Source organism: Panthera pardus, unplaced genomic scaffold (assembly GCF_024362965.1).
Source record: "Panthera pardus isolate Hobbes unplaced genomic scaffold, ASM2436296v1 HiC_scaffold_10, whole genome shotgun sequence".
NCBI classification, from domain to species: Eukaryota; Metazoa; Chordata; class Mammalia; order Carnivora; family Felidae; genus Panthera; species Panthera pardus.
In genome coordinates, this window is record NW_026526655.1 from 18843239 (window position 1) to 18913777 (window position 70539).

The following is a 70539-nucleotide window of genomic DNA, read 5'->3' on the forward strand; positions in this document are numbered from 1 at the left end:
CCGATCTGTTCTCTGTATCTATGAATTTGGTTCTGGTTTGTTTTAGGTTCCACATACAAAAGAGGTTATATGGTATTTGTTTTTTCTCTGTCTGACTTATGTCACGTATCACAGTGCCCGCAGAGTCCATCCATATTGTTGTAAATGGCAAGAATTCATTTTTCAAAGACCGAATAATATTCCATTTACGTAAATACCACATTTCTTTATCTGTTTATCCATCGACAGACACTTAAGTTGTTTCCACATCTTGGCCATTGTGAGTAATGTTGCATTGAACATGGGGATACATCTATCTTTTTTGCATGTTTTTGTTTTCTTCAGATAAATATCGAGAAGTGTGATTGCTGGATCATAGGGTAATTCCATTAAAACATTTTTTTTAATGTCTTATTGTTTATTTTTGAGAAAGAGAGACAGGGAGTGAGTGGGGGAGGGGCAGAGAGAGAGACACACACAGAATACAAAGCATAGAGCCTGATGCCGGGCTTGAACCCATGAACCATGAGATCATAACCAGAGCCGAAGTCAGATGCTTGACCGACTGAGCCACCCAGGCGGCCTGGGTAATTTCACTTTTGACTCCATAGTGTTGTCCATAGTGACAGCACCAATTTACATTCCCACCAACAGTGCACAAAGGTTCTTTTTCTCCACAACCTCACCAACACCTGTTATTTCTTGTGTTTTTGAGGATAGCTATTCTAACAGGTGTGAGGTGATCTCTCAATGTGGTTTCGATTTGCATTTCTCTGATGATTAGTGATATTGAGCATCTTTTCATGTTGGGCATCTGTATATCTTCTTTGGAAAAATGTCCATTCAGATCTCCCGCCCACTTTTAAAAATTTGATTGTATTTTTGCTATTGAGTTGCGTGAATTCTTTATATATTTTAGACATCAGCACCTTATTGGATATATAGTTTGCAAATATTTTCTCCCATTTGTTAGGTTGCCTTTTATTTCGTTGATGGTTTCCTTTGCTGCACAGAAGAGTTTGAATTTACTTTAGTCCCACTTACTTATTTTTGCTTTTGCTTTTGATGTCAGGATAAAAAAATCACCAATGAAAATGAAGTGGTATATATATACAATGGAGTATTACTTGACAATCAAAAAGAATGCAATCTTGCCATTTGCGACGATGTGGATGGAACTGGAGGGTATTATGCTAAGTGAAGTAAGTCAGAGAAAGACAGATATCATATGTTTTCACTCATCTGTGGAACTCGAGAAACTTAACAGATGACCACAGGGGAAGGGAAGGAAAAATAAGATACAAACAGAAAGGGAGGAAAACCATAAGAGACTCTTAAATACAGAGAACAAGCTGAGGATTGATGGGGTGGGGAGTTAGAGGGTGGGTTAAATGGGTGATAGGCATTGAGGAGGGCACTTTTTGGGATGAGCACTGGGTGTTGTAAGTAAGTGATGAATCACGGGAATCTACTCCTGAAGCCAAGACTATACTCTATGTTAGCTAACTTGACAGTAAAAAAAAAAAAAAAAAAAAAATCATCACCAAGACCCATGTCAAAGAGCTTACCACCTGTTTTCTCCTAGGATCTTTATGATTTCAGGTCTAACATTCAAATCTGTAATCCACTTTAATTTCTATGTATGGTGTGAAACAGGGGTCCATTTTCATTCTTTTGCATGTGGCTCTCCACTTTTCCCTACACCGTTTGTTGTTGAAGACACTGTTCTTTCTCCATTGTACATTCTTGGCCCCTTTTTTGTAAATGTGTTGACCCTATATATGTGAGTTTATTTCTGGGCTTTCTGGTTTGTTCCATAGATATACATGTCTGTTTTTATACCAATACCAAACTGATTTAGTTACTGTAGTTTTGTAATATTGTTTGGAATCAGGTAGTGTGTTGCCTCCAGCTTTACTTCTCAATTGCTTTGGCTGTTTAGGATCTTTTGTGATTTCATACAAAATTTAAGGTTATTTGTTCTATTTCTGTAAGAAAGGCCATTAGGGTTTTGGTAGAGATTTCATTGAATCTGTAGACTGTTTTTAAGTGGTATAGACAGTTTAGCAATATTGATTCTCCCAATCCATGGATATGGATATCTTTCTACTTATATATGTCTTCAATTTCTTTCATTAGTATCATTAGTTTTCAGTATACAGGTCCTTCACCTTCTTGGTTTAAATTTATTTCTAAGTATTTTATTCTTTTGTATGCAATTGTAAATGAGATTGTTTTCTTAATCTCTCTTTCTGATAGCTTATTATTAGTGTATAGAAATACAACAGATTTTTGTGTATTGATTCGGTATACTGCAATGTTACTGAATCCATTTATTAGTTCTAATGGTTTTTTGATGATGTCTTTAGGGTCTTCTCTATATAGTATCATGTCATCTGCAAATAGTGACAGTTATACTTCTTCCTTTCCAGTTTGGAAGCCTTTTATTTCTTCTTCTTGTCAAATTGCTCTGGCAAGACTTCCAATACTATGTTGAGTAAAGCAAGTGAGAGAGGCATCCTTGTCTTGTTCCTGACCTTTGAAGAAAAGGGTTTTTTTTTAGCTTTTCACTACTGAGTATGTTTGTTGTGGACTTGTCACATATGGCCTCTATTATGTTAATGTATGCTCTCTCCATACCAGCTTTGTTGAGAATTTTTATCATAAATGGATGTTGAATTTTGTCAAGTGGTTTTTCTGCATCTACTAAAATGATCATGCGATTTCTATCCTTCATTTTGTTAATGTGATTTATATCATTGCCTGATTTGTGGATGTTGAACCATCCTTGCATCCTTGGGATAAATTCCACTTGATCATGATGTGTGATCCATTTAATGTATTATTTTTGGATGATCACTTTTGTTGTTTCATGTAATCCTACTATTGCTTCTTTGTGCAGAATCAAGCACATAAATGTATAGTCTAATCCCTCTTTCATATACAAAAGGTAGTACATATTATTATGTACATGATTGCATCTTGCTTTTTCCATTTAGCAATGTGTCCCGGATATCTTTCTATTACTAAAATATGTTTCCCATCTTTCTCCTTCCCCCTTTTCTGCAAAAATACCCTGCAAAATACTTTTGCAGAGTATTTAGTGCTATATATTCCCCTTTCAGCCCTGCTTTAGTCATTACAGGGATGTGGAAATCAAGCCTCAAAGAAAGCAAGTGATTTGCTGATAGTCACACGGCTAGTGTGGTAACATTTCTTGGCTGGGCAGAGCAGGAGCTCTGTTGAGACCCAGACTCTTCTCAAAGGTTCTCTGTGGCCTCTAGGTAAACCAGGGCATTTTAGGAAAGATACCCACTCAAGTGTGCATACTACTCAGGGGCTATGTAGGAGAGAACTTGAACCTGGCTTATTATTGTTATTTAAACATGTACAGTTGTTGGACTGGGATTTTATGAAGAACATAACACTGAGGGAGGAAACGAAAGAGAGAATGAGATCATTAATAGGTCCCCAAGATAAATTACTGTGTGAAAGAAATCTGGGAGAGGGCAGTAGGGTCAAGATGTTGGAGGATGCTGTGAATCCAGGCGGGAAGTGAGGCTACACATGACCATCATCCATATCCCCCTCCACACTCTGAGATTCTGAAAATGGGGAAGCTGTGGTGCAAGGGAATGAAGGGTATTACTTGAGGCCAGCAGCTTGGGTTTTGAAATAGCTAATCTGAAGAAGTAGATGGAAAGTTTCTGTGGCCAAAGAGAGGGACAGAAGCCACAGAGGTCTGTGGTCAGAGGAATAAGGAAATGGCACAGGCAGTGGTGTGGACAGTAGGGTGGCCTCAGTCAACAAAGAGAAGGATGGCAAGAGCAGAGGGCAGCATAGCAGTGAGACTGCAGCCCAGCATAACGGATCTCACAATGTGCAGAACGTGTTCAACCTCCTAGAAGGAATTGGTAAGGAAGAGGGTTAGTCCCAGGGAAAAAGAGCAGAGATTTTTTTTTTTTTTTTTTTTTTTTTTTTTTTTTTTTTTTTTTTTTTGCTAATCAAAAGGGAATCACTTTGAGCTGCAGAACTTTGGCACATTAGCTGCAAACGTGACACCTTTATTATGGATCAGCAGCCGGGATATAAATATACACAGCTCTCCTTGGTTTATTTTTGTCACGATTTCAATTTAAACCAGCCTCACAACCTGCATAGCAGACATTATTATCCTCATTTAATACATGAGGGCACCAGAGTCAGAGTTTTCCAAGCTCACACAACCAGAAGTGGTCACTTCATCCCCCTACCCATCTTCTTTTACATCTAGGTGCACATTACTGATGTGATGGAGAGGTCTGCACGTCTCCCAGAGATCCTGGATTTGCCACTGGATACATAACTAGATGAAGTGTAGGTGGTACTATTTCAGAAGGGCACGAGTGCATGTCATTTAGACACAGGGATGTCTGAAGTGGTCTGTAACGTGGCATGAAGTATGTATATGCTTATTGGGCAGCTTCAGGGGAAGACTGTGGTTCTGGTGGTTCTGTAATAGCCATTCTATTCCTCCTTGTTTGGGCTAGCCATGCAACTGGGAGAATTGACTTCAGTTGAGGATGACCCCTGATTAATCTCAGTCAAATCTATTCTCTCAATGATGGAGACTGGTTCTGGAATGCGCACATGGCTCAGCTTGGGCTAATGAGAAACAAACAGGGGCACCTGGGTGGGTCCGTTGGTTAAGCGTCCTATTCTTGATTTCAGCTCAGGTCATGATCTCACAGTTTGTGAGTTCGAGCCCCACAGGGGGTTCTGTGCTGACAGAGCAGAGCCTGCTTGGGATACTCTGTCTCCCCCTCTCTCTCTGCCCCCCAACTCTCTCTCAAAGATAAATATATAAATAAACATTTAAAAAAAGAAACAAGTTTTCCAAGGGCTTTTGGAAGATGTTTCCATCTCTTAGAAGAAAGGACAGGAAAAAATGAAAAATGTTGTCTTTTCTTCTGGATGTTGTCGGCCATGGATAAGGGACCCAGAATTGCTTCCACTCCCTTGGTACCTGCAGCTGGCACCAGAGGAAGGGAGAGGTAAGAGAATCAAAAGAAAAATATTTCAGAGCCATTGGATTAAATCAACCAGAATCAATCAACTTGTTAAGTGAATCAATAAGTCTCCATCTTGTTTAAACCAACTTGAATTGAGTTTTCTATTACTTGTGTCTGAAGCCATCCCGACTGATACAGCTTACCCTCTGAGACATTTAATCTCAATTCAGTCTCCTCAGCTCCCCTGGGGTTATGTCTAAATTCCCATGCACTTCTGTAAAGGCTGAGCTTTGGGGAGTGAGAATAGGTACTTGGTCCCCAGACATCATCTTTCCACCCAGCATCCACTGAGGCACCCATCAAAGCCATCTGGTCCTTAGTTGGCGGGGTGTACAGGTCACTGTTGTGCTGTCCCTCATTCCCAACAGCAATCTCTCTCTCTCTCTCCCTCCCTCTCTCTCTCTCTCTCTCTCTCAACTTCTGTCCCACTCTTGGGCACACAATAAACATTCTTGCTGTGTGGATACTATGCTGGGTCATAGGAAATGTTATATAATTTTCAAAAGCTTGGTCCCCTCCTGCATTGCTCTTGGGTGCTAGGATCATTTTGCCGCCCCTTTACTGTGCTGGGTCTGGGGGAGCACTGTAAGGTCCTGTGTCCCCACATACACCATGTATCCCTTTCTACTCTGGATTCTGTCAGGAGGCACAGACCACATCTGCTCTCAGATCCCAAAAAACCAAATGGGGGTGAGGGTATAGAGGGCAGAGCTCTCCTTCCTTAAGAGCCCACCTCTGCTCACCCTTGTTTCCCATAAGATTCTTGTCTTCCTGCCAAATCAAGACATCTCTGTCTCCTCTTGGGGCCAGGAAAGTCTCACTCTTATTTATATTTATTCTCCTAAATGTTTTGTGCTTTCTGTTTGTCCTGCCTGTTCTGTTGTTTCTTTTCTCTCTCTCTCTCTCTCTCTCTCTCCCAATCTTTCAGTTTCTTCTTCTTTTACTTATTAATCCTATTTGTATTCTTTTTCTAGACATTAAAACATTCATGATTAATATATCAAAATCGAAAGCTAATCAAAACCCAAAACATTTCCTCTTCCCAGATAATACAAGGATTTTCAAATGCTTCAGGTACTCCATTTTTCACCACTTTTAATTCTAACCCCACAGGACATTATAATCCTTATCCCTCTCTCTCTCTTCTTTTTTTGCAGTTATGATTAATTTACATTTATCTACATTTTTACCACTTTCCTTAATGTTTATACCTTCTGAAGTCTCAGATCTACTCTGTAGGATCATTTTCTTTCTGACGCATGTTCCCTAAAAATTTCCTTTACTGAGGTGATGAGCCCCCTGTTTTTGTCCGTCATACAAGACATTTTTCATTTTCTTTGTAAATTTTCTTTTTGTGTAACATTGTAAGTTGGAAGTTTCTTTCAGCACACTGAAGATATTCTACCGTCCTCTGGGTTTCCACTTTCTATTGAGAAGTTAGGTATTAGACTGTTATTTCTTTGAAAGTATATTTGTGGGAATGCAAGCTGGTGCAGCCACTCTGGAAAACACTAGGGAGGTTCCTCAAAAAACTAAAAATAGGACTACCCTACGACCCAGCAATTGCACTACTAGGCATTTATCCAAGGGATACAGGTGTGCTGTTTCGAAGGGACACATGCACCCCCACGTTTATAGCAGCAGTATCGACAATAGCCAAAGTATGGCAAGAGCCCAAATGTCCATCAATGGATGAATGGATAAAGAAGATGTGGTATAGGGGCGCCTGGGTGGCGCAGTCGGTTAAGCGTCCGACTTCAGCCAGGTCACGATCTCGCGGTCCGTGAGTTCGAGCCCCGCGTCAGGCTCTGGGCTGATGGCTCGGAGCCTGGAGTCTGTTTCTGATTCTGTGTCTCCCTCTCTCTCTGCCCCTCCCCCGTTCATGCTCTGTCTCTCTCTGTCCCAAAAATAAATAAAAAACGTTGAAAAAAAAAATTTAAAAAAGAAGATGTGGTATATATATATACAATGGAATATTACTCAGCAATCAAAAAGAATGAAATCTTGCCATTTGTAACTACGTGGGTGGAACTGGAGGGTATTATGCTAAGTGAAATTAGTCAGAGAAAGACAAATATCATATGACTTCACTCATATGAGGACGTTAAGAGACAAAACAGATGAACATAGGGAAGGGAAACAAAAATAATATAAAAACAGGGAGGGGGACAAAACATAAGAGACTCTTAAATATGGAGAACAGACAGGATTACTGGAGGGGTTGTGGGAGGGGAATGGGCTAAATGGATAAGGGGCACTAAGGAATCTACTGCTGAAATCATTGTTGCACTATATGCTAACTAATTTGGATGTAAATTTTTAAAAAATAAAAAATAAAACAAGTTAAAAAAAAAAAGAAAGTATATTTGACCCTTGAACAACATAGGCTTGAACTGTGTGGGTTTGATTATTTGTGAATTTTTTTCAATAGATATATTGGAAAATTTTTTGGAGATTTATGCAATTTGAAAAAACTCACAAACCACATAGCATAGAAATATTGAAAAAATTAAGAAAATTTGGGTATTATTGTAAGGATACAGTATATATTAAGGGGCGCCCAGGTGGCTCAGTCAGTTGAGCATCCAACTTCAGCTCAGGTCATGATCTCACAGTTCATGAGTTCAAGCCCGGCGTCAGGCTCTGCACTGACAAGTCAGAGCCTGGAGCCTGCTTTGGATTCTGTGTCTCCCTCTCTCTCTGCCCCTTCTTCTCTCACACTCTGTCTCTCTCAAAAATAAATAAACATTTTAAAAAACTATATAATAAAAATAACATACAAAATATGTGTTAATTGACTGTTTGTGTTATTGGTAAGGCTTCCAGTCAACAGGAGGGTATTAGTAAACTTTTGGAGCAGTCAAAAGTTACACTCGGATTTTCAACTGCACAGGAAGTCAAAGCCCCTCGCCCCATGTGTTCAAGGCTCAATTGTAATCTTTTTTTTTTTTTTCTTTTTGCCTTTGGTTTTCTGCGATTTTCACTATGATGTTTCTATGTGTGAGTTTCTTTCATGTATCCTCCTGGGGATGCATAGGCTTCTTGAATCTTTGGATTGTTATTATGTATCGGTTCCAGAACACATCAAGCAATCTCTTCAAATAGCACTTGTACCCCATTCTCTCTCCACTCTCCTTCTGAGACTCCATTTAAATGTGCTTTTCTGCTTTAACCTCTATGTTTCTTACTCTCTTTCATATGCATTTTAGTTTTTTTTACTTTCTGTATTATTATACTCTAGGCAACGTCTTTTGATCTTACATTCAGTTTTCTCTTCAGCTGCACTTAATCTGTTGTTAAGTTCATTTATTTTTTACTTTCACTTAGCTCTTTTTCATTTCCAGAAGTTCTGTTTGCTTTTTCAAAAAGTCTGGGAGCACCTGGCTGGCTCAGCTGATAGAGTGTGCGACTTTTGATCTCAGGGTTGTGAGTTCGAGCCCCATGTTGGGTGCAGAGATTACTTAAAAATCAAATCTTAAAAAAAATGAGGGGTGCCTGGGTGGCTCAGTGGGTTGGGTGCCTGGCTCTTGATTTCAGCTCAGGTCATAATCTCACAGTTCGTGAGTTTGAGCCCCACATGGGGCTCTGTGCTGATGATGTTGAGCCTACTTGGGATTCTCTCTCTCCTTCTCTCTCTGACCCTCCCTCCCTCTCTCTCTCTCAAAATAAATAAGCATTTTTTGAATGAAAAAAAAAACACAAAAACAAAAAGAATCCATTATGCAGTTTTTCTTAGTTTCCTATTTGCTCCGTACTTTTTCAAACTGTCTCGTATTTCATTAAACGTAATAAGCGTGTTGTCAAAATATGATGTGTCTGATAATTCCAGTTTCTGAAATTTTTATGGGTTTATTCCTGCTCTGTCTTTTCTGCTGGCTCTTACTCACAATTCTTACGGTATCTCATTATTTTCAACTATGTGCTGGATATTGTTGGAATAATTTGTTGCTTTGAAGAAGCTTTGTCCAGAGGGCATTTGTGTTTGCTTCCTCCAGGCAACTGGAGTCATGACTGATTTAGTACCACCTTAAACCAAGTTCAAGGTTTGACACTCTCTGAACCACTCAGATGAGGAAACCCTTGTCTGTATATTTCTGTAAGAGCTAGTTTGCTTCTGGATTACACTTACTCTGAGGGTGTGGTCCTTTGAGATCCCAGTTTTTTTATAGATCCCAATTTTTCATACTCCCAGCTTGTGTGCGTCCTGGGCCCCCATTACATGGATGGCTCTTGCTAGAATCGTCAGATGCCCTAGAGCAGAGCCACGTCTCTTTTCACTAACTCTGTTGTGTGCTCATTTTCCTTTCAGTTGAGTCTAGGAAGTTCTTTTCTATCTTGTCTTTTCAGGGCTTTTAGGAAGATGCCCTTTATATTTTATCCAGCAATTTTAGTTGCTTTTAGTGGGATATGTTTTCTGAATAAGTTAGCCTGCCAAAATTCCCAAATCTTTTGTTTAAGCCAACGGTATTCCCTTTCCTCCCAGAAGACTTCACTTTTGAAACTTAAAAGCCAGAGGATGCTTTTCTTTGCACTGTATCATTTATTCCCTGAAGCAATAAATAAGGAAACTCCGTGTTTGAGGGAGAAAAGGGCTACAAAGTAGAAGAAAGTACCCCTCGACTGGGCTACTATTTCAACATATTGTTCTGCCACATATGTAAACTGCTTAGCCTGGTGTCAAACACATAGGGCTCAGTAAATAGTTGCTGTTATCATTATTATTTCTGTATCCAAACTCACCTTCTTTAGGAAACCTTCTTTCACTAATCATTAACCTGTCCCATTCCAATTCTTCCTTTACTGTATTTTCTCCAAGTACCTTTTTACCCTATTGATTTGCTCTAATAGCTTTTTCAAATGCGCAGTTTTTCTTGGGAAAGTTCAGTGACTGAAGATCATCCCCAGAAGCCTTTGAAAGTATAGAGATATTGTTTCTTTGTTAACTCTTGTATCAGAAATCTTTCAGCTACAGGTAACAGAAGGCTCAATTTAAACTGCCTTAAAAAAAAAGATTCTACTGGTTAACGTAACTGAAAAACCCAGTGGTAGGTCTTCAGGTATAGCTTGATCCAGGGGTTCAGTAATTATCGGGAGGACTTGGTCTTTCTCATCATGTCACGGTTCTTTCGCCCTTCATTTTCCCTTCATTCTCAGGCAGTTATAGTCTGCGTGGTAGCAAAATCTTCACATTCACATCCTCACAGCTCCAAATCCAGTGGGAAAGTGCTCCTATTCACTCTAACAAAAGTCCCAAGATTCACCCGTATCGGAACTAGTTCGGTCAACACTTCTTTCGCTATGGCTAGGGGAATGTGATGTGCTGATTGGCCAAGTTTGAATCAGAGGTATACCTCCTGGAGCTCACAGTTAAGCCCCTCTGCAAACCATGTGTTTTGAGATCGGAGAAATTGTGGTTCCCTGAAGGAGAACTTGGGGGGTTGCCAAAAGAGGGGTAAGTGGATACTGAGTGGACAAAAGCACCATCTGTCCACTTCAGTCTCCAACAGCTCACAGAAAAAAAGCTCAGCAATGAGGCCTTTGAGGCAGAATAAAGTGCATTAACTAGGTGCTGGTTCTCACTAGGTCTCTGGAACATTGACATAGATTTCAGCCACATACAGATAGGACGAGAGCCGGAACACTTGGATGACGGACATGAAGGGGGCTCTCACAGCCTCCCAACCACTCTGGCACAGCGGACCCCATTTGTAATTCATCAGGCTACTCCCCTTGGCCTCCTCAAGCTGTTTTTCTCCCTCTGATATAAAAATAACGCTTAAACAGGATCCCGACCCCATGTCCCAGGCAAATCAGCTATCCAGATATGGCAGCCAAATTCACCCTAGGGTCAGGGTGCAAGTCCTTATTACACCCAGTTTTGAGAGCGAACCAAGAAATAGGGTTTCAAGAAATATGATACCATGACCAGAGACTAAAAGCAAACATCCAAGGAGTATTTATTTCCCAGCCAAAGCCAGTATCTTCTGCTGATTCGTCCTGCCGATAATGTGTAGGGCTCGCCTGGCCACAGGAGCAGGTGTGGGAGCTCTGAGAGGCAAAGGGCAGGGGCAGGGCAAGGCAGGGCAGGGAGTTCTTTTTTTTTTTCCAACTGGAAGATCGCTACGGTTGTAGTGTTGAGCAGTGCTGGGTCTGCCCCAGCTGAAGCCCTCCTCCTTGATCAAGCCATCCTTGATGACACCATCCCATGGTGATGGTCAGAGCGCTCTGTGCCTGCCTTCAGAGCCTTGTAGCTGAAGGTCTAGGGGGACGGAAAGCAGGTGGCGAGGCAATAATTATAGTAACTACTTACTGAGCATCTATTACATGACAGGCCTGTGCTTTATTTACAGTAAGCTTGGTGCTTAAGAGTGTGGGTCCAGAGCCCAGAAACGCTGGTTTTGACTTTGACTCTCAGCTCCATCTCACCTGCTTTGAGGTTTCAGTCAAGTTAACCTCCTTATGTCTCAATTCTCCCCATCTGTAAATGTTTTTGTAAAAACTTTCTTTCTTTTAGTGTTTATTTATTTTTGAGAGAGAGAGACAGAGACAGAGCATGAGCAGGGGAGGAAGAGAGAGAGAGAGAGAGGGAGACAGAGGATCTGAAGCGGGCTCCGTGCCGACAGCAGAGAGCCTGACACAGGAGCTCGAACCCACGAACCATGAGATCACGACCTGAGCCAAATTTGGATGCTGAACCGGCTGAGCCACCCAGGAGCCCCTCTCATCTGTAGAATTTTAATAAGTAGTATATAACAACATTCATAGATATTAAATATTTACCACTTAAGTAAAAATACATAATAATATTTACCACACAGGGTTGCGAGCGATTACAAGAGATACTGCGCCTAACGTGGTTTGCTGCGTAATTGTGAAGGATCATTATTTATATTGGAATTTCTAACCCTACCCTGATCCTGCAGTGTAATGCATTAGTTAGGGAGAGGCTTGGTTGCTCTCCCTAGCTAAGAGAGCAAAGGTTTGACATGTCAGTGGTTTAAGCAAGACGGAAGTTAATTTCTCTTTATAACATAACAGTCCAGAAGAAGGTCGCACGGGAATGGGAGAGGTTCTACCATTTCCAACCTGCATCTTCCACCATGGGGTTCAAATCGCTGCTCCAGCTCTGACTTTCTTATCAGAATTCCAGTCAATAGGAAGGAGAAAATCTGCCCCTTCCTTCTAAGGTCATTCTGAAAGTTTGCATACAATGCTGATGCTCAGATCCCATAGCCAAGCTTTGTAACGTGGCCATACTATCTGCAAAGGAAGCTGGGAAATATAACGTTACACTTAGCTAAAATTGTGGGGATCACTCATAGAGGAAAAAGAAGGAGAGAATAGATATTGCTCTGCCAGAGCCCACCATCTGGCCACCCTGAGCAGAGAACACATTCAGCAGCCTTCAAAGGGAGGCATCCGGGCACCACACCAGCTCTGAAAAATGAGGCGTGGATGGGATCCCATGGTCCCGTGACTTGTAAACTAAAAGGCAAGTAATCTGCTCCTCCCACTCCCCACAGACAACAGCGGAGGAGGAACAGGATAAACCCAATTAAAACATCCCCTCAGAACAGGAGTCCCCGGATCTTATCAATTACCAAATCTAGTTGGGCTGGAATTGCAAAGCGGCTCCCCCACAGAGGAGTAAGTTCTTGGGCAATGCAACTGGCTGCCACTCGTTCTGCTCTCTGAGAAGACCTCCCCTTTCTCTTGTCCTGTGTGGCCTCCGGTGTTGCATCCTGGGAAGTTCTCCCTTACACAGTACCCTCCATGGCTGCACTGGAAAACATGTCTCTGCAGACCTTACAGCTTCCACAGACCTCTTCCTGCTAGCGCAGGTCTGAGGGGGGCTGGGGGTCACCGGAGGGGGGTCAAACCAGCTTTTGGTGACCAGGCTTATCGTTTCTCGGCCAATGCAACACCCTCGAAATCTTAAAAGCCTTCTGACTGGTTCCATATTTGAGTAACCACAGCCAATGCTCTCATAGAGACACAATTCCTGTGGTATACTTTCTATTCTCTCTCAAACTGCTGGTGGCTATCTTGAGGTCATCTGAAAAAAAGATGTCTGGCTGTAAAGAGGGCCTCCCTTGTTCTGCCTACGAGGCCAGCTCCCCCTGTTTGCTGAACAGAGTGCTCGAGAGAGGTTTGGAACTCCCAGCACAACCTTTGTTAAGTCTGCCTCCTCCCAACCACCTCTTACAACCAGCCTGAGCTCATCCCTCTTGTAGGTCTTCGCTGACAACAGCCAACAACAGCCAATACTCACCAGCAGTCTGTTTCCATCCAGTTTCTGTGACTTATAGGCTCTGTTAGCACGTGATTGACCTTCCAAAGCATTATAGATGACTGCCACACCACAGGGTTTGCTGTCACATAACAATGGTCACCACCTTACCGGCAAACAATACTTTTCTTTGCTATCTGCTCCCCAGTCTTGAAACCAACGCCACTCGTTTTGGACTGTTAGAGCAGTGCCACCTACAGACGCCAAATTCTGCATTCCTTAGGATGTCTGTTTGGTTGCTTTACCAAAGACACGATTTAAGAATGACTTAAATAGGAAAATTTATTTCTCTCTCATATCATAGTCTGTAAGATGGTCTACAGCTGGTAGGGTGACTTTGAAACCCTTAACAAGCATCTTCCATTTTGGGTGCAAGATAGCTGCTCTAGCTCCTGCCATCTCAGGAGCATTCCAGCCAGCAGAAGGGGAAAAGGAAAAGGAGAACCCACCCCTCTTTTGTTGAAGGCCTGACCTGGAAGTTGCCCACATCCCCTCCGCTCACATCCCTTTGGTCAAATTTAGTCACAAGGCCTTATTTGGCTTCGATTAGAAGATTGGGAATCTGAGTATTTATTATATGCAGCCGCTTCAGCTGAAATTCAAGTGATTCTACTACTAAAATAAGAAGAGAAAAATAGATATTGGGAGGCGACTGGCAGTTTGCCCCAGAATGTTTTCATCCTTATTTTACATCGGTAGAAATCAGCCTTGGAGAAAACAAGCAGTGCTTTTTAAGGTCATGTGGCAAACTAACAGCAGAGTGTGAATTTTAATCAGGTCCATCTGACCATAAAACATGCCTTCCATGACACACAGCCAACATATTTTGGTCATCAAAGTGCCCACTGTTTACTTGGAGATAAAGGATATTCACACGTGAATAGTTAGGTAAATGTCCGCTCTGTGCACACTGAGATATGCACACAGATCCTGAGCTATAAGGACACCAGTGCAAGGGACAATGATGCCATCAGGGAAGACTTTTCTTTTTTTAACCATTTTTAAGCTTATTTATTTATTTTGAGGCGGGGGCAGAAAAGGGGAGGGGAGAGGGAGAATCCCAAGTAGGCTCCTCACTGTCAGCGGGGAGCCTTATGCAGAGCTTGAACTAACAAACCATGAGATCATGACCTGAGCAGAAATCAAGAGTCAGATACTTAACCAACCGAGCCCCTCAGACCCCCCAGGGAAGACTTTCTTGAAGAAGAGGCCCTCCTACTGGCCCTGTAGGTGGAACAGGCCTGAGGTAGAGGGGAGAATGGAGTATGGCAGGAGAAGGCAATGGTGCGAGCTGCACCTGTTCTGTATCTGGCCTGCTTGTGAAGGTGGCCCAGAGCTTAAGGGTGGGGGAGGTAGACACATCACATATCTCCAAAGATGGTCCACTTGACCTTTCCACCAGGTGAAGTGTCCCACTAGCTGTACCTTAGACGTTCCATCAGCTGGGACAAGACAAGAACATCCCACTGAAGAAGAGCTGTGCTCACCCCTGGTACTACGCAAGACACATGGAAAGGCAGAGTCTCTTCCCCGATCTGTTCTCTTCCACCCTCCCTGTAGGCAGTGCAGGGGCTTTGAGGGGTGATGAGAAATGTGTTCAATACATTCAGCAAAAAATCCAGTAACCCATTACTGAGTGTCCACTCCAGGGCCAGAGACTGGGATGGAAGAGGCTGGAAGGAGGGGCAGAGAGAGGGGAGCTAGAGCAGCTGGGTCAGCATTCCCGATTTGGACACTGACTCAGGCCCCAGGAATGCCAAGGAAGGGGGGTGGGCAGCCACCAGAGCCGGGCTGGGATCCTGTTGGCACCGGGAGATGTAGGGACAGCGGGCACAGAGGGATGTTGGGACGGGGGCTCCCACACACTGGGACCCACCTCCAAACCACTGGTAGAAACAGAGGTCTCTCACTCTGGGCCCTCCAGCCCACCGCACACCTTCACGGTGATTCTAGCTCCCCACCTGCCCCGCCCATCCCACTCCAGCTCCCCCAGCAGAGAGAGGGACAGGCTCCTGGGATTCAGATGAGGACGTTTGGGCATACAATGCCCGCTCTCCTGCGACCGCCCACAAACCCCTTGTCCCCAGCCTCCCTGCTGGCTCCAACTTGCCCTTTCTAACTTCAGCACCTCCCACGACTGAAGTGTGTACAAGGAAGACAGTCAAGCTCTACCTGCGTCCATTTTCCCTCCTTTGGCGCCTGACAACGATGAGAAGGAACCCAGGACTCTGAGAGCCCACTTCCTCCCACCTGGCGCCCCCGCAGCGCTCCAAGCCACCTCCCTCCATCGCAAAGTCCTTCGAGCTTGTCCTTGGAGACCCAGGAGGGAGCCCGGGCCCAGGCCTCCAGATTCCAGGTGAGCCCCTTCCCTCCCCACCCTGCCCCAGGCGGCTGGGCGAGAGCAGCTGAGCCCGAGGAGCCCTCCCTCCCGCTGCCTGACACCCAGAGAGAAACCGATCCGGGGAGGGCAGGGCGCCAGGGGCCGGGCCCAGAATAGTGCTGCCCAGCCTGTGTTGCGCACTTGCTCTGGGTTGGTCCGGGGTTGGCCGCATGGAGCACGCACTGAGCCGGGTACAGGGGTCCCGGGGGACGGGAGCTGGGGCAGCCGAGGCCAGGGGATTGCGAGCACACTACACCCTGTGAACGAGTGTGAATGAGTGTGTGTGCGTGTGCGCATGAGCCTGTGGGTGCCTGTGAACTCGTGTGCGCGCGCGCGTGTGTGTTCTTTGTGTCAGCGACGTATGTGGTGCCCTGCATGTCTGGGAATGGTTGGATGTGTTTTTCCGAGTGTGTCTAAGTGTTGGTGTATGGGTGTGTTTGCGGGGGTGCACCTGTGCGTGCATGCGTGTGCGTGCTTGCACGCGCACACGTGGTGGGAAAGGAAGCTACCCGTGGGTTCGGGGATGCAGGGCGTTTCTCCACCCCTTCAGACATTCTTCTCCTCACAGAACCCATCCTGGAGCAGCCTTGGGGGACCTGAGCGTCAAGGTAGGCGGGGCTGCCTTCTCAAGGGCGTAGCCTCTCTTCCTACTTCGTTTGTCTCCCACCTCTCTGGGCCCCCAGTCTCCACTCTGCTAGCCTGGCTTTTCTGTCTCTCCTTTTTCCTTCTTTGTTCCTCTGTTTCTTTTTTCCCTCATCCCCTCTTTCCTCTTTCAGAGGAAGTAGGGGGAATCTAGAGTCGGAAGACTCCGAACCTAGTTCTGTTAGCACTTAGGAAATAGCTGTGTGAATTGTGGTGAATTGCCCCACCTCTCTGATCTCAGGTCCCGCTTTAGTAAAATAAGGATGATGATAACATCTCCCTTATAAGATTGCTATGAGGTTTGAGTGAGAAATATATTGGAGGAGAACCCTTGGGAAGCTTGCAAATGTGAAATATTATTATTAATAACATTTTAATTGATTTTGTTGTGTTACTCCCCATTAACCAAACAGGCCCCATTCCCCCTTCCAGAGATGAGCTGTCTAGAACAAGGAGAGAACACTTCATGGCCATCGCCGGCCATGACCACAGGCTCAGAAAGAAGCCATGAGAAACAGGGGGCCAAGGCCTCGAGGTGGACAAGGCAGGAGGCTGTGGCGGAAGGGGAGCTGCCGGGTCTGGGGGAAGGTGAGGCCAAGGCCAGTTCTGGGGAGATGGGAGCGGGGGCAGTGGGACATCCCGGAGCCTGGGGCTGGGGCTCTGCTCTGGATCCTTCCAGAGCACAGAGTTGGCCCCACCCTCACCTTGTAGTCTGTCTCTCCACATGGGAAAAGTCACCTGCACAGCAGAGCCAGGGGCCTGACGCGGCCAACTCAGGACAGAGCCACTGTCTTGTGTGACTCTGAGACTCAGCTTTCTCACCTGCAAAATGGGGCGACAGCACCCAGGCTTCCCAAGGCTGCTGTGAGGATGAACAGAGCCAGCGGATGAGAAAGGTCTCTAGAAGACAGACTTACTGTCCTCTCCCCACCAACAGATCCCCAGGCCAAGCCACCTGCTGAGTACGCCAGGCTGGAGGCCACGTTCCCCAAGGCCACACACTTGTCCCAGGCTGCTCCTTTGGCCAAAGTGGGCGCCCCACCAACAGAGTGGGACATCTTCCCCCCTAACCACGAAGCCTCGGCCGCTGGCTCCAGCACAGACGAGCTGGAGCTGGACATAGGGTTCCCAGCCACAGCATCGTGGGGGTATGAGCTCGGCCTGGTGGAAGAGAGGCCTGCCCTGTGCCCATCCCCACGGGCCCTGTTACCCAGGCTGGGCTGGGACGACGAACTGCAGAAGCCAGGGGCCCTGGTTTACATGCACTTCATGCAGGAGCACACCTGCTACGACGCCATGGCAACCAGTTCCAAGCTGGTCATCTTCGACACCACGCTGGAGGTGAGGCTGTGGCTCTGCCCCACCTCCGTTCTCATGGGGCTGCAGCCTCCACTCACCCGCTCCAGGGCCCCCCGCGAGTCCCTTTCCAGAGCTCCTTCTTAGCACCACGGAGACCAGTGCTGGGGAGGACCCCTACTCCCCAGTTGTCATCCCAGCTCTGCCATTGAGTATGTGTAGGCTTTGGCATCAGTCACCGCTCTCATCTCTAAAATGGGAATGGGGGCCCCTGGCTGGTTCAGTCAGATGAGCATACAGCTCTTGATCTTGGGGTCATAAGTTTGAGCCCCATGTTCGGTGTAGAGATTACTAAAAAAAAAAAAAAAAAGTAAAAAATGACATAAAATGGGGACAGGAAATGCCTGCTTTGCCCTCCAAGTTTCGGAGGACTCCTGGAATAACCCGGGTCAAGTGGGAGCACTTTGTGAACCCCTAAGTATGGGGAAGACCTTGCAGGCTGGCTTAGGACAAACAGCAGGGAGCTCTCAGTAAGAGAAAAATAGGATGGGTTCTAGCCCCTGCTCTTCCCTTCGGCTAAGCTATAGAACGCCTGCTTCCATTTTTACCATCACGTATAGCGGAGCAGTGTTTCCAGAAGCACGGCGATAGTATTACTTAGGGTGAAGCCAAATGAGTCAACGTCAGATTTATTTAGAGAAATCTATTTTGCAGATGCAACGTGAATAAGCGTACCTCCAGCACGTAGATTAGCGAAAACCATAGTGTGTGTGACTGTACGCATGTAGCACCCGAGTAGAAACCCCGAGTGAGTTCGTCACACCCTGATGTGCCAGGTGAAGGCGTCACCACAGTGCCTCCGGCCACCAGCAGCCTCATCTCTGTAGCAAGCGTGCCTGGCAAAGAGCGTGCCAGTGTGTGCCATGGCCTAGGACGGGCAGTCAAGCTCATGCAGAGGAGATCTCGGGAGAAGGCCCCGGGGGAGGACCCTGGTTGGGACAGGGTGCCACTGAGGGGCAGTGAGAGACTCACCCCTCAGTGTTCTCTCTGGCCCTCAGATCAAGAAGGCCTTCTTTGCCCTAGTGGCCAACGGCATCCGGGCGGCACCGCTGTGGGACAGCAAGAAGCAGAGCTTCGTGGGTGAGGAGGGGCTGGGAGGCAGAGGGAAGAGAGAGATCTTCGAGGGGATTCTGGGACTGAGCTCCGACACGCCACGGGTTCGGGCAGACCCTTGGAGTGAGCCAAGCCGGGGGCTGGCGTGGGGGAACATCCGATCCCGGCCTCGTGGTGGCCAGCTGGGAGACCCCATGAGTGGAGGAGGTGTGACCAGCTGACCACTCCAGCTCTACTCACCCATGGTCCCGTGTCGTAGGTGCTAGATAGGAAAAGAGGAAAGGGAGAGGAAGGAATTAGGAGAATAGAAAAGGGTGCAGCGGGGGCGGGGAGAGAAATTACAGGGGAGGCACAAAAGGCGGGGGAGGGGCTGCCCCGCTTCCCTCTGTCCACAGTTCCCACAGCTGTCTCTGACCTAGGACTCTGGCAGAGCCCGGAGGGGGGTCTGACCCCTCAACCTGCCTCCCACCACGGGGCCCCAGGCTGACCTCCCGCCCTTCCCTCCTAACCCCGCAGGGATGCTGACCATCACAGACTTCATCCTGGTGCTGCATCGCTATTACAGGTCCCCGCTGGTGAGGAGTGGGCTGGGGACCCCAGGGGCTCCCATCTGGGCTGGGGCGGAGGGTGGCTCAGGGAGCCTGGTGCCCGAGGGGCCCGTGTCCGACTTCCGGAGTCCTGTCAACGTCTCTAGGTCCAGATCTATGAGATTGAAGAACATAAGATTGAGACCTGGAGAGGTGAGCTGGCGGAAGGGACCCGGAAGGGGCTGAGGGTGTGTGGGTGAGCATGGGGCCAAGGACCCGAGGTGGAGGATGGGCAGTGGGGATTTCTTGGAGGGCGCAGGGGAAGGGTGAGAGGGAGCCCAGAGGGCCTGAGGGAGGAAGACAGAGGGGCTGCCCAGTGAGGCAGGGTGGCCAGCTCCTCAGGCCTGACTCTGGCTTTTTCCTACAGAGATCTACCTTCAAGGCTGCTTCAAGCCTCTGGTCTCCATTTCTCCCAGCAGCAGGTAAGCGTCCCCAGCCACCCACCTGAGCCTCCTTGCCTGAGCAGTCCCCTTCCGGGTCAGCCCCTCAGTTCTGACCTCAGGGGCCCATCCCGTGGCAGACAAGGCAGCCTGGACACCCTGTCCTTCTGCAGGGGCTGGGGTGGGGGTTGTGTCTCCCCCAGACCCACTGCTCCCACTTCTGCAGCCTGTTCGAAGCCGTCTACACCCTCATCAAGAACCGGATCCACCGTCTGCCGGTCCTGGACCCGGTCTCAGGCGCCGTGCTCCACATCCTCACACACAAGCGACTGCTCAAGTTCCTGCACATCTTTGTGAGCCTGGGCACAGCCTCAGGGTGACCCGAGGGTCTGAGAAGTCATTGGCCCAGCAGACCGGGGAGGGAGCCGCTGGGAGCACTCTGGGGGCTGCTCCACCTTGACTGCCACCTGTCCCCAACCCACCCAGGGCTCCCTGCTGCCCCAGCCCTCCTTCCTCTCCCGCACCATCCAAGATCTGGGCATCGGCACATTCCGAGACTTGGCCGTGGTGCTGGACACGGCGCCCATCCTGACGGCCCTGGACATCTTTGTGGACCGGCGCGTGTCTGCGCTGCCTGTGGTCAACGAAGCTGGTACCTGCACCCAGAAGTGGGGCTGGCTGGGGTGGGGCCGTGGCAGGCAGGGGTCTGTGGGCGTCTGCTTGGGACCCAGGGTGGAGTTAGAAGTCTGCCTGCTTAAATCTTGGACCCTTACTTAGCCTCTCTGTGCCTCAGTTTCCTCATTTGTGAAATGGGAATCTTAATAACACCCATCCTCTGACTTCACGGGATGATTTGAAAAGATTATGTGCAGTTAAGAAGCATGGTAAGACGAAACCGAAGATGAGGTTTTTAATGGGAATTCACCCTAAAATGGGCCATGGGATCCAGCCAGACCTCACCTTCTTGCCTTGAAGAGGGGGATTAGAGGGACTACATGATCATTTCTTTGGTTGAACTGTGGCTGTAAACTGTTTCAAAGTCAAAATTGCTGTAATGAAGCTAGATATCAAAAAATGTTTTTTTATTTGTTTTTGTGTTTTGAATGTTTATTCGTTTTTTGAGAGACAGAGACAGAGCACAAGCAGGGGAGGGGCAGAGAGAGAGAGAGGGAGACACAGACTCCGAAGCAGGCTCCAGGCTCTGAGCTGTCGGCCCAGAACCCAACGCGGGGCTCGAACCCACAAACGGCGAGATCGTGCTCTGAGCCAAAGTCGGACGCTTAACTGACTGAGCCACCCAGGTGCCCCAAGAAATGTTTTGATTTATTTTTCATTATGAAGAATTGCAAATGTATGAAAATGGTAGGACAAACTGTATAATGAAAGCCACATATCCGTCACCTGGATTAACTATTGTTAACACATTGCCATAACCAGGGTTTTTTTTCCCCCTATTTTTTGCTAAAGTGATTTAAATTACAGAGATCATGTTATTTTATCCTTAACCCTTTAGTCTGCATCTCTTAAAATCAGTATATGTCCTATATCACCTAACAAAACCAGAATAACTTACTAATATCATCGAATATCTGAATCTAATTCTCATTTCCTCGCCTTCCCCGAGAATATCTTTTTTACAGGTGGTTTGTACAAACCAGGATCCAGTTAATGTCCATGCTTTGCAATGCTTCTTTTGTCTTTAGTTTCTTTAATCCAGAACAGTTCCTTCCTCACTTAATTTTCATAGCACTGTAATGACATTCCTGGGTCAGTTGTCCTATAGAATGATGTCCCCCCATCCAGATTTGTCTCTTTGCTTTCTACGGACGGCCTCAGTGTTGTTCCTCTGTTCCTGAGTTTCCTGTAAACTGGAAATTAGATCTGAAGGCTTGATCAGATTCAGGCTACCCATTTGAGGCTAGGATATTTCAGAGGTGACACTGTGTAGTCGAATTGCGTCACATGGGGAGGCATGATTTCAGGCGTCTCCTCTCTGGCTGTGATGCTGTGTGATCTGTGGGTTTAGATAGTGGCCCCTTGATGCCTGTTTTAAAGCCAGTAGCCTGGGGGCGCCTGAGTGGCTCCACCGGTTAAGCTGACTTCAGCTCAGGTCATGATCTCCCGGGTTCATGGGTTTGAGCCCCGTGTCAGGCCCTCTGCTGTCAGCACAGAGCTCGCATCAGATCCTCTGTCCCCCTCTCTCTCTGCCCCTCCCCTGCTTGCACTCCCTCTCTGTCTCTCTCAAAATAAATAACCTAAAAAAAAAAAAAGGCTGCAGCCTGGGGAGGACATGGAGATGTCCAGTAACTCTTTCTGAAAGGCTGCCTCGGGCCCTTGCACAGCATGCTGGTTCTGACGTGAACCTCTTCCTCTTCTCTCACCACCTGGCCCCCCACCACCCCTGCAGGACAAGTCGTGGGCCTCTACTCCCGCTTCGATGTGATTGTAAGTGTCTACGGGAATAGGGAACTGGGGTGCCACCGGGAGGCTGTGGGTGTGAGAACCGATGGAGGGGTATCTGTAGCCCGGAAGGACCTTTAGAGGTGTGTAGAGGGCAAGTGGATAGGTGGAGCCTGGTTAAGGGGCTGACTGACATGGCACTTGCCTCCCCGCCCCAGCACCTGGCTGCCCAGCAAACCTACAACCACCTGGACATGAGTGTGGGCGAAGCCCTGAAGCAGAGGACACTGTGTCTGGAAGGAGTCCTTTCCTGCCAGCCCCATGAGAGCTTGGGGGAAGTCATCGACCGGATTGCCCGGGAGCAGGTACCTCGTGCCCCTTCATACATGCCCCCAGCACGTATGGCCCAGTCCCCATGAGCAGCTCCAGCTGTCCTTGGACACCGGACACCTGCCCTGTCCTCCCATTTTATGGCCATTTCAAGCTCTCAGTGTCCACACCGGTCTGCAACTGGTCCTGCTAAGGGCCACAGACAGCCGATCACCCCAGGGTGGTCAGAGCTACTTCTAACTGGTTTCTAGGAGATACTTTTCGGCTCCCCCGCTTACGTCGTTGCCCCTGAGTCTTGGTGACGATCTCGTTGGTTACCATAGCTGCATGGCTCGAACCTCTCACTGATCCTCTGTGGACCCGCAGGTACACCGGCTGGTGCTGGTGGACGAGACCCAGCATCTCCTGGGCGTGGTGTCCCTCTCCGACATCCTTCAGGCACTGGTGCTCAGCCCTGCTGGCATCGATGCCCTCGGTGCCTGAGAATATCTGAGTCCTCACTCCCAGGCCGTCTTCCACACGCAGAAGCCAACGAAGGGAGCCAGGGAACACGGTCTCCATCTTTCCCCACCCCAGTTTGCTGGTTTGGCTGTGGTTCAGGTAGGCTCTGCCCTGGGCCATCGGCCTCAGCACCAGCCCATTGGTCTTCCTAGGCTCTCAGATCTCAGCCTGAGGCCCCCTGAGGATGGGGGTGCCCAGCTCACTGCTGAGCAGCCCCATGAAAACTACAAGTATCAGGACTCCCCGTGGGGTCCCCACTCTGTCCCATTCTCCACTGAGGTCATGAGGGTCGTCACAAGAGGGGTGGACAGGGGCTGGGGTCAAGGCAAGGGCGGTGATGTGATTTCAGATGCTCTGGGGAGTTTGACCTGCCTTCTCGCAACTCAGCTCCCACCTGCTGGGAATCCCACCGGAAGGAAGCAAGTTAATAAACCTTTGTTGAATGGAATTTCCACGCTCAGTCAGAACTACGGCTAAAAGGAGGGGGTTTCTATCTAAGTAATCATCTCAGTAAATCCGACATGATCTCAGACTCTTTCCTGGTACCGTGTTGGCTAGGAGCTGGCTCAGATTCCACCTGTTTGGCAGTGGATGGCAAGACGAGGTTCCCCTACTGGAAACGCAACCTCTCCTGCCCACGTAGTGACTGTCTTGTCTTCTCTTTTCCTCACAGGCTTCACCAGCCCTCTGTCATTGCCCTTGCCCTGCCTGTGCTCCCAGAAGCCCTCAGGAATTCCCAGTCCTCCATGGGATGATGAAATTAAGAACAGCTGAGTCGAGCCTGGAGATCTATGAACCAGAGGCACTGAGATTACCCCAGGGCTGCCTGCTCCATGCCTACCCATATCACTTTCCCCCCCACTGGCCCCAGTGGAGCAACGAGCCCTCAGCCAGTTGGGTGTATTCAGGGGCTCTGGATTCCTCAGCTTCTGGACTACCTGGGAGGCCCTGCTATTCTTCCACACTACTAAGGGTGGCTCCCCACAACTTGGCCACTGCCCTTCTTCCCTCCCAGCATTGAAACAGCAGCCATGTGGAGAGCCTGTTGAGTGGGGTCCTCCCTCCATTCTCATCCCGAGCACCAGCAAACGGTGTTCTCAGTCCCCAGTGACAGCCTGTGTTTGGATCACTGAGGATGAACACTGAGAAAACAAAAAGAAAAAGAACAAGCAACCCGTGCACTTAAATTGTATAAGCTTCACTCCGAAAACGCTAGTCATTTGGCCTGAACTTGCAGCAAGAGCCCTGTGCTTTCTGAATTCAAAGACGCGAGGGAGAATCTGTAATTGACAAACGCTACCACTGGCCTTGCTTTTGTGCATAGAGTGTTAGTTTCTTTTTTCATTTTTTATTTATAACAAAACCATAAAGAAGATGTTAATTAGTTAATGACAGAGTAAGTGCAACTCAGTCCACAAACTCTAATCTGCTAGAGACAACTTTTTTTTTTTTAAACACTGAATGTAATTCCTATTATGGACCCCATTTCACCAGGTGGTAGAAATTAATCTCCATTTGGGGTTCACCCACCACCTTTTCCTGGGGTTAAATTCGGTGAGAAGGGGAGGCTTTGAGTAGTGGAAGACTTTGTTCCTCACTTATCATCAACCACACTTGTCAGCACCTGCTAAAATATTCCCATTCCCATCTCTCTGTCACTTGGTCGGTCACTGGTGGGCATGGCCCCTGCTAGGTGCTCCCTCAGTCCCTACCACAAAGCCTCCTTGGGCCTGCCTTCTCTTGGGGCATGAAGACATTCTAGCTCCTGGACCTGCACCCCTCTGGGCTTCAGGACGCTGTGTGGTCCCAAGCACATCTGCTCAGGCGGACAGCAAGTGATCTGTTCTGCGCTGAGTTTTGCTCTGTGTGTGTGTGTGTGTGTGTGTGTTTAGCCCCGACCCTGGAAACATAGGGCACAGGGCTCTTCTTACCATCTCCTTATCGTTTCCAAACCTCTCTGGGGTATTTATCATATTCACCTCCTCCCTTCAGACACAGCTCCCTTCTCAGACACAGGCCCCAGAAATGTCTACAGTCTCTTTGCCTCCCCACCCCCCACCAACCTATGGAATCTTCACCAGCGGGGCCTTTTTCTCTAACCCGTCATCCATTCTTCCAAGTCCACTGCATGTGTCTTGAGTTCTTGCCACCTGCCTTGAGGGTCAGGCTTTGGAAATTCCAAAGCCAAGGCCAGGCTTCGGTTATGTCATCCCTCCCCTGTGGCAGTGGACGCTGTCTGCTATCCAGTGGAGAGAGGAGAGGTTAATATTTCTAAAATATGATCCCACCACATTTACCTCACAGAGCAACAGAGTGGAGACATTTGTGCTTGATGAGTCAGGCAGTAAATGAAGGCATTTTCTCACAGACACGCAGCTTTTTTTCCGACTTTGCCATAACCCATGGGTCAGTGCTGGTTCTGCTCTGGCCCTGCCTGGGAAGGTCCTGGGCCTTGGGCTCAAGTGGGAGGATGGGGGTGCTTCTCTGGGCCTGTCTCAAGCGACAACCTTGGGGAGCCTGGGGCAGGCTGCCTCCTGCTGCAGCTGACTGTAGGGAATGTGTAGGAGGGTCAGTCCTTTGAGGTGGTGTCCCAGGTTGCTCTGCGTGAGCAGACCGTCAGGTCAGCCCAGGCGTTCGGTGGAAAGGGCAGCCCTGAGGAAATCACTCTCTCCCCCTCCTGCTCCCCCCCACCCAAGAGTAGATAGGTCTCCAGCCTCCTGGGCCCACCATCCTGAGGACCCAACAGTTACCCCTTGGGCCCTTCTCCCCAACCCTCAGTTCCTGACAGCCCTCCCACATCATGGCTGCTAGAAAAGAGGCAAAGGGTTGCCATGGGGACTACTCCCGCCCCAACTCTGAATAAAAGTATGAAGGCCAGCCACTCTGCTGGCTCCTCTGTTCATACCTATGAACCCGGGGCTGGCCAAATGGTGCAGGCATCATTGCCTCCATGCCCCCGACTCCTGCCCTGACCCCCGAGGCCCCTCCGAGTTTCTGTGACCTCCAGGCCGGACTCTCATCCACCTCTCTCATCATCTCACATCACCTCAGCAGTTATCAACCCTGGCTATGCCACAGGATCCCCAGGGGAGCTTTATAAGATGGTAATTCCAGGGCTCCGTTCCTAGAGAGATGCTAATTTCCTGACTTGGGGGTGCGACCAGGGCAACTGTATTTTTTTGTAGAAACTAGAGGCTTGCGATGCATAACACGTGATGGGCACGATAGCTTGCTGAGAAATACAGGCGCCTCATTTCCATAATTAGGAAAATCGTCTGTCGCCCTATGGCATCTATATTATTTGTTATGACCAAGATCTACAAGAAGAGCTGGCTGAAAGCAGGGGCACAAGGTAGAAGATACACGATTTTCTGGCATTCTCACTAGCCTTACAAACATGTGCAAATACAGAAGAATTCAGCACAGGGTTACATTATGTCCATCCCCTGACGACAACTGTCAGAATTTGTATTGGACGTGCACCTTACATCTGGAATCACAAATAATGAGCTAGAACTGAACTAACATTAATGAGCCAAGATACATCAAGAGCTAAAACATCTGTAGAACACGAGCATGTAGACAGCCAGAAAATATTGGGTACTCGGTCTATTTTTACTCCTGGGAGTGCTGCATAAATGTTTAAGAAGACAAGCTGATGTCAAGGGGCACCTGCATGGCTCAGCCAGTTAAGCACCTGACTCGATTTCAGCTCAAGTCACGATCTCATGATCCATGAGATCTGTGCTTACGGCATGGAGCCTGCTTGGGATTCATTCCCTCTCTGTCTCTCTCTCTCTGTCTCTCTCTCTCAAAAATAAATAAACATTAAAAAGAAGAAAAAGAAGAAGAAGAAGAAGAAGAAGAAGAAGAAGAAGAAGAAGACAAGCTGATTCCTTAAAGTCTTACCCAAAAATATGGATTCTAATTGGATCCAACAAGTTCAAATTAGCTGGAAAGGGAGTAATGAGATGTGCACATTGTTTTCGGTCAAGAGCGTATCTCCTGTGCTGAATTAATGTCCACTTATCCGTAATTATCCTAATTCCTATTGTTCTTTCCTCGCAGTCAGGTCAGGGTGGATAATCGGGGAGCCTCACTGTGACAACACTTCCCTGTGACTTATGTGGGCAGCTCAGAGTCCTCGAGACCCCAGCCCCACCGTGGTCTGAAGGAGCAGACATTGGAAAAGGCAGAAGTTGCTGAGTGACTTGGTGACAGAAATCTCGCACCCCACCCCCTGTCCCGAGCCCGGCCCCCATTCTCTGCATTTATAGGGACCGCTCACAGGTGGATCCCTGCACAGGTCGGGGACAGCTATGCCCTCAGAGTCAGGAATTCCTCCCAGTTCTCTCCAGATTGCTCCATACAGAAAGCTCTGTATCCTCCCCTCTTCTTCCTTCCTCTGCCTACCATCCCAGCCTCTTCTCATTTAACAAACATTTTTTAATCGCCTCCTAGGTGCTAGACACAGAGTTGCTCACTGGGCTCCAAACTGAAAGGAACTTGGTTTGTGCCCTCTGGTGGGTGCACAGCTGGTGGGGGAGACCGTGGGGTCTCCAACAAGGTGAACAGGTTGAGCGCTCAGTTCTCTCATGTGGGTGGGGAGGTGGGGAGAGCACAGAGGAAGTGCTTGTGCTCCCCCGCAGAGAGGTCAGGGGAGGCTTTTCAAAGGCAGTGACATTTGAGCTGAGCCCTAAGGAAGGGCAAGTTCTCTGGGATGACATGGCAGTTGGTGAAGAGACTGTTCCAAGGAGAGGGGACACGAAGAACCAAATATTGAGGCCAGAAAGCGCATAACGTGCTCAGGCAAATACAAGGAGTTGGGGTTCAGCTGTGGAAAGGGTGTCTGGGCAGGGAGTGGGGGTGGCGGGCAGGGTGCCAGAGTCTTCTAAGCCATGATAAGGACTTTGGACTTTGCTTCATGCCTGAGGGAAGCCTCTGAAGGATTTTAATAAGGGCAATGATATGATTTTCTTTATCCTCACAAACAGAAGAAATTTGATTTTAGTTTTCTATGACCCACCAGGAATTTACAACTGGGGCTGGGCCTCATTGCCTTCTCTGGCCCCCGGTACACCGAGTCTCCGTGCCAACCTGCTTTCCCTCTGGTTGGCTTCCTGTACGGAAGAGGCTGGAAAACTAAAAACTACCATCCCCATGTTCTCTTGCAGCTCGAGCTCCAGCCTCTCAGTTGTACGTGAGGCACACGGAAGGTGGGAGCGAGGCGGCGGTCATGGGGGCCAGGAGTGGGGGCGGGGAGGCTACTGCCCACCTCCCCATCCCCCACCCACCCCCACCAGCCCTGACCTGGGAGACGCGGAGTAGCATAGGGCCCGCAGTTGTAGCGATAGCTTCCCAGCACTCGTCCTCCGGAGGGCGGCCAGTGTGACGCATCCCAGGCTGAGTGCCCAAGGGGCGTCCCAGTAGTCATTCCTGGAGATCCAGCCTAGCGTGCCTTCACCCATGTTTGTAGCACCTCATTACCCCTATCAAAGCACTTCTGTTCAAACGACGGTGCTCCTCTTGGTGCCCGGAGGGTTGTTCTGCAGATCCTTCTCGGGCAGGGCCTTGGCCAACAGCGCGTGAAGCCAAGGCCTCTGTGCAAGGTCCAGGAAAACACAGGTGTTCTCATTTTCCATGGAGGGAGATGGCTCCACCTCCCACAAGATCCTTAAGTGGGGACATGGTGTTCCCCAAACACAGAAAGGGGGTCAGATGCTGGGTCATCAAAAAGAATGACAAAGGTCTCCAATTATCAATAAAAGTCCTTTTATTCTATATTTTTTCCAAAGATAGCCATGTGACTGCCGGGGGGGTGGGGGGCGGGGGGGAGAAGTGGCCTTTTATCTGAGAAGGAAACATTCAAAATTATAAAAGTGGCCAAAGCTCAGGGTTGTACAGAAAGTACACTGTCTTGGACCACTGGCGTCTGGGAGCCTCTCGTCTGAGACACAGCAGTGGCCAGAAATTACTGTGCCAGAGAGAGAGAGAGAGAGAAGGGGGCTGCTCCAGGAAGGCCCGGGCCCAGCTCAGCACTGTCTCTGCAGGAAACGCAGGCCCACCTTCTTATTGGGAACCAGGACGATGCGGGCCACGCTCCTCACCTCCCCCGTCTCGGGGGCCAGGACCACCTCATACTTCTGGATCAGCTGGGAGGTAAAACACACATGGGCCTTAGAATCCGCGATCTCCGTCCCCTGCCCTCCGCTACACGCTCCCTCCCTGTGCTGCCCTTCCGCTCCTCCCCACGGCCTCCATCAGCCCTCCCTGGCCCACTCGGCCCTCCAGCCTCTCCCCCACTCACCCTTGACAGCAGCAGCTGCATCTCCAGTTCCGCAATCCTGCGACCCAGGCAAGCCCGGACCCCATAGCCAAAGGGCACAGAGCCAAATGGATGCTGGACCCCAGGGGTAGCAGGCTGGCTCTTCTTCAGCCAGCGGTAGGGCCAGAAGCTCTCTGGCTCAGGGAAGATGTCAGGGTCACGGGACACCACATAGTGACAGAACACAAACTGGGTCTGCGGAGCGAGAAGGGGCAGCCCATCAGCTTAGGGCCGCAGGGCACCCCGGGAGCCCCAGCTCTTCAGCCCCACTCACGTTCTTGGGGAAGAGGAAGCCACCGACTTCGATTTCCTTTTCCGTGATGACCCGGGAGTTCGTGGGGACCACGGGGTAAAGGCTGCAGGGCAAAGAAAGCACAGGTTCGCCTCTGGTGCCCCAGGCCCTTCTTCCCATCTCACCCCTGGCCCTGGCGCCAGCCCAGCAGCCCCCACTTCCGACTCCTGTCTGAGTCCTCCTCTGCACAGACCCTGTGCTCCTGGGAACCGCAACCTACCGCAGGGTCTCCTTAAGCACAGCTTTGAGCAGGGGCATGTGTGCTAAGTCCTTGTACTTGGGCACGTGCCCGGGGGGTACCACGCCCACCACTTCCTTATGCAAGGCAGCCTGGATCTCTGGGTTCTTTGAAAGATGGTACAGGGCCCACGTCATTGTGTTGGATGTCTGGGAGGCAGAGGGAGAGATAAAGTGAGGAGGGATTTCTAGGAAAAAGGCTAGTTAGGTAGTGGGGGGAGTGTGAGTGAGCGTGCGCGGAAAAATGAATTTGCCGCTAGCATGGCAGAAACAGACACAGGGGCTCATGGGGACCCTCCATGTGACTCCACGGCAGGATGAGGACCCATACGATGGAGAATCACATTCTAACAACAAGGAAACCGTAACAGAGGGAAACCCCACGTGACAAAAGGAATGCAGAGTCTGACCAAGAAGGCGCTTGTGGTCGAGCTCTCTGCTTAAATTGCATCTCAAATAGATGTGAGATGTGACTTCCTAGCTGGCCAAGAGAGGCTCCAGGAGGCGATGGGATCCCTCTTACAAAAGAACCATTCCCAGAGCACCTGGATCGCTCAGTCGAGTTGGGCGTCCGACTCTTGATTTCTGCTCAGGTTATGATCCCAGAGTTGCGGGATCAAGCCCCACATCAGGCTCTGTGCTGTGTGTGGAGCCTGCTTAAGATTCTCTCTCTCTCTGTCTCCCTCTCTCCCTCTCCACTGCTCACATGCAGGCTCTCTCTCTCTCTCTCAGATAAAAATAATAAATAAAAAACAAACGAAAAAGAACCACTTCCTGCCCACCTCTGCCGGGTTGAAGGACCTCCCTGTTTTCCTTCTAGCTCTACATCTGTGACACAGAAAGAGAAGCAGGTACCTGGAGGAACGAAGGTCAGGCTCAGATGAGGGTAATGGGGAATTGGTTCAGGACAGGAGCTGGGAGCCCCCGGTCTCCTTGCTGGCCCCCCTCACGCACCGTGTCTACGCCAGCCAGGAGCAGCTCGGGCAGGCTGCCCATGACCTCATGAGCACTGAGCTGTCCTCTGGTGAGCAGGAAGTGCAGGTAGCCAGATATCTGCACTTCATCTGGCCCACTTTTCTGCAGCTGGGTCTCTATCTCCTTGAGTTTCTGATCAATCAGCTTCTTCCCTACAGAGACAGTGGAGAACAGAGGAGGACAAGGTCAAAAGCCATGATCTCCCAGGACCAAGAGCCACTCTGATGGCTGGAAGCATGAGGTAGGGAGTCCTGGGACAGACTGCTGATGCACAGACCCTGGAACCCACCCCACAACCTCCCTCCCTGGCCTCCTCACCGAAAGAGAAGATGGTGTTCCAGCCATCCAGATATCGCTTCCAGAAAGGCAGCAAGGAACGGCTCCACTTGGGGAGGAAGGTGACATAGAGTGAGTTCTGGAACATGAGCCCGACAGATCTGACGAAGGCCACGGTGTCCTGGGGGATGGGTCGCTCCAGGCAGCCAATACGTTTCTCAAACAGGATGTAGCAAATAGCTGGCAATGCACAAAGGCCATCACGAGAGGTAGTGTCATGGCACCCAGAATCCAGGGGGCTTGAGGAGGGGGAACACAACCTGCCTTTGGCCCCTGCCCGCCCCAGCCCCTGTCCCCACAAGGGTACCTTCCAAGGCAAAGTAGTAGAAATGGTGAGCCATGTCAGACACGTGGTCCCCTGAGGCACTCTCTGCCAAAAGATGGTTCAGGTGGGCCAGGAAGTCGTCAATCACCTCATTCAGAGCATCGGTGTAGAGCGCAGCCTCACTGGGCTTCAGCATCCGCTGGTTCAGAGCTTGGCGTAGCTGGTACCAGTGGTGTCCTTCCCTGTGGAGGATGGAGGAACCGCACACTTGTAAGCAGCTGATGGAGGTTAGATTAGATGGGGTCTTCCCCCTGCCCCGAGACCTCAACAGGGTCTAGGAAAATCTCAGACTCCTAGACTTAGAATTACAGAATCACCGAATTTCAAATGACAGAATCTTGGAATCACAAAACTTCAGAATCTCACTATACCATCGTGGGAGTAGTCAAGATGGGCATCTGGAACCAGACTCCCTGGGGTCAAGTCACAGGTCTGATGATTACTGGCTGAGTGACTTTAGGCAGGTGACTTAACGCCTCTGTGCCTCAGTTTCCCCTTCCATAAAAAGGGAATAATAAGCGTGCCTATCTTAGTAGGGTTGTTTGGACAACTACAGTGCTTAGATCAGAGCCTGGCACATGGCGAATGCTTAAGGAATGTCGACCCTGATTATCTTAGGATGCTACAACTCCAGAATCTTCTGTATGTGAAATGAGGAGGAACTACGATGGTTCCAGTCCTCTGTGTGGTGGATGAGGAAGAAAGGAGGAACAAATGAGGGTTCCTGGGATGCTCAGATTCTGGACCTTCATGCTCTGCTTGACTTAGTGGGTCTAAGGGACAGGGAGACCCACCAGGCAGGTGCCCCAGCCCCTCTTGCTACGGGCATCCAGTAGGGGGTTGTGTCCCCATCCTGGTTAGACAGGGATGCTCACGAGGATGGGACCATGCTTCCCACAGCGGGGCTTCATGTTCAGGAACTGTCCCCACCCACAGCTGTCCCCCAAACCTGTTACCTCTCCTAAGCAAGCTGGGTATGGGCCAAGTTTTTAAAAGCTAGTTGCAGACTAATAAGTACAATATGGTCCAATTTTACGAGGAGGAAAGGAAATCCTAAATATCCGTATGTGTATCCACATGTTTCCACATAGAGTAGAGAAGAAGGACCCACCAAACTGTCAGGATTACTTGGAAGAATGGGATGGGAGTGGGCGGTAGGCAGACAATATTTCATCATTGGAAATTTTACAGTAAGTATTACTTTTGAATTTTAAAAACCAAGATGGTATTTTAAAAAGATAGCCGCTAAAAAGGCTTATGGCAAGAATCGGGGTTTATTTTTTTAATTTTAGAAAATTATTTATTTAAATGAACCTGAAACCCCAGGAGTTTTCTTTATTATGTTGGGAAACCCTGCAAAAAGATCAACGAAAAGTGTTGCTGACAAAGAAATGACAGCCAGAGTAGACTCATGTATTGGAACTTCAGGCTGTAGGGTTTCTCTGAGAGTAAAAAATTCTCCCAATAGTAGCGATCAGATTTGCGGAACTTAAATGAGAACATTTTTGCGGTTGTTAAAATATTTCTTGGGAAGACAATGTTTCATAGAATGAGATGTAAAAATATATATATTTATGTACTTATGCACATATATACGCTAAAACAAAAAAGAACTTATCGTTGGTTAGTAAAATAGCTTTAAAATACATGTATATGGTACAATATAACTAGGAAACTGGCTTTAGAGTAAAAAATTAAAAACAGGTGACAAAGGGGTGCACATAACATCCGGCTCCAATTCTAGATCCTGAGCCACCAATTCCAGTGGTGGCCTGACCTGGCAAAAACCTAAGACCCAAATCTTATCCTTGGGGTCAGACATCAAGTTAAAGAGCTCTTGAAACACAGGCATTCTCTGTTCTCTTCCCAGAACTTCGAGCAAAGGGCTCAGTAATTGTTGAAGTTCTAAAACTGTCCACCTGTGAAGGAACCAGGAAAAAGGGGTGGGAAAAAACCACATGTGATGGGAGAATGGACGTATGGGCATCAAAGACAGATGAAATGCACCCTCTCACCAGTTCGCTTCCTTTCCAAAAGTATCAAGGCATTAATTTCTTGAATTCCAGAATCGGAGAGATCTCGTTCGCTAGTGGCAAGCGATGTAAAACCTCTCTAGGCTTCAGTTTCTTCATCTGTAAAATGGGGATTATAATACTATCTACTTCATGGGCTTGTTGTGAGGATAAGGCGAGATAATAAATGTAAAGAGACTAGCCTGATACCTGGCATGTCACAAACACATAGTTAGCTACTATCCTTGGTGCCATTACCACAACCACCGCCAGGATCAACTCTCGTCTCTTAAGAAATGTCGAAAGCATGAGATGTCAAGCAACTAGGGAAAATAAAAGTCGTTCATTACTTTGGAGCTCTGTTAACATACCACAGCAAAAAGAAACCTGTCACAGGGTGAAAGAGGTGATGGGGATTAAAGACTACATTTATCATGGTGAGCACTGAGTAATGTATAGAATTGTAGAAGCACTATTTGTACCCCTGAAACTAATATAACACTGTATGTTAACTGTACTGGAATTAAAATAAAAAACGATTTTAAAAAACCCTGTAATATACCCAGTTAGAACCTGTGACACTGGGAATGGTTCATCGCCAATGATTCTCGATTGTTTACTTCAATTGGCACATGCGTATATAACATGTTCAGCCCGTCCTCGAATTTGTCACTGCCAAAATAATCTTAACTTTTCTGGGTGTAATTTCAAGGCTGAAACCCACATCTGTTTCAACGTATGGAGAGCACCTGTGAAAGTTATATGCAACAACAAACCTATAATACATAATTTAGGAAATATTTTTAAAGTCAAATTCAGCCTTCCTAATTAATATGGTGACAATGTTTTTTCAACTACACATAGATTATGGTTCACGTTGCGATATCTTCAACCATAATGTAGAATAATGGGGCTGGAAAGGTCCTAGAGAGAGCTTGGAGGCATTCTACCCCAAACTTCCCATTTTACATATGAGAAACATATGGCCAAGGAAGGAGAAATTATTCATTTGTCCAAAGTCATAAAATACATTAGTGGAAAAGACAATGAATGGCCGCTGGGCTTCAGCCCATCCCAACCACTGCTTTCTAGACTGAGTATCAGGCTCAGAGGATGAAGGGAGAGCCTACCCTGCCCATCATCCCCTGGCTTCCCAATGCCATTGCCCTTGGGCCTGGCCCTCTGAGGCCTTGTACCAGTCCCTTTAGGCCCCAGCTCACGTGGTGAAGGGCCCATAAGCCAGGCCCTGTTGGTCCCGGTGCTCCTTCCATAGTTCCATGTCGTTCCGTACTGGGTACTTGCTCTCTTGCCGCATCACTTGCTCCAGGAGTGGGGCACTGGCCAGGTTCACATGCATCTGAGGCCCTAGGCGGGTTACCCACATTGGACCATACTTGGTCTTGTTCAGCATCTGTGGGGGTCAATGAAAGCTGAATAACCATGGCCCATCCAGGTAGGCATTTACTAGAGAGGAGATGGGATGGGGGAGTATCTGATAATCACACCAGAGCAAGTGGGATGGGCGAAAGCAAATTTTAAAGGAAGTAGGCACTAGGATGGCCTGTGGTTCTGAAAGAACACTGGGGAAAAAAAATGAGCACACAGGAGTTAGAATATTCAAAGCAATGAGTATCTGGCAGAACTGGGAGAATTGAGGTCCTTGGAGAAGCGAGATTTTAGAAAAATGGGATGTGGTAAACGGGGGTATGTTTTGAGGTATAAACATATGGGATCCAAGGTTTTAGAGAAACTGAACCCTTTAGTGAGGTATAATAGAATACCTATGGCTTCTTCAAAGAAGCATTTAAATCTACTGCAGCTTGCTTTCAATGAGATAAAGATAAATACCTCATGTATTCAGTGAGAAAAAAGAAACACAGTAGAAACTCCAGGAAAAACAAGAAGCTGAGAAAGAAAGTCAAGATTAAAATATGAAGTAAGGTATGTGGTATGAATTTATTTTTAACAAAAAAGTTATTAGCTGCTCAGTAAAATAATGATCAACTATTTTATCTTAGAATTTCTAAAGCACTTGACAATCGGTACCCATTGCATCTGTGAAACTGGCATTGGTGTAATGTTTTTATAGGTGCTGGAAATGAGGGGGAAAATAAGTATACTTTGAGTTTTGGAGGTAAAACTTAAAAAGAATCCACAAACACTGAGACTAAATTTACTGGCTAAGTTAACACCCACAAACTTAAAGAATTTGAAACACAGTGGTTTCTTACTGTGTTTTACTATTGGTGTTAAAAACTAGATTCTCCTAGGACCAATGCGACCTAATTGCCCTCAATATATTACCCAGTTGCCCAGAATCCACCCCGAACGAACAGCCGATTCTGTCAGTTCCTAGGAAAACAGCCTTGACAACCCACCCCACCGACATCTATTTAGTTTTGTTTCCACTTTCACCTCCCAGTAATGCCTACCAGCGTGGTATGATTTTGAACAGATGATTGTGTGTAAACTACAGGGATTCCTGGAGAGAAACAGGCATATTTGTACATTGCTGGTGGGAGTCTAAAATTACACAAACCTACATGGAGGACAATTTGCTAACATTTATAGAAATTACAAATACATTTATAAACAAAGTATGGGAAGTCTACATAAGGGAATACTATGTCACCTTAAAAAAGGAGGAATCAGCTCCTTGTGTAGTAATATGAAAAGTTGGATTGTAATACAGAAATATACATAACCAAAGTAGATTGTTAAATGGAAAAGAAATATACATAACCAAAGTAGATTGTTAAATGGAAAAGTATGATATCTTCTGTCTAAGAAAGGGGGGCTAAATTAGAATATACAGCATTTGCACGTGCTTTTATAAAGAAATATTGGGTCACATCAGAAACTAATTAAAGTGACTACCGATGGGGCAGGTGGAGGGGACAGCAGTGAGAGGCAAGATTGCACAATGTATATCCTGTCATATCGTTTTGAGCTTTGAACTATGAGAATGAATTCAAATTTTTGATTTTTTTTTTTTATTTTAGAGAGAGAAAGACAGAAAGCGTGAGTGGGGGAGAGAGGCAGAGGGAGAGAGAGAATCTTGAGCAGGCTCCACAGTGTGGGGCCTGACTCGGGGCTCAAACACATGACTCTGGTATCATGACCTGAGCCGAAATCAAGAGTTGGACGCTCAACCAACTGAGCCACCCAGGTACCCTATGGATTCAAGTATTTTTAATCTAAAGGGAAAAAAAGAAAGTGTCTTGCAAAACAATGAGTCATCTGCCACTGATCAGGTAATTCCAGAAAGCAGGAAAGGCTGGTCAAACCTCTCAATTCATGTATATACTCCTTAGATTTATAAGGTTCCATTTTGTAAAAGTACTTATATGTCTGTTTTTCTCTACTGAATTCTTTAGGAGAATTATCTTAAACCTAAGTTTTAATTTGTGATTCCAGTTGGTTTATTTAAGATATTAATGACAGGGGTGCCTGGGTGGCTCAGTCGGTTCAGCATCCAATTCTTGATCTTGGCTCAGGTCATGATCTCATGGTTCGTGAGATCGAGCCCCGTGATGGGGCTCCGCACTGACAGCACGGAGACTGCTTGGGATTCTCACTCTCCCTCTTTCTCTGCCCTTCCCCCGCTTGTGCACACACTTTTTCTCTCTCTCTCAAAAATAAACTTAAAAAAAGATATTAATCACATAATAATAATGATAATAATAGTAAATATTTCCACGGAGCTTAGCATAAACCAGATGCTATTCCAAACACTTTACTTACGTTAGAAATTCAGTCCTCACTACCGCTGTATGAGGGGGGTGTAACATTACCACAATTTCATAAAAGAGGAAACTCAGGCCCAAAGAGGTTGCCCAAGGTCACTTTACTGGGAAGTAGAAGAGTCTGAATTCAAACTCAGACCACCTAGATGGTTCTCAACCACCTGCTCCATCGAACTACAAACAAACTTAGGCCCTTTAAAAATACATACTATTGGGGCACCTGGGTGGCGCAGTCAGTTAAGCATTCGATTTTGGCTCAGGTCATGATTTCATAGTTTGTGGGTTCGAGACCTGTGTGCTGACAGCTCAGAGCCTGGCACCTGCTTCGGATTCTGTGTCTCCCTCTCTCTCTGCTGCTCCACCTGTGCGCGCGCTCTCTCTCTCTCTCAAATAAATAAATAAATAAACAAACATTAAAAATTTTTAATAAAAAATAATAAGTAAAAATATATACTATTTAAAACCAACGGAACTATGCAATAAACCAGGGTTCCTCACGGCACTATTGACATTTGGGGCTGGATGATTCTTTGTTGTAGTGGACTGTCCTGTGCATTTTAGGATGTTTAGCAGTATCCTTGGCTTTCACCCACTAGCATTTCCCTGCCCTCAAAGCTGTACAACCAAAAACATCTCCAGACGTTGCCAAAATGTCCCGAGGGAGGCAAAATCACCCCAGGTCGAGAACCTCCACAACAACCCCAACTTTTTTGTTGTTGTTTTGTTTTGTTTTGTAACCCCAACCTTTTAATATGAGTCTTAATGCTTTAATTTTAGAGGACTCTTCTTAAGAAACAATACCTTATTTTGAAGAAATACTTATCTACAGTTTGGGTTTTTTCTCTTTGTGTTAAGTTCAAATACAATTACATGTTACAGTTTTATAAAAATGCAAATAGAGGTGGGGCGCCTGGATGGCTCAGTCAGTTAAGCATCCAACTCTTAGTTTTGGCTCAGGTCATGATCTCCCCAGTTTTTGAGTTCAAGCCCCACATCGGGCTCTGCAGTGACAGTGTGGAGCCTGTCTGGGATTTTCTCTCTCTCCCTCTTTCTTTGTCCTTCCTCTGTGCTCTTTCTCTCTCTCTCTCAAAATAAATAAATAAATAAATAAATAAATAAATAAATAAATAAACTTTTTTTAAAATGCAGATACTGGTAACCTCTGCGTCATGGTTTATAGATAGGTTACTTTCTTCTTTATACTGTGATTTTTTTTTTTTTTCAGATTTTCTACCATGATCTTAGAATCAGAAAAAAAAAAAAAGTCATGTTTTAAAAGACTAGATCAACAACCATTTACTTGGGGACCAGCTTCTTCTCTGGAATCCAAAGCCTCTGGCACCTCTTCCTGTCTGTCAGCTTGGAAGTTTCTGAGGCATTTCCCCCTTTGCATAGGCCATGCTTTCTTTCCTCTTCCTTCATATTCCTCTTCTCAGTTTACTCGGTGGAACTGAACAAGGATCTATTTATGTAGGAACTTATTTTAGAAAGACACCATAATACTTGCTGAAAGAGTGTGCTATGTCTGTGAACCTACCATTAGGCCGTAACCTGAGCCAGTTAGAGAGCCCCAACGTTCTCAGATAGATCCTGTCCAAGTGCCACTTTGCAGAACAGAGTCCCCTAGGGATCATCTTCCAGGATGAATGGGAGGGGTAGCTTCCACCAAGTGAGACTCCAAAGGGGGAGAGTGATGAATTCACTCAACATTTATTTATTGAGCTCATATCCTGTTCCTCCTATACTTATCTAGGGTCTGGGGATACAGCTGTGTGCACAGCAGGAACAGCTACCCTTAGAGAGTTTACATCTCAGTGTATGAGCCACACAGTTGAGAATTTGACTACATATGCTTATAAGTTGCTCCCTAGTTAAGTCTTGTCTCTTCAACTAGATTGAAAATCTTCTAGGTCAGGAATGATGTCATACTTCTTATAATTGCAGTCTTTTTTTTTTTTAACATCTATTCATTTTTGAAAAGCAGAGAGAGACAGAGCATAAACGGGGGAGGGCTAGAGAGAGAGGGAGACACAGAATCTGAAGCAGGCTCCAGGCTCTGAGCTGTCAGCACAGAGCCTGACGCGGGGCTCGAACTCATGGACCGTGAGATCGTGACCTGAGCTGAAGTCAGCCGCTTAACAGACTGAGCCACCCAGGTGCCCCCATACTTCTTAACTACCTCCCATGTTGCTTGACATGCCACTACACACATTTTAGACAATATTTAGCAGATGTCAATGAATCAGGTGGAGAAAAAAGTTGCAGACAACACGAAGAATATGAAAGACAAACAGTGACAGACAGAGAAGCGAGGCGGAGAAGGAGATTCACAAGAAACCAGTAACAGTGGCTCCAAAGGAGTGGGAATTAGTTGTAAAAGCCTGGAAAAATAATCCAAAAAGGAAATTAAGAAAATAATCCCATTTAGAATTGGATCTGTTTTGGACTGAATGTTTGTGTTTCCCCAAAATTCATACAAAGCCCTAGTCCCCCAGTGTGGCTGTATTTAGAGATGGGGCCTCTAAGGAAGTAAGTAAGACTAAATGAGTAATTAAGATTAAATAAGAGTGAGTCCCTGATCCAATAGGATTAGTGTCCTCATAAGAAGAGACATCAGAGAGCATTCTCTCTCTCTCTCTCTGCAAGTACACACCAAGAAAAGGCCATGCGAGGACACAGGGAAAAGGTGGCTGTCTACAAGCCAGGAAGAAAGCTGTCACCAGAAATCAACCTACTGGCACCCTGATCTCAGACTTCCAGCCTCCAGAAGTTAAAGAAAATAAATTTACATTGTTTAAGACAGCCAGTCTGTCATATTTTGTTACAGCAGCCAGAGAAAACTAATACAAGCATCCAAAAGAATAGAATACTCAAAAATAAATTTAGCCAAGGAAGTGAAACACTTGTACATTGAAAACTACAAAACATTGCTGAAGGAAACCAAAGAACTAAATAAATGGAAAGATAGCCCATGTTCATGGATATGGAGACTTAATATTGTTAAGATGGCAGTAATCCCCAAAGTGGTCTACAGATGCAATCCAATCTTCACCAAAATGCCAATGACCTTTTCTGCAGAAATGGAAAAAATCAATCCTCAAATTCATACGGAATTGCAAAAGGCCCTGAATAGCCAAAAATATTGAAAAAGAAAAACAAAGTTGGAAGAGTTATACTTCCTAATTTTGAAACTTACTACAAAACTACAATAATCAAAACACTGTGGCAGTAGCATAAGGATACATATATAGGCCAATGGACAAGAATTGAGAGTCCACCATCTATGGTGAATTGATTTTTGTAAAGAGTGCCAAGACCATTCAATGTGGGGAAAGAACAGTCTCATCAACAAATGATGCTGGAACGACTAGATAACCAAGTGCAAAAGAATTATGTTGGACTCCTACCTCACTCCATATACAAAAATTAACTCAAAATGGATCAGCAACCTAAATACAAGATCTAAAGCCATAAAACTCTTAGAACAAAACATAGAGGCAAATCTTCATGACCTTGGACTTGGAAATGGATTCTTAAATTTGACACTAAAAGCATGAACAATAAGAGAAAAAAATAGATAAATAAGACTTCATAAAAAATTTAAAATCTTGTACATCATAGGATATTACCAAGAACGTGAAAAGACAATCTATAGAATGGGAGAAAATATTTGCAAATCATACATCTGATGAGAGTTTAATATCCAGAATATACAAGAGGTCTTAAAAAACTCAACAACAAGAAGGCAGCTCAGTTTTAAAATGGTCAAAGGACTTAACATTTCTCCAAAGGAGAATACAAGTGGCCAATAAGCACATGAAAAGATGTTCAACATCATTGGTCATCAAGGAAATGCAAATCAACACCACAATAAGATACCATTTCATACCCAGTAGGATGGCTTTAATCCAAAAAACAGAAAATAACAAGTTGTTGGTAAGCATGTGGAGAAACTGAAACCCTTGTACATTGCTGATGGAATTATAAAAATAGTACAGATGCTACAGAAAACCATTTGGCAGGTCCCCAAAAAATTAAACACTGAATTACCATATGATTCAGCAATTCCACTACTAAGTGTATGCCCAAGAGAAATGAAAACATGCCACACAGAAACTTTTACACCAATATTTATAGCAGCATTATTCATAACAACTGAAAGGTGCAAACAACCCAAATGTCATCAATTGATGAACAGATAAACAAATTGTGGTCTACACATGAAATGGAATATTATTCATCCATACAAAGGAACAAAGTATGATACATGCTATAACTTGGATGAACCTTAAAAACATGTGCTAAGTCAAAGAAGCCAGACACAAAAGGTCATATACTGTATGATCCTTTTTATATGATTTACCTGGATAGGCAAATCCATAGAGACAGAAAGCAGATTAACAATTATTGAGGGGCAGCAGGACAGAGCAAAAAGGAGAGATTAATTGGTGACAGGGTGTTTTTCTAGGGTATTGAAAAAGTTTTGAAATTAGAATTAGTGATTTCATAACATTCAAAATACACTAAATGCCACTGAATGGTACACTTTAAAATGAAGAATTGTATTATGTGAATTCCCTCCCCCCACCAAAAAAAAAAAAAGCCTAGAAGTTTCTGGCATTTAAAACCTCCAGAGCCTCAGCGAGAACCTGATGTGAACAAAAAATAGCCCCTCAGAAAAGAAAGAATGGAAAGAGGCTGAGGAATGTCCAGTTGAGTCAGTTCTTTGGTTCCAAAATTTTTCTCAACTGTAGATCAAGGAGGAAAGAGAACCAGACCAACCTTTCCTTTCCACTGTTAATTCCTAACCCAGGACTAGGGATCAAGCTTTGAGGGTTATTTGCTGGTCTGTTTAACTGTTCAGGGAAGAACATAGGGGCAGTCTCTGAGAATGCCCTCTGTTATGCAAAACTACTGTGTTTACAACTTTCTTAGAGGGCAATTTGGCAGGCAATACATGTCAAAGCCCAGAACAAAATCTTTTACCCAATAATTCCATTTTAGGGGTTTATTCTAAAGATGGGCATGATATTTAGTGATATATATATCAAAGCTTTTACACATAAAAAAATCTAAATATACAACAATAAAGTTCAGCAAATTCTGGTGAAGCCATACAAAAGAACACTAGTCAGCCATTTAAAACTGCTATAGGTGTACTTGTTGATATAGAAAGGTATGCATATTTATTAATTAATTTATTTTCAAATACTTGAGTGGTTTTTTGTTTAATGTTCATTTATTTTTGAGAGAGACAGAGAGACAGAACTCAAGCAGGGGAGGGGCAGAGGGAGAGGGAGACACAGAATCTGAAGCAGGCTCCAGGTTCTGAGCTGTCAGCACTGAGCCTGACGCGGAGCTCGAACTCACGAACCACGAGATCCTTACCCGTCTGTATTACTAAGGAAAGGAAAACTGTTTCCATTAGACAGGTGGCTGTGGCTACAGATAAAATACTCCCTGGTCATCAGTTCGTCAAAGCTATACTGAATGTATTGTGGGAATAAATGTGTTAAATACATGTAATATTTCTCTAAACTGTAAGGGATGTTTTCGGTGGGGAAACGCCATGATTAGAGCAGTGGTAGTGGGTTGAGTGGACCACCAGGAGTCCACCTTGTTCTCTCGGTTCAGTCATCCGGTATAAGTAAAGTAGTATGGGATTCCAAGGAAAGGGAAGGGGTGGAAAGGAAGATCACTGTCTTGATCAAAGAACTAGTACAGACAAACATGCTTAAGGAAACAATCCAGGGGTGTCTGGCTGGTTCAGTTGGAAGAGGTGCAACTTTGGGCGTAGAGATTACTAAGATAGATAGATAGATCGATAGATCGATAGATAGACAATCCAACGGTACAAACTGCTCTTCCACTGCGGCCAGTCAGTCCTCATGAGACATGTGAGCTACACGTGTCAGTGACTGACATTACACAGACTGAGACCAGTGGTAAAATTATGTGGCCACTAGGCAATGGTTCCTTAGGGTTTTGGACATGGCACTTGCCTGACCTCACCACCCAGAATACCCCAACTGAGAGACAATTACTGGCTTGATATTGAGCACTAATGCACACTGAGACGGACACGGCAAAGTGCTGTTCTACCTGATGTCCCGTGGGAAACGAGAACATCAAGTGGGTACTGCCTGACAAGCATCCCTGATTATGTGGCTGCAGTACATCCAGAAAATAGCACACCAGCCATTAAGTGGTTAGTCGCCCTCTAGATGTGTTGACTCAGATGCAGGGTCTATGCCAACACCTCAGATTTCTTGGGGGCTTACCTTCACTGAAGTTACTGACAATGCCTGGGCCTGGTTCATGGATAGATCAGCTCAGTTGGGGGCCATGGGGTGTCCTGGGGTGATGCTGCCATGTACCCCCCAAAGAAAATAGTCTAAAACTATGCACGGAAAGGAGAACGCTCGCTGTTGTGAGCTGTGCTACTTGCTCTGGAAAAGACCTCCCCAAATACACCCTGTTACATTTTCACTGACTCATGAGCGTGTGGGCTGATGCCTGGCAGTGGAATGCCTGGATGAACAAGTCTCAGCCTCTTTGGCAATGATCATGATGGCAGCAGATCACACAAGACCCATACCCTCTGTTCATGACCCGGAGGGACGCCCGTGGCAAAGGTTTCCTTGGATCAACATGGGTGAAATCAGCAAGCTGAAGAGACCTGTGATACAAATGTAAGGACCATAGCCATCCAGACAGACTGCTGCACAGGGCATGGTACTCCATCCACGGGAGCCCCCAAACAAGGCATAGTGACCGCAGTATGTGAAGCCAAAGAAGGTGGCAGATATGCCCAGACCGCCAGCTAGACATTCCAGTGGTAAAAGAAATTTGGGGGCTCATAGTGAGGGGTACTGGACCTGGCCTGTCCTACCAAACAGACTGTACAGGTCCCCTACCATCCTCTTGAGGGTACCATCGGACATCGATTGTAGCAGACACCTCTTCAAGGTATGACACTACGGTCTCCATCTGCACAGCACGAGGGGCACACTATTCAAAGACCCTTCGATGGACAGTGCTATACATTTGGTTTCCCAAGGGCATCCATTCAAACAACGGTTCCCACTTGAAGTAAAAAGGACCCAGCAGTGGCAGCTGCGTGGAACATTCACTGAACCTTCCATGCCTCGTATCATCCCCAGGAAGCCAGTGCCACTGAAACATGGAGTGGACTCTTAAAGGGGAAACTGAAAAAGATAACTGGATAACGCAGCCTCAGCTCCCAGTGGATGACACACCTAAGAAAGTCAGTTTGGAATATCTATGTGACAATTCACCAGGAGGGTATCTGCCATTTCAACAGAATTCTTCATTGTGAGATTGGAGAGCCAGGAAGAGGCCCGAGATAGGCTGTAAGAGACCGGAGCCGCATAATTAACTCTTCTCATTCGCCCATTTTTCTTCCCACACCTACCCCCTTGGAAAACTAACAGCTACTTTGCAAGTAGCGAGAAGAGTCATGGAGTAAGCTATCCTAACCTGGTGCTTCTTTCGCCATCAGTTCTGCTTGCCGCTCTTGGGCAGTAATAGATATGGATGGTAATGGCCATGAATATAAGGTTTCAGCCCCAAGATGGCCCCGATGTGGGGATGGGAGATGTTCTAGAATGGTAGGAAGTATACAAGGAAGAAATCACTGAGGCACCTCAGCAGGGCTCATGTGAGGGTTAGGACACACAGGAGGATTGGGACAAAAAAGTGAAGGGACTGCTAGGAGGTTGTCACATTGTACACATGGCTGTGGGGAGAGGAATACCTCTGGCTTGTGGGAGATAAGGGGTCATCCCCGGGAGGTTGGAGGTGCAGGGAGGGACTATTAATCTCTCTCTCTCTCTCTCTCTCTCTCTCTCTCAGCCCCTATCTACAGACAAGGTGGCATCTGACATGTGGCCAAGTTAACTCAGACCACCACCGCCCTCAACTTGACCACTGGTCAAATAGAATCTCAATCTAAAAACTCTTAGAAACCTCCCAAGGGCCAGTGATTTCAGAAATGGTCAGCCTCCAATAAAGACAACAGGACAAGATTAACCTTCTGGACACTGATCTGGTCTCTTTAGCTTCATCCTGTTACTGTTGGCCTCTTGTTCATTTGTCACAGGCTGCTCCAAACCCTTCAGCACGGGTGGTAATAGGCAACCGTAGTGCCCGGCACTTCCGCGGGGTTGGCTGAGGTGGGGTGTGCGTGGTTGCAACTCCGGTTGCCCTTGGATGGGGCGCCTGGCTGCAGTATATACTCCAAACAGGCCTAATCAACCTACAGGGAGTCACGGTTGTGGTGACTCATCCAATATTGCCAAAGACAGATTTGGTAGGCGCTCCCGTCAGTAGAACTGGAATATTTATCTGATGGGGTATTTACATCCCTGCAAATTCTGGGATATGTGAAGGGTCGGGGTCGAACGGTGGAGCAGCCCAGTACCTATTTATGCACACAGAGACTTGAGCCATAGCTTATGAGTTTTGGCAGAACACTTTGCCATCTTCCTGGGACATGGAAGAACGTCTGTGAGGAGTTGCAATAAGGCCCGCACCCACTCACCTCCTTATCTCACTAGGGAGGTTGTCATGAAACAGTTTCTCATCACCTCCCAGATTCCGATGAAGTGTGGGGTTTCTGCCCACCCCCACTCAGACAAGAGCTGCAGAACATAAAACCCTTTGGCTGCAGTCTAGAAGGAACGCCTCAGCAACGGGATACCCCATAACTCACGCTGCACTCATCTGGTGGGAAAAGTTTCAGTGTCGTCTTTTTGAATGTGCGGGACAAGGTTCATGGGGAGCCGGCACCTTTGCCTTACTCTTCCTTTCACTATTTGGCAATAAAATGTCTAAATCTAACAGTGGCTTGTTGTATCTTTGCTGATTAAATCAGTCCGGCCTTGGCTTTGCCTTTTCTTGCTTGACATTTCCTCATCAGTCAAATAAGAGAATTCTATTAGTAGTTGATCTCAAAGAGGTGCCCTGTGGCTACACACATGTTAAGATGAATAACCCGAGGCAGGCCATAATGGCAATTACCAATTCACAGATACAATGCCTAAAATGTACTAACCCACCTCAAGGCAAAGGCTGGTAACCTGGGGTGTGCAGACAGGCTCAGGGGTGGGGGATGGAAAACTGAAATTCTATGCAATACGTGGTAAACAGACTCATTTTTTGTTGTTGCAAAGTGCCATAGCTTTCAGATGTTTAAAAGGTTGTGATAGAGATTCTCTCCTTACCAGATTCTGCTCAGGCTCTTCCCAGCCCTCTTCTTAACTGGGCCTCGGCTGGGGCCTAGAAAGACTTGAACTCACGGACATAGTTTCTAACAGCTCAGAGTAGCCTCCATAGGATGACCTTCATTCCGAGGATAAAGGCCCCTTAAAGTGCCGCCCTGAGGGGTGCCTGAGTGGCTCAGTCGGTGAAGCGTCTGCTTTTGGCTCAGGTCACGATCTCACAGTTTGTGAGTTCCAGCCCTGCATCGGGCTCTGTACTGACAGCCCAGAGCTTGAAGCCTGCTCGGATTCTGTGTCTCCCTCTCTCTCTGTCCCTCCCCTGCTTGCACTCTAAAGAACTTCCTGTTTGTTCCGGCTGACACCTAAAGATAAGGCCTCTGTCCAGTCTCTGAGGAAGTATAGGAGTCCTGCTGAGAAGCACCAGTTAACTAACCATATGAGTTTCACATGGACCAGCTGCCCCCCTTCCTGCCTTTTGTAATTTTTCATTTCCCTGACTCTGCTCAAGGGCCTGCCATCCAGCTCCCCGCTCTCTCCCTCTTTTAAAAGACATAGTCACCCCTGCCCCCACCAGAATGGAGTTTATTTCCTTCCCCTCCTGACAGCCACTACTGAATAAAACCTATTTTCACCACTCTAACTCATGTCCGCTATGCCTACCTTTGACAGCTGTGGGCACCTTGAAAACTCGAAAGCAACACTGAGCCGAAAAGCGGAAACTACACAAACCTCCCTCAACCGAGTGGAGGAACACATTGTGGCATATCCCCACCGTGGAATATTAGTCAGCCATAAAAAGGAACAAAGTACTGATGCTCACGTGCTACAACATGGATGAACCGTGAAAACGTCACGCTAACTGGAGAAAGCTTTTCACAGTAGAGCACGTATTCAATGAGCCCATTTATACGAAGTATCCAGAACAGGCAAATCCACAGAGGCAGAGGATAGATTAATGGTTGCCAGGGGCTGATGAGGGAATGAGGCCCCGGCGGTGCTAAAGAGCACGAGGTTTCCTTCCGGGGCAACGGAAACATTTGAAAATTGATGTGGTAATGGTTGCACAAGTCTGCGAATATACTAAAAGCCGTTTAGTTGTTCATCAGGGTGGATTCTATGGCATGCGATTATATCTCAAAAAAGCTGTTACAAGAAAAAAACAAAACAAAACACTAAAATCTCCCCTGGAAAAAAGTGATACCGCATTGCAAGGTTCTATTTTCCTACTTAGTGGCCTGTTTAGTTTAGTGACTGGTAGACTCCTTAGGGAGGCTCTCAGCACGGCAAAAACTAAAAACAAAAAACAAAACAAGCAAATCAAAAACACAACAAACACTCAAACAGCAAGTAAATAGCGCCAAGGACAAAAGTAAACTCACAAACCTCACGTACTGTTTTGCCAGCGTCACTAAACCTGCCCCTAAAAGTTGGCAGGCCATCAGTTGGATAAACAGAGGGAGAGAGGTAACTCTAGGCACGGGCCACTCCTTTGCCTACACTGGCAGATGGTCAGAAAGAAGGCCCACCCAGGGTCAAAGGTGAAGAGGAACCCCGCTGGGACCGTCATGTCTCAGTGCTGTCAAAGCGTCATGGAGAATTTAGCCCCAACCCCCTCACACAAGTGGAATTCACATTTCCGGGAGACAGAAGGTGCTAAATAATTAACAGCATTCCCAGGTTCTCCTAGCTCTCAACCTTGCCTTGAATGATCTCCAAGATCAGACCAGCCCAGGGGCACTATTTGGACTTAGGATGAGCAGGATTACTTTATTTGTTATTATGAATATTTTAATGTGGGGAGTTAAAGAAAATAACATTATAAATGCACATGCACCCATGCACTCAAATGAAGAGAACTGTTAATATTTGTCATATTTGCTTCAAATCTTTTTCCAAAAGAAAAATATTTCCAAGTTCCTTTCTTGTCCTTCCCTTTGCCCTCCCTCCCCAGGACAACCACTATCCTGAATCAGAAATGTATCCTTTCTGTCAATGTTTATATAATTTTATTGTATATATAGGTGTCCAATGACAGCTTATAGTATTTTTGTGTGGTTTTTAATTTACAGAAATAGTATTCTACTGTACCTATCATTCTATACTCAACCTTGCTGTTTTGAGACTTTTGGTTTTTTGTTTGTTTTTTAAGTAGGCTTCATGCCCAGTGCAGAGCCCAAGGCGGGGCTCGAACTCACGATCCTGAGATCAAGACCTGAGCTGAGATTAAGAATCAGACGCTTAACCGACTGAGCCACCCAGGTGTCCTTCAACCTTGTTTTTGAGTTCTTTATTGATACATTAAGAGCTTGTGCATTTATTATGACTGTTGTATATTGTTCCATTGTATGACTATATCACAATTTATTTATCCTGCTTATGGGTATTTAACAGGTTTCTGAATTTTTGATTTTACAAACAAAGCCACAAAAAAAATGTTGTGCATGAGTGTAGCCCTTACTTCAATCATCATAAAAATGTCTGGTTTTATGTAAGAAGACAGAACTGTCATAAGTTACTAAAACATGTACCAGACCATAGGACAGTAAGAATTTCCCTCTGATTTTGCACTCGTAGAGAAACAATGGGCTGAGGATACAGGGTGATCCATGAAAAAGCATTGCCTGGGACACCCTCAGAGAGGCCGTCAGGGAAACAGAAACACTGCCCACCCCCCACTTACACCCCTCACACACCCAGAGGAAAACCGCAGTATGTTGAGGGCACTCTGCCCACAAAATGGACGAGTCTCAGGTGAAACAATGAGGGCGTTCAAAGAACAAGGACTGCACGATCAGCAGGTGACGCAGAACTAGAAAGAAGATGTAGGCACACAGGTGGAAATCGAAAGTAAGGACCCAGAGCCAAACAAGGGTACAAGGGAAAAGGCCATCGGAAGACCTCAAAATATCATGCGAGACCAGGAAGCACTTGGTCAGCCTTGCATTTACCTCCTGCTTTCCATTCTTTGGCTCTTGTGGTTTTTTTTAAAAAAATTAATAGGTAATACATACATGCACACTGTTAAAATTCAAAACAGTGAAAAAGTAAACAAAAGGACCCAAAAGTTGGCAAACTGTGCCTGGGCAGGGTGATGCCAGAGAAAACCTGGTGGAGGTCCAGAGCAGTCCTGCAATAAAAGATAAGACTTCCTCCTAACTCTCATCTTCAGACTCCAAGAAACCATCACACAGAGGCAATCATTATTGCCGATTCCTTGTGTGTCCTCCCAGAGATACTTCATGTACCTAGTAAACATATATATGCATGTATATCTCACATTCCCCCTTCATCCACAGATGATGGCATATAATACCATTTTGGGTCTCACTTTCTTCCCATCTCTTAGCAAGCAATTATATTAATACCCATAGAGCTGCCCCTGTTCTTTTTGGTGGTTGCATAAATTCCACCAGATGAAGACACTATAATCAATTAGACCCTTAATGGGACATGTAAGTCATTCTAATCTTTCCCAATCAGAGATCCTGCTACTTTGAATATTCGGTATTGTCTTTGACCACAGAATTTTATCTGTAAGATAAAAATTCTAACAGTGCAGTTGCTAAGGTGGTATGATTCACACTTTTGACCTTAATACCCGGTTTCAGTTCCCAACCCTGAGGCTTAAAGGCAGTACATCCAATTTTGCCATAGTCTCAAGGACTACCATAATGTCTTCCAGATGAGACTGAAAGCCAAAAAAAGGTAACTAGAGGACAATCTCCGAAGGGCTGGATGGTAACATGAGTACTGGGGCAGAAAATCCATCTAATCAATGGTATTAGCCAAACTGAAGAAAGAATGTGTTAACAGAATGGGAGGGGTCGTTACAAAACCCAGAAGAGGGAAGTTAAACAGCGAGAATTTGGCAGCATTTATCTTTCAAGAGAGAGATACTTAATCTAATGGACAGGCACCAGAGAAGCACATTCAACCAGGTTTCCCCAAGGCCTAGATGAAATTTCCTTCCGTACAATTCCACTCTTTTAGTTCTGGGGTCTCTGCATACTAAGCAGTCCACTAATGCAGGTACTACTTTTTCTCCCTAGGTACCTGGATCCTAGGAAGAGCGGGCAGTGGATTAAAGACGGCCACAGATTCTTTGACATCCTTCCCATTAAGAGGTGAGGTCTACATCTTCTCCTCTAGAATCTAGGTGGGCTCTGTACCTGCTCTGATGGGTAGAATACAGTAGAAATGATGCTGTGCCAGTTTTCGGGCCGAGGCCTTAAGAAACTGGCAACTTGCACTTTCTTTCCCTTGGAACATTCAGTTTGGGGAAAGCCAGGACCCCATAAGAAGTCTGATCATCCAGAGACCACCATGGTGTAAGGAAGCCCAAACTAGCCACATGGAAAGAGAGAGAGATGCTTAGCTGATCTGGTCAAACCAGGCCAGGCACCAAACATGCGACTGAAGAAGCCATCTTGGAAATTCCAGTCCTAGGAGATGTGACATGGGGAAACACTGAGGAAGCCATGGAAACAAATTTAGTTTCTGAACAGAAACATGGCCCCACTCGAGCCATCCCAGCCATATCCAGCCATTCAAACTGAAGCCCTGCTCCCTTGGGAAGCTGAGATAAGTCACTTCTGATGTGCACTGCCCAAATTCCTGACCCATAAAATCATGAGTGTACCAAAATGTTGTTTTAAGCCATTATATTTTGGGATAGCTTGTTATGCAGCAATAGATCATTAGAATAGGGGGTTTCTATGTGATGGAGTATTATGATTCCCGAGAGGGCTGACTTCTTCAGTAAATAAACCGTGGGCACTCCAGTCCACAATTTGTTTCTGTGGGTTTGGCCAATGTTGGTCAGTCCCTAATAGTCTGCCCATGTTCAATTTGCTGATAAAATATAGTTTCTGAACTCGAAAAGTTGAGACCTGAATAGTGAGGCTGACTCAGTCGGCCCACCGCCCTTACTGTCTTTTCACTCGATCTTATGTCAAACAACCCAGACCAAAGAGCTAAGGAGAGTCTCACAAAGTTTACCACCTGATGGAATCACTGCTTGGTACCACTCACAGCCCTTTGGCCGGTACATGACATTTATTTATTTATTTATTTATTTATTTATTTATTTATTTATTTTATCAAACATTAGTAAGAACCTTCCCTGTACCAAGGACTGTATCTGGCACTGGAGGGCACAGAGGTGGGAAAGACACAGGCCCAGCCCTCAGAACTTACCAGCCCAGCCTCTAAGCCGTATAAACAGGTGATGGCATGAAACATGTGCCATCTAAATATATAAAGCAAATATTAACAGATCTAAAGGGAGAAACAGGGAGCAACACAGTAACAGTAGTGGAAATTGATACCCCACTTTCATCAGTGGACAGACCACCGAGACAGAAAATCAATAAGGAAATATTGGCCTTAAGTGACACAACAGACCGGATGGACTTAAGAGATATATACAGAACATTCCATCCAAATGCAGCAGGATACACATTCTTCTCAAGTGAACATGAAACATTCTCCAGGCTAGATCACATGACAGGCCACAAAACAAGTCTTAACAAATTTAAGAAGAGTAAAATCGTATGGAGGATCTTTTCTCACCATCTTTTACCACCACTTTACTTTATGGTAAAGCCATAAAGTATGAAACTAGAAATCAATTACAAAAAAAGAAAAACCTGGAAAATTCATAAATATGTGGAGATTAAACAACATGCTACTGAATAATCGTGGGGTCAAAGAAGAGATCAGAAGAGAAAATCAAAAAAATATCTAAGGACAAATGAAAATGGAAAATACAGCATATCAAAACGGAAAGGGAGAAGGGGTGCCTGGGAAAAGGAGGCTGGGGCCTTGAACATCCCTGTGAGGAGTTCAATGCTGATTCCCCAGGTCCTGTGGAGATTCCTGAGCAGGGGAACCAAACATGCTTTAGGGACACTGACGCAGCAGCGGTACATGCATAAGACTGAGCTGAAAAAACACCAAGCAGGAGGGGGCGCCCAGACACCATCCCTTCCCACAGTCGCCATGGGGCTGTTCATGCTGCCAGCCAAGCCACAGCCAAGCAGGGAGGCTGACCTGGTGCCGGAGCTGCCAGAGCTGGAAACGATATGTCTTCTGCATTGGGCAGAACAAAGCCTGCCACGTTCAGAAGGTCCCAGGTCATCTGGCCTTTGATGCTGATATCAGTGGAGAGCAGGATTGCAGGCTTCAGGGAAAGGGCGGGGGGGGGGGGGGCGGGAAGAGTGGTAAAAGCCATAATTTATGGAGTGCAGCAAAAGTAATTCTAAGAGAGAAGTTCGGAGTGATAAATGCCTACATTATGAAACAAGAAAGATCTCAGATAAGCAACCTAACTTTACACCTCAAGAAACTAGGAAAGGAATAACAAACTAACCCCAAAGTTAGTAGAAAGGAGAAAATAACAAAGATCAGGGTGGAAATAAATAGACACTAAAAAGACAGTAGAAAATATCCATGAAAACAATCTGACTAAAAAATGGGCAGAAAATCCATATACATATTTTTCCACAGAAAACATACAAGTGGCCAACAGGTACGTGAAAAGATGCCCAACGTCAAAAATCATCAGGGAAATGCAAATCAAAACCACAATGAGATATCACCTCATACCTGTTAAGATGGACATCAAAAGAATAAGAAACAACAAGTGTTGGTGAGGATGTGGAGAAAAGGGAAGCTTTGTGCACCCTCAGTGGGAATGCAAACTGGTGCAGCCACTGTGGGAAACAGTGTGGAGGTTCCTCAAAAAATTACAAATAAAACTACTCTTGGGGCAGCTGGGTGGCTCAGTCGATTGAACATCTGACTTTGGCCCAGGTCATGATCTCACGGTTCACCAGTTTGAGCCCCACGTTGGGCTCTGTGCTGACAGCTCAGAGCCTGGAGCCTGCTTCCGATTCTGTGTCTTCCTCTCCCTGCCCCTCCCCTGCTTGCTCTCTCTCTCTCTCTCTCTCTCTCTCAAAAATAAATAAAAATATTTTTTAAAAAACAAAAGAACAAACAAACAAACAAAAACAAAACTACCCTATGATCCAGCAATTCTACTGTGGGTATTTATTTAAAGAAAACAAAAACACTAACTCAAAAAGATATAAGCACCCCCAAGTTCGCTGCAGCATTATTTACAATAGCCAAGACCTGGAATCAACCTAAGTGTCCACTGATGAATGAATTGATAAATTGTACTATAGGGGCGCCTGGGTGGCTCAGTGGGTTAAGTGTCGGACTTCGGCTCAGGTCATGGGTTCGTGGGTTCGAGCCCCACATCGGGCTCTGTACTGACAGCTCAGAGCCTGGAGCCTGCTTTGGATTTTGTGTCTCCCTCTCTCTCTGCCCCTCTCTCTCTCAGGCTGTCTGTCTGTCTCTCTCTCAAAAATAAACATTAAAAAAATTTTTAATTAAAAAAAAAAAGAAATTGTGGTATATGTACAGTGGAACATTATTCAGCCACACAAAAGAAGGAAATCTTGCCACTTAGGACAACATGGATTGACCCTGAGGGCATTATGTTAAGTGAAATAAATCAGAGAGAGACAAATTTTGACTGATCCTTCTCTTCCATGTGAAATCTAAAAACAAAACAAACCAAAACTGAACTCATAGATATAGAGAACAGATTGGTGGTTGCCAGAGGAGGCGGGTGGGAGTAGGGAAAATGGGTGAAGGGGGTCAAAAGACAAAAAAGTGCAGACAGAAAATAAGTGAGTCCCGGGGATGTAATGTTCAGCATGGTGGCTATAATTATTAGTACAGTATTGTATATTTAAAAGTTCCTAAGAGAGTAGATCTCTTTTTTATGTTTTTAAAATTTATTTTTGAGGGTGGGGGAGGGGCAGAGAGAATGGGAGAGAGAGAGGATCCGGAGTGGGTTCTGCACTGGTAGTAGCAAGATCATGACCTGAGCTGAAGTTGGATGCTCGACTGAGCCACCCAGGCACCCCTCTTCCGGTTATTATTTGCATCCCTCTAGTGGCTAATGATATAGATCATTTTTCCATGTGCTTTTAAGCCATTTATATACCTTCTTTGGAGAAATGCCTATTCCAATACTGCTTTCATTTAAAAAATTGAGTTAGTTATTTTATTATTGAACTGTATAAGTCCTTATATATTCTGGACCCAAGTTCTTTATCAGATACATGATTTGCAAATATTTCCTCCCATTCTATGGACTGTCTTTTCACTTTCTTTTTTTTTATTATTAATTTATTTTCAATTTAGTTAACATACAGTGTCGTTTTGGCTTCAGGAGTAGAATCCAGTCATTCGTCTCTTACATATGACACCCAGTGCTCATCCTGAAAAATACTCACCTTAATTCCCATCCCCCATTTAATCCACCCCCCACCCCCTCCTTCAGCAACCCTCAGTTTGTCCTCTGTATTTAAGAGTCTCTAAGAGAGATCTTAAGAGTTACCACAAGAGGGGTACCTGGGTGGCTCAGTCGGTTAAGCGTCTGACTCCTGATCTCAGCTCAGGTCATGATCTCACAGTTCATGGATTAGAGCCCCTCATTGGACTCCGAGTTGACAGTGTGGAGCCTGCTTGGGATTCTCTCTCTCCCTCTCTCTCTGCCCCTCCGCCGCTCATGCTCTCTAAATTAATTAATTAAAATAAATAAACTTTTTAAAAAAAGACATCACAAGAAAAAAATTGTAACTATAAAAAAAGAGAGGGGCACCTGAGTGGCTCAGTCAGTTAAGCATCTGACTCTTGATTTCAGCTCAGGTCATGATCCCACATTTCATGAGTTTGAACCTCACGTCAGGTTCTGGGCTGAGAGTGTGGAGCCTGCTTGCGTTTCTCTCTCTCCTTTTCTCTCTGCCCCTACTCCGCTCACTCTCTCTATCTCAAAAATAAATAAATAAACATTAAAAAGAGAGAGAGAGAGAGAGAAGAAACATGACACATGAAATGACAATTATGGGCACAAGGCAAAGTGGGGCACATGAAGGCAGTCTGCAATAAGAGCTACAGAATAGATGACTGATCTCACCAGTCTCTGGGTCCCCATCTTTGAAAGACATCAACTTAACATAAGTTTACATATAAATTTAACATATGTTCACATTTCATTTTGCTAGCACTCTTGATATTATTTTCTTTAAGAAAGAGAAGGGACCTGCATTTATGGACTAGCACGATTTTCACATGTCCCAGTCCCTACTCCACTCCCTTAAGTCCTACAATGCTCTCCTGAGCTGACTTTATTATTTTTGTGTGTGATATGCAGTTTCGACCTGACAGTCGAGGGTGCCGAGGGGATATTATGGTCAGCTGCCTTTATATCAACTTCAACTGCTCTGCTTTGTGCAGCACTCACCTGGTTGAGGTGGGAGGGACCCCAACCCCAGCTTTAGAGGTGAGCCTACATGTGTCTAAGCTAATTAGAGTATGTCAATGGCCACTATGATGGGTTCAGAGACAGGCAATTAACCCAGGCCAGTCAACTAACTTTTGCAAGGCAGCAGAGCCAAGAGAACTGCAGAAAAGCAAAACTATAGCTTTGATGATCTCATCAATCTCTAGACCAGGCTATATAGCTGTAGGGCATCCAACTATTAGACTTTTTGGTTATATGAACCAATAAAGCTACTTTATAGTTTAAGCCACTGTGAGAGCCAACCAAACAAATCTGAACTGATACAAAGTGGGTCACTGAAATGTATCCTCCTTCTCAATAGGGGTATTAACAGGGTTTTATAGATGCGCAGGCTTTCACTCTTTATTAACTCACACCAGTCACATGTAATGGGAAGGGCTAGTATAATTTCCACCAGTGCCCTGGGAAGGTTCATGTGACTCCAGATCTCTGGGATACAGGGCAGGAGCCAGGGGACTCTCCAAAATCCTAGCCCTGGCTGCTCCTTTAAAAGGCTACACATTCCTGGGGTGCCTGGATGGCTTAGTCAGTTAAGCATCCTACTTCTGGCTCAGGTCATGATCTCTCAGTTTGTGAGTTAGAGCCCTGGGAGAATCCTCCCTTCGGATTCTGTGTCTCTCCCGCGCGCGCTCTCTCTCTCTCTCTCTCTCTCTCTCAAAAATAAATAAACATTAAAAAAATAATAATAATAAAAGGCTACACATTCCTGGCTTTCTCCTCTTCCTCCTCCACCTCCTAGGGTGGTCTAGAATTTCTTTGGTAGTTACTGCTCTAGAGATAATCCTCAGCAAAACCTTCCAGTAAACTCTCCCTATGAAATGAGGAGGAATCCTTAGTCGCCACCCTTGGGGCATTCACTGGGCCTCTCCTATTTCTAGAGGTTAAATCAAGCAGGAAAAGTTTACAGAACTCTGGTTTCTCAGCTTACTTGGTATCTTAAAGCTGAGCCCAGAAGGAATGATTTTTTAACCAGCTCTATGAGTCTTGTGACCTGCCCACCAAATCTAAGAAACAAGAGCTAAGCACTGCAAGCACTTCAAGCCCTCATAGCCATTTTCACCCTCATCTTCAACTCCCTGTCCAGCTTTGTCTGGAGGGTGCCTCAGATACCGCCACACCCGATCCTTTGTCCCCAGAGGCCCTCTCTACCAATCCTGTCTAATCCATCCTACTGCACACACCATAACCTCGACAGTGCCCCCTAGAGGCCATCTTCACCCCGTGCCTGCTCAAGAGCCCACCATGGCCCCTCGGAGGAACCAGGGCCCTTTGTCTGACCTTCATGGCCCTCCTCAAAGACCTGTCCTATCCCCAGTGCCCAGAGCTCTTCTGAGTTTCTGACTACTGCCCAGCACAGGGACATGGTAACCAGCCTGTTCACCAGCCCGGCCCAAGGCCTGCCCACTCGTCCTGCCAATCACTGATGACCACACATGTGCCTGGAGAGCAAATAAATGAATCAAAGGTGCCACCCAATCCCCAATCCTGGGCAGGCTTCTCCTCTCAGGGCACTCAAGTTCTCTGCCTCAAATTAGCTGTTTATTGATCTGTTCACTTCCCTCTCTCCCTCTTCCCCCAAAGGAGCACATAAACCCTAGGGTATAAGCTTCCAGCTCAGCACTGAGGGCACTGGTCACCTCTCAATGAATCCCAGCACTTGGAAACATGCCTGGAGCAGAGTGGACGTGTTTATATTTTTTCATAGTCATCAGGAAGACAGATCTGAGGTGAATCTCTTCAGTTCATTTCCTAAAACTCTTCCAACTTAGCCAACATCGGGTTTTCCCATCTCTGTCCATCCAGAGTGGGTTATCTGCCTCCACATGTGCATTTCACTGAATAAACTCTTCTTACTGGATTCCTTAATTTAAACAAATGTTCCTTTTCCTTAATGTCTATGATTTTGCTTTCACTCGAGAAGTGACATTTTTCTCTCTGTGGAAAAATCTATCCTGCGAATTGCTTGACGACCATAATCCTCCAGAATCCATTTCCTTTGGAAGAAGTCTGTGGTCGCCAACATCACCACACAATTAAACAGTCATTGTGCCACATCTGGCAGCTTATACCCTTACATTACCAAGTAATGTTACCAAGACAGTTCTCTCCTCTCTCAACCCCTGTTCATTTTATTTAAAAAAAAAAAAAATTTAATGTTTATTTTTAAGAGAGAGAGAGAGGCAGAGTGCAAGCAGGGGAGGGGCAGAGAGAGAGGGAGACACTGAATCCAAAGCAGTCTCCAGGCTCCCAGCTGTCAGTACAGAGCCCAGCAAGGGATTCACACCCATGAACCCAGAGGTCATGACTTGAGCTGAAGTCAGGTGCTTAACTCTCTGAGCCACCCAGGCACCCCTACCCCTGTTCATTCCAAACCTGGCCTCCCAAGTCCCCTCCTTCCTGGTGCCCTCCTGATTCATACCACTCCGGGACCTATTCATTTCGGTTCACAGGGTTCTGTCTACCCTTCGCACGTAATCCCTACAGATTTCCAGTCTATGACCATAGCTCCAGTCGGTCCTGAGCTAAATTCTCGTGTCCTTCACTTTTGGTCTAACGTGTCCCCATCTCCAGCTTCTTTATCCTTGTGCTCACCCCCACCCCCCAGTCGCGAGCCCCCACCCTCTCCCCCGCCCCGCCCCCGCTCCCGCTCGGTTACCTGGAGCTTGTGTAAGTGCAGAACGTAGCCTTGCACTAACAGCTGGAAGAAACTGCGCAGCTGCCCCGGCCCCGGAATCTCCTCCAGGGTCCGCAGCCTCCGGTCGCCAGGCCCGTTTCCAGGAGTCTCGGCGGTGGCCGAGACGGCGGCGGGGATCGCGGACTTGGCTCTGGCCCCGTGCGGGCAAAGGCCAGGGAGGGCCACCCGCGTCCCCAGCAGCGCCCACCGCAGCCTCGCGCCCCTCAACGCAGCCACGCGATCCATGGCCCGCGCCGCCCGCGTCTTTGGACCGCGAGTGAAGAGCGTCTGGAACCCGCTCAGAGATCAATCCCCAGGGGGCGGGGTCAAGGCGCCAGCCGCCGGGTAGGCCGGGCGCAGGCTGGCCAGGCCCCTTACTGCTCACTTTCCCTCGCGGTCCTGAGTCTCTCCAACAGGACCTAACAGACGCACAGAAGCCACCTCCTCCAGCCGTGAGCCTGAGGCCCGGGGGAGGGGTCGGCCCACGCCGCCGCGGAGGCTGTCCCGGGGGATATACGGAGACCGCCCGAGCCCCGACCGTGGCCGCCAATGCCGCGACTCCCCACCTTGCTCTCTCGCGGACTCTCAGCGAGAACTTCAAGTTCTCTGGACCGTACTTTGGTTCGCAGTAGAACAAAGTTCTCGGAAGCCCCACCCAGTGAGTGAGACTGGCCGTCGTCTGACCTGCGGGTTGGCCACCCCAGGGCGCCATCGCCCCAGCTGTCCTCCCTTCCCCGGGAGCTGGAACAGGCTGCTGAGATTAAACCGGCCACTGGCTTTTCCTATGCGCCCGCTGGTTGTCCGAGCGCCCAGCCACTAGAGAAAAGAGAAGAAAAGAAAGAAAGAAAAGAAAACCCGTCCCAAATCCAAGGTCATCTGATTCCTGGAGGGTGAAAGCCAAACTGGCAAACAAATTTAAATATTAAGGGGTTGTTAATGCAATTCTACCCCCCCCCCCCCAACCCCCAATGCGCACACTCCTAAATCTGCCAAGGCAGGGTTTTTCAAAGTGCAGGTTGAGCCGATTTAGTGACTGCAACCAGAATTATTTTTTTAATAAGATAAAAAAGAATAAAGCAGTATAGAAAATACTGCCAATAAGAAAGATTGTTTCATGAATCCTTTTTTTCACATATATTTCAAAGTATATTGAAAAGTTATTTCTATTTCAAAACGTTAAAAACATGGTTCGTACAAATATAAAATAAACACAGGTCAAAGATTATGCAACCCATTAGTGAGAGAACCAGCAGGATGGGAAGGCTTGTTCTAAGAACACTGGAAGAATTGGGTTGTTTTTTTTTTTATAAAGAGCCAGAAGGAGAAAGGGCACATTAGGTTCAAAGGGGCAACAGTTAGAGGGTCAGCTAAGGTGGCTACATGGGGATTTATTTTTATTTATCCCTTTAGGGGACATAGAGTTTCTTCAATCTGCGACTGAAAATCTTTCATCAGTTTGGGAGTTTTTCTGACATTATCTGTTCAAACATTACTTCTACCCTAATCTGTCTTTCCATCTCTCTCCTAGGACTTCAGATTATACATATGTTAGACCTTCTGACTGATCCTTCCTGTCTTTCACCCACTTTTCTGCATTTTTTAAATCCTTTTTTCTCTTCTAGCTCATTAATTCTCTATTCAGCTGTGTCTAACCTACCGTTAAATCTGCCCATTGAATTCTTTTTAATGTTTATTTATTTTTGAGGGATTGAGAGAGAGAGAGAGAGACATAGCACGAGCTGGGGAGGGCAGAGAAAGGGAGACACAGAATCCAAAGCAGGCTCCAGGCTCTGATCTGTCAGCACAGAGCCCAAGTCAGGCACCTCACCACTGATTCTTGATTTCGGCTTAGGTCGTGATCTCAAGGTATGTGAGATTGAGCCCCACGCAGGGCTCCACAGTGAGGGTGGAGCCTGCCTGGGATTCTTTCTCTGTGTCTCTTTTTCTGTCCCTCCGCTCCTCAATAAATAAATAAACTTTAAAAAATGTTATTTATTTATTATTATTATTTTTTTAGTGTTTTATTTTGAGAGAGAGCAAGAGAACAAGTAGAAGAGATGTCAGCACAGAGCCTGACTTGGGGCTTGATCCCATGAACTGTGAAATCATGACCTGAGCCAAAATCAAGAATTGATGGTGGGGTATCTTAATGGACTGAGCCACCAGGCACCCCTTAAAATTTTTTTTACTTTATTTCATTTTATTTCATTTCATTTTATTTTATTTTATTTTATTTTTTATAATTTACTTATTTATTTTTAAATTTCATCCAAGTTAGCATATAGTGCAACAATGATTTCAGGAGTAGATTCCTTAATGCCCTTTACCCATTTAACCCATCTCTCCCTCCCACAACCCCTCCAGCAACCCTCTGTTTGTTCTCCATATTTAAGAGTCTCTTATGTTTTGTCCCCCTCCCTGTTTTTTATATTATTTTTGCTTCCCTTCCCTTATGTTCATCTGTTTTGTATCTTAAAGTACTCATATGAGTGGAGTCATAAGATATTTGTCTTTCTCTGACTAATTTCTCTTAGCATAATACCTTCTAGTTCCATCCACATAGTTGCAAATGATAAGATTTCATTCTTTTTGATTGCCAAGTAATGCTCCATTGTATATATATACCACATCTTTATCCATTCATTTGTTGATGGGCATTTGGGCTCTTTCCATACTTTGGATATTGTTGATAGGGCTGCTATAAACACTGGGGTGCATGTGCCCCTTTGAAACAGCACACCTGTATCCCTTGGATAAATACCTAATAATGCAATTGCTGGGTCATAGGGTAGTTCTATTTTTGATTTTTTGAGGACCCTCCATACTGGTTTCCAGAGTGGCTGCACCAGTTTGCATTCCCACCAACAACGCAAAAGAGATCCTCTTTCTCCGCATCCTCGCCAACATCTGTTGTTGCCTGAGTTGTTCATGTTAGCCATTGTGACAAGTGTGAGGTGGTATCTCATTGTGGTTTTGATTTGTATTTCCCTGATGATGAGTGATGTTGAGCATTTTTTCATGTGTCGGCTGACCATCTTGATGTCTTCTTTGGAGAAGTGTCTATTCATGTCTTTTGTCCATTTCTTCACTGGATTATTTGTTTTTTGGGTGTTGAGTTTCCTAAATTCTTTATCGATTTTGGATACTAACCCTTTATCTGGTATGTCGTTTGCAAATATCTTCTCCCATTCCATCGGTTGCCTTTTAGTTTTGCTGATTGTTTCCTTCACTGTGCAGAATATTTTTATTTATTTTTATTTTTTTTAATGTTTATTTATTTTTGAGACAGAGACAGGATGCGAGTGGGTTAGGGGCAGAGAGAGAGGGAGACACAGAATCCAAATCAGGCTCCAGGCTCCAAGCTGTCAGCACAGAGCCCGACATGGGGCTCGAACTCACGAGCTGTGAGATCATGACCTGAGCCGAAGTCAGATGCTCAACCGACTGAGCCACCCAAGCACCCCAGAAGCTTTTTATTTTGATGAAGTCCCAATAGTTCATTTTTGCTTTTGTATCCCTTGCCTCTGGAGACATGTTAAGTAAGAAGTTGCTGCGGCTGAGGTAAAAGAGGTTTTTGCCCGCTTTCTACTTGAGGATTTTGATGGCTTCCTATCTTACGTTTAAGTCTTTCATCCATTTTGAGTTTATTTTTGTGTATGGTGTAAGAAAGTGGTCCAGGTTCATTTTGCTGCATGTCTCTGTCCAGTTTTCCCAGCACCACTTGCTGAAGAGACTGTCTTTATTCCATTGGATGTTCTTTCCTGCTTTGTCAAAGATTAGTTGGCCATATGTTCATGGGTCCATTTCTGGGTTCTCTGTTCTGTTCCATTGATCTGAGTGTCTGTTCTTGTGCCAGTACCATACTGTCTTGATGATTACAGCTTTGTAATACAGCTTGAAGTCCGGGATTGTGATGCTTCCAGCTTTGGTTTTCTTTTTCAAGGTTGCATCAGCTATTTGGGGTCTTTTCTGGTTCCATACAAATTTTAGGATTGTTTGTTCTAGCTCTGTGAAGAATGCTGGTGTTATTTTGATAAGTATTGCATTGAATATATAGATTGCTTTGGGCAGTATTGACATAAAAATGCATATTCTTATGGACCCGTTCTATTTCTTCTATGAAGCCTTTAATTATATCCTTTCATCTTTTTCCTGTTGTTGTTGTTTTTTCTTTCTTAATAGTTTGTTGGTCTTCTTTTCCTATTTTGGGAGATTAACCTTTCTCTGTTATATATACTACAAGTATTTTCTCCTGGTCATCTGTTCCCTATATCTTGGCTGTATTTAAGATATCTTTTGTTCATTTCTGTGTGGTCCAGTCTGGCAATTTTTCCTTTAATGACTTTTTGGTGTCAAATCTTGCTTGGGACTATCCCAAGATTGTTAGGGGGAAAAACTTTCATATACTTTACCTTATATTTAATAGCTTTGTTTTTTACATGCTGTATTTTTTTTTTCACAATTAGCAAGTCAATCCATCTGAAATTAATTTTTGTTTCCGGTTTGACCTGGGGTGTTAACATATCTAATTATCCCACTGTTATTAAATTAAATAACATCTAATTATTCCAACATCATTTATTAAATAATAGCTCAGGAATTTGCTGGGGGTGCCCCCATCTCCTATCTGGGGGGAGCAGCATCCTTTAAATTATAAGACTTAGCAGATTTATCTTCCATTTCACTCCAGAACATTCCTTTGGTGCCATGTAGCTTTCAGGAGCTGTCTCTGGATCATCCTCTGATATTACAATTACCACCTGCAGCTCAGAGGTACAGTTTACCCAAGATTACCCTCCATCCTCACTGGAGGCCAGGAGGATATGGGAAGGGACATACCCATTCATATCACGCCACTCTGCCTCTTTAGTGTTCCCAACACCATACAGCACATGTTTCCAAACTTTTTAGCAAAAAGTTTGGACATTTTCAGAGGGGAATCCCTACATAGGAGAATCCAACGTTCTCCTTCAAGTTGCCCGAAGGTAGGCAGCTGGTGCCCTAGACCTTCATGACCCCGTGCTTCAGATGCTTCTTCCACAGCTTTCTAACTGGGTTCTGCAGCTCTGGGTTTGTTCATTGTCCCTCTTGTATTCTCTTCTTCAAGTCTTGAAGTGGAGAAACTCTACTTTCCCTTCCTTGGGAAAACCCCACCTCTTCCCCAAGGAGCTTGGATTCTTTTCTTCAGAAAAGGTTCTGAGTCTTAGTTTGGTACTTTCATCCAACCCTGAGTTTTAGCCAATGGTCCCAGAGGCACAGGGTGGGTGGGCACCCAGCTCTTGGCCGATGATGAAGGAAGAACCTCCAGTTCCTATTTTATTCACAATATTCCCACCAGCGAACATGGCGCCAGGGTTGCTGACATGGTTCCTCTACCAGCTGACCTGTAAAAGTAAGCATCTCACTCTAGACAAATTACTTTTGTAATTTGTGCAGCCTAAACCGTATTGAAGCAAAAATATTTCCTTTTAAATTAAATAGAATGAGTGAGCATCAATTATTCTGCTGAAGAACAAAGCAACTGGTTTCTCTCCTGCCTTTCTTGGGGTCTGGGAGAACTACTGGCATCACAGAAGGTCTACACTAGCTCTTAATGACTGCACTCTCTGACACCTGGTGAAAAGCACTTGCCTTAAACTCAAGTCAACAATTGTCCTCCAAATGGGGCGCCTGGGTGTCTCAGTCGGTTGAGCATCCAGCTTCAGCTCAGGTCATGATCTCATGGTCTGTGGGTTCAAGCCCCACATCAGGCTCTGTGCTGACAGCTCAGAGCCTGGAACTCTCTTCGGATTCTGTGTTTCCCTCTCTCTCTGTCCCTCCCCCACTCATGCTCTGTATCTCTCTCTCTCTCTCTCTCTCTCTCTCTCTCTCTCTCTTTCTCTCTCTCTCAAAATAAATAAACATTAAAAAATTGTCCTCCGATTGGGGATGGGATGGCATGGTCAATTCTTCCACACAATGTATCCCCATAGGTTTGAAATATCACATACATTTTTTCTTCATTTCTAGTATGCATTTGAATCTATTTCTATTTCTCTGTTCTTCATCCCAGAGGCCAAAAGCCATAACAACTTTAGGTGAAACAGACCAGGCTGGGGATCAGAATAGGCAATGAGGGGGTGGGGGGTGTGCTGGGAATTGGGGCAACTACAGGATTCAGCCCCAGGGCAGCTACCACCCAGCTTCAGCCAAGTGTTGCCATGTGGGAATACAGGCCTGGTGTGGCTAGAACTCTTAGATTTTATTTTGTTTTTTATTTTTTATTTTTTTTTAATGTTTATTTTTGAGAGAGAGAGAGACAGAGAGACAGAGAGACAGAGTGTGAGCAGGGGAGGGGCACAGAGAGAGGAAGACACAGAATCTGAAGCAGGCTCCGGCCTCCCAGCTCTCAGCACAGAGCTCAACACAGAGCTGGAACTCATGAACCGTGAGCTCATGACCTGAGCCTAGTCAGACGCTTAACCAACTGAGCCACCCAAGCGCCCCTGGAACTCTTAGATTTTAGAAGAGAAGCCCCCAAAATCTGAATTTTTATATGAAAACCTCCTACAGCTTTAATAAACAGATTAATCAGTGCAAACAAAATCTGTGTGTGTGCTGGTTTTCACCCCCTGCTTTATGCCCCACTCTTCTCTCTGCCTGTTCCCATTTGAGCTAATGCAGTCCCATTTGAAATACTGCTTGTGATGGACTGAATCATCGACCCCCCAAATCCACGTGCTGAAGTCTTAACCCCCGGCACCTCAGAACGTGACTATATTTGGAGATAGGGCCTTTGAAGAGGTGATCGAGGTGAGACGAGGTTGAATGGCCCCTAAACTCACAGGACCTTATGGGGAGATTTGGACACAGACACACACACAGAGGAAACCAAGTGAAGACACCTGAGGAGGATGTCTACGAGCCAAAAAGAGAGAGGTCTTAGGAAAACACCAACCCCGCAGACACCTTGATCTCAGACTTCTGGCCTCCAGAACTGTGAGAAAATAAATGTCTGCTGGTCAAGCCACCCTGTCTGTGGTACTTTATAATAGCAGCCTGAGACAACTGATATACTGCCTCTTTTTAAAAAGTATTTATTTTTGAGAGAGAGAGAGAGAGGGAGAGAGGTAGAATGAGCGGGGGAGAGGCAGAGAGAGAGGGAGACACAGAATCTGAAGCAGGCTCCAGGCTCTGAGCTGTCAGCCTAACGCTGGGCTTGAACTTGCCAACTGTGAGATCCTGACCTGAGCTGAAGTCAGACGCTTAACCGACTCAGCCACCCAGGCATCCATAGACTGTCTCTTTTTATTTTATTCTTTTATTCTTTTTTATTTTTTTAAATTTACATCCAAATTAGTTAGCATATGGTGCAACACTGATTTCAGGAGTAGATTCCTTAAAGCCCCTTATCTATTTAGCCCATCCCTCCTCCCACAACCCTTCCAGTAACCCTCAGTTCTCCATATTTATGAGTCTCTTATGTTTTGTCCCCCTCCCTGTTTTTATATTATGAGTGAAGTCATATGAGTGAAGTCATATGATTTTTGTCTTTCTCTGACTGACTAATTTCACTTAGCATAATACCCTCCAGTTCCATCCACGTCGTTGCAAATGGCAAGATTGCATTCTTTTTGATTGCCAAGTAATATTCCATTGTATATATATACCACATCTTCTTTATCCATTCATCCATCGATGGATATTTCGGCTCTTTCCATACTTTGGCTATTGTCAACAGTGCTGCTATAAACATGGGGGTGCATGTGTCCCTTCGAAACAACATACCTGTATCCCTTGGATAAATGCCTAGTAGTGCAATTGCTGGGTCGTAGGGTAGTTCTATTTTTAGTTTTTTGAGGAACCTCCCTAGTGTTTTCCAGAGTGGCTGAACCATCTTGCATTCCCACATACTGCCTCTTTTTAAAAAGACTACTGACATGGGACACCTGGGTGGCTCAGTTGGTTAAGTGTCCGACTCTTGGTTTTGACCCAGGTCAGGATCTCACCATTTGTGAGTTCAAGTCTCACATTGGGCTCTGTGCTGACACTGCGAGGCCTACTTGGGATTCTCTCTCTCTCTCTCTCTCTCTCAAAATAAATAAATAAACTTAAAAAAGAAAAAAAAAAACCTGCCTACTCACAGCTGTTTATTTGAATACCACAGTCTCCTTGAATAGTTAGAGGTCCTTATTCTCCTTCTCCAGGGAAGAAAAACTAAAGTTCAGGGGCACCTGGGTGGCTCAGTCCATTGAAAGTCAGGCTTCAGCTTAGGTCATGATCTCATGGTTTGTGAGTTCGAGCCCCATGTCTGGCTCTGTGCTGACAGCTCAGAACCTGGAGCCTGCTTCTGATCCTGTGTCTCCCTCTTTCTCTGCCCCTCCCCTGCTCGCACTCTTCCTCTCTCTCTCAAAGTAAATAAGTAAACATTAAAAAAAAAAAAAAAGGAAAACTAAAGTTCAGAGAGGTAAAGAAAGGTCAGTGGCAGAACTGGACTTTGAACCCAGGAATTGGGCACTGAGTTCAATGTTCTTTCCACTAGACGTGAGGGGAGAGAGGAAGGACGAAGTTGTATGAACATTTCTACTGCAGAAATGGGAGGTGGAGAGGAGCTCACTATTATCCTGATAACCAGAGGCTGGGTGATGGCCCATAGGAAGGTAGGACCCCTTGCCTGGCCCCACATAATTATCTGCCTGGAGCAAACAGTGTCCTCCAGTCCTTGTGACTCGAGCCTTTGTGGGGGGAGAAGCTCACCATTATCCCAACCGGCGCTGCCTCCTGAGGTCTCTAGAAATTGCCCCAAGGATATGTGCTGGCCTTCTGAGGCTGACATGCTCTTATTTGGAATTCCATTTTGTATCAGAAAGTTATCTTGCGCAAATTTAGGGATGCTTGCTGCTGTGTAATACAGAATTTGTCTGGTATTTGTCCCCGGGTCCCGAGCTGGAACCCCCAAGCTGTTGGAATTACATGAGGGATAGGAGTGTGGCAGCAGATCCCTAGATAGTTTCAGGATGGGGGGTAGTCATGCCAGAGAGCTTGCCCATATGTTAGATCCTGCCTATGTAACGAAACGCCAATAAAAACCCCAGATGCCAAAACCCAGCTGAGTTTCCTGGTTGTCAAATGCAGGAATATTCTAGAACGGTGACACCTCCTGATTCCAAGAAGAGAGGACATGGAAGCTCCATTGCTCAAGATCCTCCTATTGGTCTCTTCTTTTGTCTGGTCCTCTTTCAGATGCTTTTTAATAAAACTGTAATTTTAAGGATAGAACTTTCCCAAGTTCTGTAAGTCATCCTTGTGAATTATCAAGCCTCATAGGGGTGTGGGAATCCCTGAAACTGCAGCCAGTTGGTCAAAAGCATAGGTGGCTTGGGGACCCCCCAATTGCAGGTGGCATCTGAAGTGAGGGCAGTCTTGTTGGGGACTGTTCCCTTAACCTGTAAAGGCAACACTAACTCCCGCTAGTTTGTGTCAGAATTGCAGGTGCAATACTGTGGTTGGGTCTAATTTTAGGGAATTACATTGTGCCCAATACATGTGAGGATTCCAACCTGGTCTTCAGTTGCTATTGGCTCATACTGAAATGCCCTCATTTCTGCCTGACTGCACACTCCAACCCTATTCGTGACCAAAGGGTCTCGCCCTCCCCCCGCCCCCCACCCATCACCGCACACACACAACTCTCTCCTGCCTCTGCATCCTTCATGGGCTCCTGGAAGCATCTGACTCTTCCTGAACTCAGGGCACGAATTTTGAGGTCATCTCAGGCCCATCTGCCTACATATCTCAGATGTCCTCATATTGGGCATGAGGGAATCTCTGGGACTTCCCTTCTGGAAGCTGGTACAGGTCTTTTCTGATCTCTGATTCTCAAAATCATTGGCAGAGGAGAAGTACAGGACACAGAGACACACATTAGCCTAGAAGAAGGAGGAAGAAGAGAGGAAGAAGGGAAAGGGAGGAGGGAGAATTAACATTTGAGGGCTTATTCTGTGCCAAGCACTCTTCTGAGACTTTCCTAATATTAATTCATTTGATTCCTGCATCAACACTGAGGTTTATATTATTCTCCTAGTATTTGAGAAAGCAGAGGGGTGAGATTAAAAATAATTAGCCCAAGTCACACAGCTAGTAAAAATCAGAGTCCGGAATTCCAAAGCTGGGAGCCACAGTGATTGTGAATGCTTGTCGTGAGCACACTGTGAAGTTGTGTCTTTCCACAGGCCCATTTCACTCAGTCATAAAGCAGGGTTAGCGTCACTATAAAGCAGATTCGGCATTCCAAACACAATGACATTTCACATGTTTAACGTGGCTTCCTAGAAGTCACACAGAGCAGGGCACCTCCTACAAGTCACACAACAAACAAGATCGAACAGGGGTAGGAAGTGAACGAACCAAAAGTGAAGGCAGTCTGATCCCCAGCTGGGATAAGGCCTCAGTCCGCTCCTGGTCAGCTCCTGGCACTAGTAAGTGCTTATGCTGTTCAAGCAGTGAAGGGTCTCTGTTCTGTTGGGGATCCACCGGCCAAAGCCTTCAGTGGCAGCTGCCTTTTTGAAGTGGTCAGACACAGAGGGGTCAGTGTCCAGATTCTGATAGTTTGCTTCAAACATCCTCCCTTACTAAAGGGATTTCATCTGTCTCGGGCCTTTGCAGACCTCGTCTGTTCCTGCTGGTTGTCAGTTCTGAGTGTGGCATCCCCCCGGTGCTGGTCTTTGCTGTGATGCTCTTAGCTGCTTGCATCATTGCTTGACACAGGCCACTGTTTGACATGAGTGACTCCATCTTGCTCTCTGCAATGCTCTCGACTGACTTCCTTTTGCTAAACCTCCTCATCATTGTCTCCCCATCTGCCACCTAAGGTACATCTTAGGCTCTTCAGAGCAGGAAATTCCGGCTGGCGGTCAGTAAGCAAATACGTTTTTCGTAAATATTTCATCATATGTCTGACCTTGAAATTTCGCAAACAAATAAATGATGATTTTCTTCTCTGCTGTGTGGGTCTTTCCCTGAAAAGAATGAGATAAAACACGCCAGCCACTGCTTCCTTGATGGGAGAGGGCCCCTCGATGAAAAGGGAGTGACCAGGAGTGCTGCTGTTCTCCGACACATGAATGCGGCTCCCTATCCTGACACAAAAGAACTTATTGAAACAAGAGGCAGCCAGATATAGTGAAAAGAGCAAGGGTGGTATTAAAATGCTCACGATGTTTCGTTAAGAAACAACAAGTCACAAAACCATTTCAACAATTCATCTGTCTCTCTCTCTCTCTCTCTCTCACAAACACACACAATTGGAAAGATGCATACCAAAATTAATAATGGTGGTGAATTACGTGTGACTTTCATTCTTTATACTTTTTCTGTATGTTGTCTTAACTTTTTAAATCAATTTCTTGATAATTATAAACATAATTATAATATAATACATATAATACAACTCCAGAAATTAATTTCTTTATAATTTCTTTACAATTATGTTACTTACTAGCTATGAGACTTTGAGCAAATTATATATAACCCCTTGAGTAAGCCTCAGTTCTCCACAATTAAATAAGAATAAAACCTACCCGGGGTGCCGGGGTGGTTCGGTCGGTTAGGTGTCCAACTCTTGAGTCCAGCTCAGGTCATGATCCCACAGTTCGTGAGTTCAACCCTGGCATCATGCTCCTCGCTGATGATGCAGAGCCTGCTTGGGATTCTCTCTCTCTCTCTCTCTCTCTCTCTCTGCCCTTCCCCTGCTCGCACTCTCTCTCTCTCTCAAAAAAAATTTTTTTCTAAAATTCTTTAATAAAAAGAATAAAACATACCTAATTTACAGGGCTGTTGTAAGAATGCAAGATAATATAAGTCAAGTTCATCACTCAATTATCATTATTATAATATAGCAGAGTGTCCTGTTTAATCTCTAACCAAAGCTTCGTTTACTTCTTTTAACAAATGGAGAGAAAGTATTGATTCAGGAGGCCTGGGATAGGGCTTGAATTCTCCATTTCTAACAAGCTCCTGGCCCACAGACCACATTTTGAGTAGCAGGTCGAGAGGGATGAAGACATTGA

At 45.9% G+C, this 70539-nt stretch overlaps 2 protein-coding genes and 1 long non-coding RNA gene across 8 annotated transcripts in view; 2 read left to right on the plus strand and 1 right to left on the minus strand.

Moving 5' to 3' along the window:
• Positions 1-15193: 15193 nt before the first annotated feature.
• On the plus strand, positions 15194-24338 carry PRKAG3 (protein kinase AMP-activated non-catalytic subunit gamma 3). 5 transcript variants are annotated; one of them, XM_053904784.1, is made up of 14 exons: positions 15194-15676; positions 16269-16308; positions 16756-16930; positions 17280-17683; positions 18697-18778; positions 19268-19326; positions 19446-19491; positions 19706-19760; positions 19945-20071; positions 20205-20370; positions 22126-22163; positions 22337-22483; positions 22815-23048; positions 23623-24338. In XM_053904784.1, the coding sequence occupies exons 3-13, from the start codon at positions 16777-16779 to the stop codon at positions 22929-22931; spliced, it is 1395 nt and encodes a 464-aa protein (XP_053760759.1). In that variant the 5' UTR covers positions 15194-15676; positions 16269-16308; positions 16756-16776; the 3' UTR covers positions 22932-23048; positions 23623-24338. The 5 variants fall into 5 exon arrangements, with proteins under 5 accessions (XP_053760759.1, XP_053760760.1, XP_019301486.2 ...); XM_053904785.1 differs by having other exon boundaries at positions 15195-15676; positions 16775-16930; XM_019445941.2 differs by lacking the exon at positions 15194-15676 and adding an exon at positions 15823-15891 and having other exon boundaries at positions 16775-16930.
• A 4397-nt stretch (positions 24339-28735) lies between these two features.
• CYP27A1 (cytochrome P450 family 27 subfamily A member 1) lies at positions 28736-59072 on the minus strand. 2 transcript variants are annotated; one of them, XM_019445944.2, is made up of 9 exons: positions 52491-52550; positions 34672-34862; positions 31422-31621; positions 31097-31294; positions 30758-30930; positions 29787-29953; positions 29549-29630; positions 29257-29469; positions 28736-29101 (listed from the first exon to the last, which is right to left on the minus strand). In XM_019445944.2, the coding sequence occupies exons 1-9, from the start codon at positions 52533-52535 to the stop codon at positions 28982-28984; spliced, it is 1389 nt and encodes a 462-aa protein (XP_019301489.1). In that variant the 5' UTR covers positions 52536-52550; the 3' UTR covers positions 28736-28981. The 2 variants fall into 2 exon arrangements, with proteins under 2 accessions (XP_019301489.1, XP_019301488.1); XM_019445943.2 differs by lacking the exon at positions 52491-52550 and adding an exon at positions 58475-59072 and having other exon boundaries at positions 28737-29101.
• Positions 59073-67007: 7935 nt separating this feature from the next.
• Positions 67008-70539, plus strand: part of LOC128777693 (uncharacterized) — a 7238-nt gene continuing 3706 nt past the window's right edge. The window contains exon 1 of the long non-coding RNA XR_008422990.1: positions 67008-67131. This is a non-coding gene — a long non-coding RNA (uncharacterized LOC128777693). The remainder of the gene's footprint in view (positions 67132-70539) is intronic.

Excerpts from the sequence above, each read along its gene's own strand:
- PRKAG3 (XM_053904780.1), top strand. The coding sequence starts at position 15,996 with ATGAGCCTGTGGGTGCCTGTGAACTCGTGTGCGCGCGCGCGTGTGTGT. Across the intron at positions 20,072-20,204 it reads TCAAGTTCCTGCACATCTTT|GGCTCCCTGCTGCCCCAGCC; the intron begins GTGAGCCTGGGC and ends CAACCCACCCAG. Across the intron at positions 22,484-22,814 it reads ACCGGATTGCCCGGGAGCAG|GTACACCGGCTGGTGCTGGT; the intron begins GTACCTCGTGCC and ends GTGGACCCGCAG.
- CYP27A1 (XM_019445943.2), bottom strand. The coding sequence starts at position 58,738 with ATGGATCGCGTGGCTGCGTTGAGGGGCGCGAGGCTGCGGTGGGCGCTG. Across the intron at positions 31,622-34,671 it reads GCTTATGGGCCCTTCACCAC|GGAAGGACACCACTGGTACC; the intron begins GTGAGCTGGGGC and ends CATCCTCCACAG. Across the intron at positions 31,295-31,421 it reads CTACTACTTTGCCTTGGAAG|CTATTTGCTACATCCTGTTT; the intron begins GTACCCTTGTGG and ends GTGCATTGCCAG.